This window comes from Sciurus vulgaris (assembly GCF_902686455.1).
Source record: "Sciurus vulgaris genome assembly, chromosome: 5".
Taxonomy (NCBI): Eukaryota; Metazoa; Chordata; class Mammalia; order Rodentia; family Sciuridae; genus Sciurus; species Sciurus vulgaris.
Window position 1 is genome coordinate 137,368,618 of NC_136465.1, and position 72,089 is coordinate 137,440,706.

General features: G+C 37.0%; 2 protein-coding genes across 5 annotated transcripts; both read right to left on the reverse strand.

Moving 5' to 3' along the window:
- Window positions 1-6,441: 6,441 nt before the first annotated feature.
- PHLDA1 (pleckstrin homology like domain family A member 1) lies at window positions 6,442-13,642 on the reverse strand. The gene is given in 6 exon segments (XM_079142092.1): window positions 6,442-10,702; window positions 11,097-11,962; window positions 11,965-11,991; window positions 11,993-12,026; window positions 12,028-12,170; window positions 12,172-13,642. Coding segments are annotated over 5 exon segments (1,155 nt in total). The 5' UTR covers window positions 12,283-13,642; the 3' UTR covers window positions 6,442-10,702; window positions 11,097-11,122.
- A 12,151-nt stretch (window positions 13,643-25,793) lies between these two features.
- Window positions 25,794-57,903, reverse strand: NAP1L1 (nucleosome assembly protein 1 like 1). Of its 4 annotated transcripts, XM_079139188.1 has the most exons (16): window positions 57,766-57,903; window positions 47,757-47,793; window positions 42,856-42,941; window positions 41,169-41,271; window positions 35,624-35,765; window positions 35,279-35,359; window positions 34,425-34,553; window positions 33,414-33,485; window positions 32,566-32,705; window positions 31,608-31,753; window positions 31,494-31,513; window positions 29,054-29,176; window positions 28,225-28,254; window positions 27,658-27,708; window positions 26,583-26,654; window positions 25,794-25,924 (listed from the first exon to the last, which is right to left on the reverse strand). In XM_079139188.1, exons 2-15 carry the CDS (start codon window positions 47,771-47,773, stop codon window positions 26,619-26,621), a joined length of 1,176 nt encoding a protein of 391 aa, XP_078995314.1. In that variant the 5' UTR covers window positions 47,774-47,793; window positions 57,766-57,903; the 3' UTR covers window positions 25,794-25,924; window positions 26,583-26,618. The 4 variants fall into 4 exon arrangements, with proteins under 4 accessions (XP_078995314.1, XP_078995313.1, XP_078995316.1 ...); XM_079139187.1 differs by having other exon boundaries at window positions 25,794-26,654; XM_079139189.1 differs by lacking the exons at window positions 25,794-25,924; window positions 26,583-26,654; window positions 27,658-27,708 and adding an exon at window positions 27,902-27,997.
- Window positions 57,904-72,089: the final 14,186 nt, after the last annotated feature.

Sequence of the window (72,089 nt, forward strand, 5' to 3'; positions counted from 1 at the left end):
CCAATCCTATATGTTCATCTCTGCACAATGTTTGAAGTAAGAATCGATTTACGTGTCAAGTTAAACGTGTTCAAATAAGAGGGGGCACCCTGATCGTCACGCTGACATGGGCATAAATTGGCTTAACACATAGAGAAGCAGGAAACCCACAAAAGCTATCTGGCAGTCCTGTTTTACAGTCATTTGGTTCTAGTGGATGTTGTTTTTGAAGCCATGCTGTAATCAAAGTGTTTTCTCAGGCTCTTGGAGTGCCCGGGTCAAGAATGCTGACAATCTGCTGTCAGAGAAGGAGGCTGTCAGCATGACCCCATCAAGCCCTCCCAGTCATCGCTCACATAGAACCAGCAGGCAACTGCTGCCTTGTGACATGTGCCCTGACTCCAGGAGGGAGCCAAGGGCCATGAATGAAACTTCGGAAAAGGTCATTTTATGAAAGAGGCAATATTGGCATCACCCGGGGCAGAGATAATTTTGAATTAAAAAGCGGATTACTGCATTTCCAAGTACGTGTACTTACTGGGATCCATCTCATGTTTTCCCTCTATGAGTTCTGAAATCCTCTGCAAGTTGAATTCTAAATCAAGGGGCACTGGTGTGGGGTTAATGTTTTAGGTTAAAAAAAAAAAAAAAAAAAACTTACTGAGTAATTCAGGCCTACGTGAGTGGTATTCTCCTCATCCCTAGAGGTCACAACCAGTCTTCCCACCCGCCTATTAGGATCTCACAGTGCCCACTGATCTGTTCCTCTCAATCAACCTTTTTCAGGCAATCTTTCCGCTAACACCTACGCAAAGAGGCTGGGAAAGTCAGTCAGCCACCCCTTCAAGTAACTGTAAAAACATTCAAATCACTTCAACATTTTTCAACCCCACAGATAATTTCAAGACCTCCGGGATGCCTAACAAGACACACTGGAAACATTCCATGAATATTTTAACAGTCAAAAGATAAAATAAATTCCAAACAGCTTTTTAACCCAGTTACTAAATAAATGATTTTCAGTGGATTTTAAAAAATCCACTATTATTTTTAAAAAAATAATAATATACTTTAACAATCATATCTTGAAATACGTCCATCTCAAAATATATTTCTGGATTCCTTTGTGAATCTGCTCCTTGCTTAACGTTTTTGTTAACCACATGGGCTATACTTAAAAGAACTAAATCATGTTTCTCTTTTGAAAACTATGGAAATAAACAAATTGTTTTTACTATCTATAAAAGCTTTAAGAAGATTTTGTATAATTAAAATAAAAATATATATCCTTTGGGAAAAAGATATGATGGATATTTTTACCTAGATGCTGAAAAGTTTACATATGATGTCTGAAAGTTTCAAGTTATGATTTGCAAGAATAACCACCTTGAATTTACATAAATGGTCTTCCATTTATGGAGTAGTTCAGTGGAAAGAGCATTAATTAAGAATCAAGGGAGCTGGGCTCTGGTTCCAGTTCTGTGACTTTGCTTATGGGTAGGTAAGTGACGACTCCTGTCTTCATCTTTTTCCTCTATAAAATGGGGAGGGATGGATGATGCTTTGTTTAAATTCCCAAACTCCATTTTCAGTTCTGATTTCAGACTCACCTTATACAAGTAGAGGAAAGCTGTCATTGCCCAACATTTTACAGAAAGCAAATGCAAACCAGGGGTCACCAACTATTGAGACAGTCACAAAAACTCAGGTCTTCCAGTGGCAATCTGGTACTTTGCTACAGACATCACGAATTCATTTAAACCTCTAGCAGTAATTACAGTTATTCCATATTGAGCCAGTGAGCTGTGGCAAATATCGAGTTCATTCCATATGCTAATGTGCCTCCCACAAGTCTCCTTTACTATCAGAAACAGAGAGTAAGATGCTGCATTATTTTCTCACCAGACACTTCACAACAGAAAATTACAAAGGGACCTGATACTACCACAGGCCACTGTTTTGTCATAGGAGTTCAGGCTGGGTAGGTCTGAACGTCAAACCAGGAAAGCTATGAGGAAGCCTGTTCTACTCCGTGCTATTTCAAACCCTCAGACGTCAGGGTCCACCCAAAAACTGACCAACCCACCTTCATGGGCCATGAGGAATTACTATCAAGAAAAGTGGATAGAGGTATTTTGGACTAGACAGAGGGGAGTGGAGGGAGGGGAGGGGGTCTGGGGGTAGGAATGATAGTAGAATGACTCAGACATTTTATTACCCTATGTGCATATATGATTACATGACCTGTGTAACTCTACATCACGTACAACCAAACGAATGAGAAGTTATACTCCATTTATGTATGATGTGTCAAAATGCATTCCACTGTAATTAGAACAAATTTTAAAAAGAAATAAAAAAGAAAACTGGAAAAAAATAATATGCATATGACAAAAAGTGTGTATTGGATGTTACTTGGAAGGATCATTAAAGGCAAGTATTTACCAACCACAGTCAAGTTTTGTAGAAGCAAACATTTCTTTAGTGCTAAAAACCAATTTAAAAAAAAATACCCAAAACTGTTATAAGTTTGGTTCCTTCGGCTGTGATGAGTCACAAAGCTGGTCTGCTCTTATGAGGTGATGCGTCAGCCCTGCCAGGGTAAGCCACACTACTAGTTAGAACGCTATGGCAAAGTTCAAAAGACTTGCAAAATAACTGAACCATCAACCTCAGTGGGAAATGAACTGTATGAACCATCAAATTCAGGAGAAAACCAGAAGTGGACAATGACATAATTAAGACTTTGAAACACAAGAGTCATTTCCTGTTTCTTTCTGTACCTAGCTAAATCCTCATTTCTCAGTTGCTTTGGAAGCACAGGGTGTCTGGCCTTAAGGCAAGGCAATGTGTGTTTGCTCACTCTGTTAGAAAGGACTTTGGCAAGGCCTGAGAATATGCTGCATAACCACACTGATGATTTTTTCAAGCTTCCACTTCCGGAGTCTGTTTAAACATTAAATGCTTCAGGTGAATGCGTTGGCTGGGAGCAAGCCATTCTCACTCCTGTCTACTCCATCTCAGAAGCAGTTAAGTATACCTATAAGGGGCTAACAAGGTAGACTTTTCTGTCCTCAGGTCCTAACAATCCCTTCAAGATAAAATCAGGTTGTGCTTAATCTTCCAACCGATGACATCTACCTATAACAGTCCATCCCAAATATCTACATAGCAAAGTCCTCTGGTCCTCACCAGCACCATGTTTGATAACCAGGCTCACTGTAGGTAAGGCTAGCATTCCAGGACTCTCACTTCATGACACTTATTGACTATGGCCTTTCTGTATGGTTGGCAAGATTCCAGCTGTAAGGATGATTTGCAAGTAAGGATGATTTGCAGAATAGATTGGTACAACCAATAGTTCATTATTCAGGTTTGCCTGGACAGTAATTCTGGACAGTTGCAATGTTCTGTTCATATGATTTCTTCCACTTTAACATAAATATGTATTTGGCTCAGATTCTACAAAAAAAAAAGAATTATTTTATGTTTTTTATTAGTTGCAACAACACCCTATTTCTTAAAATCAAATTATTTGGATTAGAATACCCATATGTATATGAGTACATGATATCTAATTCCTCTTAAAATGGTATTCAGATAATAAGAGTGTTTTTGTTTATGGATTGCTTTAATGTCAGTGAAGTGGTCAAAGATGGCTCTGGGACTTGAACTCATGTAGATTTCACTGCTACTTCATAGTATATTCAGAATTACTTCTCATGAAGAGTTATCATTCCCACTTACGCATGAGCAAATGTAGAAGCCTCAAAGAGACTGATGGCCTAATGTCACAAGACCAAGCATAGGCAGAACTAGAATCCAAGTTCTTGCTTGGATGCATGATGGACATGTTTATTGCAGCAGTACTGAAAACAGAAACTCACTAGATGGCAATAGGCAAATGAATGAAATATTACATCAACTCAATAGGATGCTGTCATTAAAATGATGGCTTTAAAATATAGCAATGAGGATGGTAGCTACCATTTATTGAATGCTTACTTTGTGACAGGCATAGCAATACTACTTCATGTGAACTGTCTAAATTTGACTTCACAGTCCCATGACACAGGTACTATAATTGCCTGTTTTTTTGTTTTATTTTGTTTTGTTTTGTTTTGGTAGCGGGGATTGAACTCCGGGGCACTCCACCACTGAGCCACATCCCCAGCCCTATTTTGCATTTTATTTAGAGACAAAGTCTTGCTGAGTTGCTTAGTGCCTAACTTTTGCTGAGGCTGGTTTTGAACTCACCATCCTCCTATCTTAGCTTCCCGAGCTGCTGGGATAACAGGTGTACACCACTGGGCCTGGCTCATTATCTATATTGTTACATAAGAAAACTGAGGGTAAAATTAAGTAAATCATTTACCCAAGGGAACTCAGTCAGTTAGAACAAGACTAGCTGACTCTAAAGCAGGATTTCTCAATCTTGACGTGATTAACATTTGGGGCAGGATACTTCTTTATTGTGGGGGGTTCTCCTAGACACTGGAGGATACTTAGCAGCATCCTTGGTGCCTACCTACCAGTTGTGAAAAACAATAATATCACCAAACATTGTCAGATGTCTCTGGGGGACAGCATTGTTACAGGTTGAGAACTCAGTGGCTCAGTGGCTAAAGCCTAGGATTAACCATTATGCTGTATACTCCATTTAACACCAACAGTCTTCAAACAGAAATATGGTGATGGAAGAGGCAGATATGGTCATAAACAGGATTCCCTGAGAAACAGGATGTGACACTGAGATTCAACTGCAAGAAGTTGGCAGCAGGGGTGTAGTACTCTTGAGAACTTCCCCTGTGAGGAAGCAAGAGAAGCAGCCGTGGGGAGAGGGAGAGTTGAACCCCCATGCCAACTTGTTGTTGAGACAGATTCCAACTAATTCCACAGAGAGCCTGGAGCTGGGATGGCTGACTTCAGACAACAGGGCCTGTCCTTTATTCACTCCCAGCAGCCCACGACGTGGATGTGAGCTACCCCCAAGGACCTGGGTGTGATCTAGAGCAACAGGCAGCTCCCAGAGGGCAATTTAGGGGAAAGCTCTCTGAGAACATGACAGCTTCCTACACTCTCACATCTGCCCTCTCCGAATGGCAATCCACGTAGAACACCACAGCTGCCCATGAGTATTTTGAGTGCATAATTGTAAGTGACTTAAAATATATGAGGGAACCAAGACTGAAAAGTAACAAGTAAACTAAAATAGTCATCGAAATGGGAGTGATACAAATAATTCATTTTCCTCCTTTACCAAAGTTGAATACAAGGAGGGCGTCATCATAACCATTGTCTCCATTTAAAAACACGTACCGAGCGGGCTGGGGAGATAGCTCAGCTGGTAGAGTGCTTGCCTCACAAGCACAAGGTCCTGAGTTCGAACCCCAGTACCACAAAAAAAAAGTACTGAGATCTCAGAAAACACAACTCATAGCTTCAAAATGTCATACGGATTTGTATGACTATGATTCCAAACCTGTTTATCTGTCCTAAGCTGCAGGGCTCTTCCCTCGAGAGCAATGCCAGGTATTGTTCTAAGCACTTTAATGTGTACTAAGTTAGCAAATCTCCTCAATAACTTTGAGGTAAGAAAATTAATTAACTCCATTTTGCAGAGAAGGAAGTTGAATTCCCAAGAGTTTAAGAAAATCAAGATCTACCCAGCGATAAGTGGTAGAATTGGGACTATGATCTCAAATTCTGACTCTTACCAACCCTGCTTGCCCACCTCCTATCCTACATGCTTTTATTTCACACTTACACATGAGCAAATGAAGAAGTCTCAAAGAGACTGAAAGTCAAGTAATGTCACAAGTCCTGAAGAAGAGGTCCCCGAATTCCCTTCAACAGCAGTATTTTAACTTCTGATTTTAGTTCTTAAAAAAAAAAAAAAAAAAAAAGAAAGTAGAATAATAAAGCTGTCAATCTAAGATTATGTTAAAGGATAAAACAATTGCTTTCAAAATTCCTAGTCTTTTGAGATATAAAGGCATTTAAATGCCAATGGAGATTGTGAGAATAAAGTGATGCTGTTTTTCTTTTTTTGTTAGAGAATGAAGTCCCTCTTCTACTTTCAACATAAAACAGGAAGGTTTATAGATGCTAGTTTGAAGGATGATTCTCTTATTGTCAAAGATTTAACATCCCCAAGACATAAAGTTCAAGAGAAAATTGCCTTCAAGTTGATTCACTAGGAACCTTGTCTCATCCTCTGGGAAGTATGGGAAATTCAACTCCAATTCATTAGCAATCAAAAATTAATTTCACCAAAAGATGGGTGAACTTCTATATTCAAAAATTCCCAATAAATTTAAAAAATAATTTCTAACTTCAAAAGGTCTTTTTCTTCCCAGAACAACTATGACCTTTATGGCAGCTGAGCACTCTAGAACCTTTGTCTCATAGGAACAAGTTTAGTACCCAGGGAACCAGGCCTTTAAACGGTCCACAGGCCAGTCAACTGAATAGATACTTTATTTGAAATGGAATGCATTTCCAAAATATGAAAAATAAATCACATCTCTCCAAATCACTTGAGACATATTTACACAAATTCCAAACACACTATTAAGTTTGCAGTGTGATAGTTTGTAAAGCATTTGGTACACGGTGGTGCTTGCTTTCCAGAAGCTGTTGTTCACATGTTCTGAAACTTGGGAGTCGAAAGCTGACAGCTGACAGTGGGATGTAACAAAGAATTTTATCTTTCTTGAAAAACATGCTTCTCTGCTGTTCAGTCAATCACCAGCAGGCCAGCTTCAGAGCACTGGGGAATTTTATGCAAATGCTTCTATGACCAGGAGTCCTTCTGTTTCCTTCATGGTGCAAGAATGTACCACCCTCCTTTTTTGTTTTTTGGTCTTTGCGGAGCTTGGGATGGAACCCACTGCCTTGTTAGACAAGTGCTTTACTACTGAGCAACAGCCCCAGCCCCAAGAATGCCCTAAGAAAACTGTTAGATCCTACTCCATTTGGCAAACATCCTAACAACAAAGTCGCAGATCACTTTGTCATCCACTCTTATCTAACTGGGTTGGCTATTGAACATTGCAGATCCAAACCATCACCCTCCAAAACTGTGTCAAAAATTTAGAAAACAGTTCCTAAAACCCATCCAACACATTTCCACAATTAAAACATCTTGGTTTGCTTTAGGTTAATAAGTGTATTTCTCTAGAAGGAATTACTAATGGATGCAATATCATGATGCATAATTTTGAAATTTTAAATTTATTCTGCTGAGGGTATTTATTGATAAAGCAAAAACAAATTAGTTTCACACACCACACACACACTCACACACACACACACACACACACACAAAGCAACTGCTCACAGGACTATCCTCATCCCACAAATTTCAATGTTCTGTGGAATCGCTGTGCATTCACTCAAGTCTTAGACACTTCTAAGCCCGCTACTATTGTATGGTTAACACCTGCAGCTAAATGAAATCATATCACTCTCTGGGGAAGGGGGCAGAAAACAAATGATGTATTTGAACTGGCAGCAAAGTTGTTTAGTGTTAGGGCATTTTAAGAGAAATACTGAGCCTTTAGTATATGAGAGCAAAAAAGAAAACAGATTTTTCAACTTAAGCTAGACTTAAGAGTGTTTATGTGTGAGGAAAACTCCTTTAAGGGATGTGTAGAGTTTTGTTTTTCATTTTTTCTTTTTCTTTTTTCTTTTTCTTGCCATCATTGGAAGTGAAATGATACAAGTTGGCTTGACTCGTACATGATTAGAGAATCTCAGCTTGCTCAATGAGGAAAATGTTCATTTTGAAAGGGCTCTTTTATAGATGTTTATTCACTGACCTCAACACTCCCTGTAGGGCACAGACAGACCTAAGTGGATTTCTGCTAAGAAAGAATGAAGGCGCTTCATGATGCCTACGCCTGTCCCAGAATTAGCTGTTCCCAGGGAACATGAGAGCAAGTGAAGGAGGCACTCAGCTAGGCAGGAGAGACCACCTCCTGGGTGCTGAGGGCTTACACATTTTTTCCTTTTTTCAGTCATTTGTCCCTACAAATAGTCACGGAGCTGCATAAAATGTTGGGTGCCAATAAGAGTTCAAGGACAAGGGACACTCCTTTTTAAAGTTTTTACATTTGATGTTTGTTTTGTTGGGGGGGGAGGTTCTATTGGACCTGCCCTTTCGTTTTTTTTTCTTGGGTTCGTTGAAAGTATTTTTTAAATCTTCCCCATGAAACTGGCTTGTCAGGCTTTACGGCACCATAGGTGGTTTGAATAATTTTCTTCCAGGTAGACCAGAGTCACTAAGATATCATATGATGGACATTTGCGTTTTGTTTAGGTTTGTTGAACATGCATTTTTTCCCCCCTCTGGAAAAATTATTAAACCATAATAGTTTCAGAGTGTTAAAACAATAAATACCATCCTACTTTTCCTAGTTTCTGAAATTCTACAGTTAAATTCAAAGGCAGGGGGGAGGGTTCCAACTAGACTGCCATAGTGAAGGTCAAGTCAACATAAATGTCAAGGCAGACCAAGGAACAAGGGCTATGGAAGAACAAGAAACCATGATTCTGGTAGTCTCAATAAGAGCCATGGCTATTATTGCAGGGGGAAAATTGGAGCAGCCAAGAGGAAACGGGCATATTTTTTTCAACAATGGGATTATCTAGTGCAATACATAAGCTAACACCATGCAAATACCTTTTTAAAAAACTACATCAATCTTAATTTTCAAAATATTTGGTATGGAATTTTTTTTATAACAAGAATTGAGAAGAAAAATCCTCCATTTGAAAAAAGCTGTGGATTAATTGGGGCTACTATGATCTATATGTGTTAAAATTACAGTATTATGAGGCATTTCCTAAAAGTCAAGTCAAACTGAATTTAAGACATCTTTTGACTTGTCTCTCTGAGCTGTCCCAGATACCTATTATGTCTTTAAACCTTGACGGCACATTTTCATACCTTCAACCCAAACAGCCCCTAGAAGTTGGAGTTCTCTTAAGTTTTGTTTTGTTTTGTGCCATTTGCATAAGTTTTAATTTCCTCCTGTAACTTTCTGGATAAGAATTATTATCTCCAAGTTTCATCATTTAAATTTCATTAAAACTCCTTTCTAAAAAGAAGACATCTCCAGCATACAATTCTATTTTCATTTCTTGACTGTATAACTTAGCAGTGGTCTAAAATGACCATTCCAATTTAGATGCTGGAAAAATACTGACCAAGACACTGTGAACAAGACACTGGAAAACAAGCCATGCAGATAGGAAGTGATTTTTAGCCCCAAGAGGATTTGGTATCATCTATGGCTCTTTCTAAGTAGCATCTGCCCTGGTGGATTCTGACCATCCTTTTGATTTAACACAGAAGGAGGTTTGTTCTACCTTTAAAAGCACATCCTCTCTCCCTCCCCCACTTAGGCTCCTGAACAAATGGTGGCTAAAACAAGACTGGGGTTGTTTTCTTACTGAAATCCATTGTTTATCCAGTCCTTCCTTTTTCAATTCTGAGTTTAGCTAACCTAAGAAAACATATAACCCTCTAATTTCTCACGGAACAATAAAAATGGTTGGTTTTTCTAATCAACATTATTTTTTGTATGAAAATAAAAAAATATGACTTTTAGTCCTTTGATATATTTACAAACTATATTTTAAACTATGAGATTCTTCAGTGTGCTTCTAGAACAACCTGAAAGGATCAGAAAATGAGGTTTAATTCAGTGTGAAAAGCTCTTGGTGAAGCGTACTCCAGTCTGAACAGGGGCACAACTACTTTCAAACAAGTTGAATGATTCTTTCCCCCACCACACTACATTTTCTAACTGAGGCATCTAATGCATTCATATTCATAAAGCACAATTAAAAGACTATTTTTTTTGTTCTGCTTTTTCAGTGCTGGAGATTGCACTCAGAGCCTGGCACTCTACCACTGAGCTATACCCTCCAACCCTCAAAAGAGCTCTTATTAAACCTTCACACACAGATTATATAAGCTCCTACAGCAGACCCAGCCCTACTACATATTTAAGACATGACCATCGTACCATCAATTGGGTTATGTTCTAAATATTTTGAAATCAGATGTCATTACTACTGATTTCCAAAAGCATTATTTTGAGCATTAGATTTTCATAAATACACAATTCTGAGCTTTTAGTTTTAAAAAAAGAAAACTATATAAACTATATGTCTAAGGAAGAAACTTCAAAAAAAAAAAGTAATATCAAAGTTTAATTTCAACCACTTGGCATAACAATGAAAGTGGCAGGCCTCCTGAAAATGCCCTGGGAATATTGAACGTATTCTTAATGTTTTCCTCTCCACCACCCTTTTCCTTTTATCTTTTGCAAGATTAGAACTTACTAGGGAATAGGTTTGGGGGAAAATGGCCTACATTCAGAAATGTCTTAGAGCAAGTATTTAAAAAAAAAAAAAACTAATAAATAACCATAAACCAAAATACATTAAAATAAAATTACAGTACATCATAGCTTCTAGAAGGTCCACTAAATTAGAAGATCCTTTCAAAGGTTCATAAATAAAGTCTTCTTGACTCAAGATCGATCCCTGCATCGTGATGAAGAATATGCAGAAAACTAAGAGGAATCGCAAGTTATCAGGTGATGTCCACACTACTTGGTCTGGTGCGGGGCGGGGAGACTTGTTTTGTTTTTGATCCAAGTGAAGACAACAGAAATGTGCTCGTCCCACTTCCTCAAGTCCTCAAACCCTGGAAAGAAATGACACCGAATGAAGTAGGTTGCTCAGAGTCCTTCAAGACCCAGGCCTCTTCGGGTAAGTCTGGAGGACAAAGCATACTCAGAAAGATAACCAGGTCGCTCCCCGAGTGCCCGACACACAGTTAAGTTGACGCTGGAGTGCACACAATCCAACAAGGAGAGTCAGGGTGGGTGGGGAGGCGCTTTGCATGCTCCCTGCCTGCCCTGAATAGCCCTATTCTCCCCTCTCTGCCCGGCCTCTCTTGGCTCCAGCTTGCTTATCTTCTTTTCATCTCCCCAAATACTTGGAATGATTTCTCATTTTCCCACCCAACAGCCAAACGGGTAAACAAGTTCCTCTCAATGCCCCCCCGAGTTCCCACTGCTCTGTTGCGAAGACCTTACCTTGTCTGGCCCGAGTACTGCCCCCTTCAGGCAGAGTTGGAGGTGCTGCGGAGAAGTCGGTGGCCGTGCGGCTGCGAGAGCTGTTGAGGGTGCGTTTGTTGGTGCGGGTGTTGTAGTTGGTGCGGATGAGGGTGCGCGTGTGGATGTTGATGAGGGTGCGAGTACGGATGGAGCTGCTGAGGCTTTGGTTGGGGCTGGGACTGGAGTTGGGGTTGGGGTTGGGGCTGGGGCTGAGGTTGGGGTTGGGGTTGGGGCTGGGGCTGAATCTGAGGCTGCGGGGCTTGCTGCTGGACCAGGTGCTGCTGCTTCTGCCGCGTGGACTTGACAGCCAGGATGGCCTGACGATTCTTGTACTGCACCATCTGCAGAGTGATCTCGGCGTTCCAACCCTGGTCTTGCGGGCACCGAAAGTCAATCTCCTTGCCCTCCGCCATCACCACAGTGAAATACATATACTTGCCCTTGCGCTCCACGCAGTCTACGGTCTTCATGTTGGAAAAGTGCAATTCCTTGAGCTTGACCGGGGGCTCAAGGCCGGCGACAGCGGGGCCACTGGGTTGCGACGGCTCGGCCGTCCCCTGCCCGGGCTGTTGCTGCTGCTGCTGTTGGTGTTGCAGCTGCTTGGGCGGGATGAGGAGCAGCCCCTCCTCAGTGAGGATGCAGCACTTTTTCTTCCAGAGCTGCAGCAACCCGTCGCTGCGCTTCTCCAGCACGCCCTCCTTCAGTGCCTTGCAGCCGCTGCTCTCCAACATCCTCCCAGCATAAGGGGGGCCGCCGCTCGGCTCGGCCTCTCCGCTTCCAGCCGCCCGTGCTGGGGGCAGCAGCAGCAGCCGCGCGCCGTCCTCGCCCCAACGGCTCCCACGGGCCAGCCTGCCCGGAGCGCGCAGAGGAGGCCTAACACGCAGGAGGCAGAGCGGCGGCGGCGGCGGGTTCTGGGTCCTGGCAAAAGGGCAGCCGCGTCCTGATACGCCACAAGGTCCTGGAGCTGCGAGCTGCCTGGCTTCTGCCGTCCTCTTGCGAGCGCTCACTGAAGGGCACTGGGACGGGGCCCCCTCGCGGCGCTTTTTGAATGGGCCCATCCTCCCCACCCCCGAGTGACACCCAGCGGAAAAGGCGGCTCCTGGCGCCCGCACCGCGGGGGAAAGCCCAGCTCCGAGAGGCGCTCGGCTGCCGGCGCACGCCTCATTAACTTGGGGCCTTCCCAAAGCCGGCCGCGAACACGCCCCCTGCGTCCCTTGCTCCGCCTCTCGCCACCCACTTGCTTCAGCGCTTCCTCGCCTGTAAGGCAGCAGGAGCCCGAGCCCCGGAAACTCCTCTACTCCGCCCAGGGCGCCCCAGCTGCCTAGCGACTGATGCCAACGCCCAAATTGTGCTGAAAGGCCATCCCCTCTGTCCCGCCCTTCCCTGCCCAAGGATCCCTCTGCTAACTGCCTCAGAAAGTGAGGATGTGGCTGCGAAGGCGGATAACTGCTACCAAGCAGTGCCTGGAATACAAAGACCTCTGTCCTGGGGAACCAGCCCTAGGCTTTAGAGCCGGACTCAGATCCCGCAGAACCGGTTTCTTGGTCAGGACGAGCAGAGAAACCAAGACTGATCCGACCCTATCAAGCAGCAGGAGCGTCTGCCCCAGACCTGTACAAAGGCCGAGAAGACATCGTACTTCTGTTCAGTTCATTAAATAGCTCCTGGAGTAGATGTGATAAAACGGCTACCGCCTGTTCATTTTAGAAAGGGTAGAAAAAGGTGGATGCACTGGAGAAGGCAGCATCTCACCTTCTCTGGACCCCAGACCACAGGCAGTAGCGTCTCCCCGACCCAGAACACAAGCTCTCTCGGTTCCTTCTTAACCGGATCATTCAGCCTGCAAGTTCTCAGAATAGTTACTCAACCACCTACAAACCGAAGAAAATGTCCCCGGTCTAAGATCCCACACTTTGAGACACAGCTTGGTCTTCCAAACACCAACCGGCCCTCCCTCGCGGGTCCCTTTGTTCAAACGCCTAATGGGTCAGATCTATCTGGAATGTGTGAACAGGGAAGGTAAAGTCCTACTGGACCCTACCCAGCTCCCTCAGCTTCCACTGCTTCTTGAGAAGTGCATCAACCGAGATCTTGCCTCCTGTTGGAGAAACTCATCAAGTAAACAGGGAGCCCCAAGTATGCACAGAACTTGAGGACAATAATTTCGCAAAGAGAAAAAGGGGCGGGGGGACCAGTCATACTTAGCCAGGGTGAGAGAAATGGCTGCTGCTGTGGCCAAGTAGAAGAGGCGGGGGTTAGTTCTTCTCATCACATGGCTATAACAAAGAATTCAAGAAGAGAGAGAAGCTTGCCGAGCTGAGCAAATCATGATCCTTTATGTGTTAAATTCGAGCAAATTCAGAGGCAATCAGAACAAAGAATCTTTTGAAAGAGGGAAAGTCCTGAATCTTAATCTTTAAAACCACTGTCATTGGGGCACAGTTCTGAATTCCATTAAATTGCATTTGGCCAGATCTCAGGGCTTTCACATAATTGATGGATTTAGTAGTCTTTTAAGGAAAAGGGCAATTATTGGAATTTTGTAAAGATTTGTAATGTTAAAAAGATGTACAATTCTATGTATCAATGACAACTAACATATCAGTTTGTTTCATTCCATCTTTGTGGAACAACTGAGCATTCCGGAGAATTTCTACATGACCAGCTGTTTATCCTTTTAACAGAATGACATTCTTTAGCTTATTTGGAAAAGACACTTCCTTTAAATCTACAGTCTCTGAGAGAAGGGGTCATTGACAGAGACATTTTATATGGAAAAACAAACGACTGGTTAAAAAAAATGAGATGTAATCTGAAACCCAAGCCGTTTTCTTAGGAGAAACTCGTGTTGCTGTTAACCTGCAGCTTACCAAAATATAACAAATGCATTCTATCCTCCTGTATTAATATTTGACTAATATTTGAAAATGTCTGAATAGTCAGCAGGACTTTCAAAAGCCCACTTATAGACTTTACAATTCAGAATTTTCCATTGGCTATTTCACAATTACCAATTTCATTATGTCAAAGAAATCTATAATGTGCTCTAACCACAATGCATTATTGGAAATCTTTGTATAAGAGTCTTAGAGATTGATGACAACTTTGCTTATTTTGTCACCATCAATTTTTTCCTTTTGTTTAGTATTGGGGATTGAGCCTAGGAGTGATTTACCACAGAACTACATTCCCAGCACTGCTGCTGCACCCTCACCCCTTTTGAGCAGGGTCTTGCTAAATTTGAGGTTGGCCTTGAACTTCTGATCTTCTTCCTTCAGCCTCCCCAGTAGCTGGGATTACAGGTCTGCACTGTACCACTGTGGCCAGCTCCAACTCACTTCTAAAATGGCCATTTTCGCCAATTTTTAAGACAATGATAATTTGCAGAACATGCATTACAGGAATTAGCTTTAATACGAACTGGCTGTATATGTAACAAAGGCCCACAAGTCACTTAAATGTGACTAAACTTAACTAACAAAATCACTGCTTCAGTTACAAATTTGTAATAGCTAATTCAAATACCATGTTGTAGCTGGCTTACATCAAGCTGCCCATCAGCAGCATAGGACAGTTGCTCATTTTTTCCCCTTGGATGTTCTCCACTTGATTTCAATGGCATCATTCTTAAATTTTTTCTTCCTCCTGCCTGGTCACTGTCTTCCTCTGTAAGTTCTTCATCTTCTCCCAACCTTTGAATATTATAATACCTCAGATCCCATTCTTGGTTCTCTTCTTTATACTCATTCCCTTTATCTCAACCACTCATCACATGCCAGACTCCCAAATTTATATCCCAAATCGGATAGGCTATATCCAATTGCTCATTGTCAAAGAATAAAACAGACCGCTCTAAAGTTTAACCAAAAAAAACTAACATGCCAGGCAAGGAAACACAAGTGAGGAGATTAAATCATTCACTAAAGTCTGAGGGGCTTTTTGGTCCCAGGAAGCTAATTTGTAAAGCTTTTGGGAAAAAAAAAAAAAAAAAAAACTGAAAACATTCTACATGGAAGAGGAATCAACAAATTTATACAAAACTAAAAACAGATTCCTGGCTGAGCACAGAGGCTGAGGCAGAAGGATTCCAAGTTCAAGTCCAGCTTCAGCAACTCAGCAAGACTGTCTCAAAATTCAAAAGAATTTTCACCCCTGGATTCCATCTCCACCACCTCTCCGCCTAAAAAATATTCCTAGAGGGAACTGGTTGAAAAAGATCTAGAGAACCAAGATTGCTTTAAGTTTATGATTTTAAAATAGCTTTAACTGGTTAGAATGGCTATAGTGAAAATTAGCCTTCAGTTTGGACACATTTCAGGGCAGCACTACTGCAAGTTGGAATTGCTTTTCTTATATTTCTCTATAGTATTACTTGGGTGCTGTAGAGTTCAAACATGATTTTCCAAAGTGATCCTACACTGATTTGTTCTAGGTATAGCCCCCTTCTCAGTTGATGGTGATCAGTCTGTACAGTTGCTCAAGTCAAAAACCTTGGGCCAGCTCTGCTCTTACTACCCCAGGCCAAGAGGAGCCCTGGGCTTTTGAAGAATTGTGCACTTCATAGTAGTCAAAATGACATGTCCATCTGAAACACACTCTACACTCCAAGCACTTGGAACTCCAAATACTCTAACTGGTCTCCAGACTGTTCTAGAGAATGCATTGTTACCACTGTGTACACAGATATGTTAAAGGATGGACAGTCTGACTACACAGGTTAGTGTCCACCCAAATGGCAGGTTCTTTGAAACCACTCAAGCTTAGGGTGGGAAGGTTAAAAAAAGAAAAAAAAAAAAGGGACGTGGGTTGAGAATCAGTTCTGCTTATGTAATACTCTGGCAAAAATTCAAACCCGGCTTTCCAGGTTCTATAAAGGTATGTTGGTCAAGATAGGAGAACTGAACATATTTTTATTTAACAAAATGTTTAAATATTTAAACACATGATATTCTGCACTGTACCACTACCCCAGGGCTGCAAATGTATTAGAAGCATGTCCACCTTCTAGCAATCTCCTTACACCCAGTCTACATTTACACAGCAAATTCCATTGGCTGTACTTTCAAACTACATCTGGATCTGGTTCCTACTTGTCATCCCGCCTTAGATTACAGTAGTGGCCTAATTTTTCTCGAGTTACCTTTGTCATATAATGTACTTAAAACACAGGAGTCATCCCAAGCACAAAGGCTTTGCTCAAATGTCACCTCAATGTGGCCTATCCTCATCACTCTAAAATTACAACCATTTGATTCCCCTTAATTTTTCCTAGAGTGTTATACCTTCTAACATTACTGAATGATGCCCATTGTTATGAGTTTCCTTTTTTAGAATATAAGCTCTGAAGGCAAGGATCAGTTTCTGATGTGTCCCAATCACCTAGAACAATTTTTGGCATATAGGCGCTCATCATGAGAAATCTTTAAGTCAGAAGACCAACAAAATCACTTATTCAAATGCTTTTCATAGTCTTATAAGGCATCCTACTTTAAATATATGGGAAAAAATTTCCAAACTTGCCATACCAATATATACTTGGTATATTTTTTAAATGGCTACCACACATTAAGATGCTATCTAAAGTATACCCTAACAAAACTTTTTCTGAAAATTTTAAGTATCTACTGTTGTCCAGTAAGAGTAATTGAAAGGAAGAGAAACTGAATTAGTACTTGACAATTACCCAAATACTTGCTTAAAGTCCACTAACCAATATGGTTAGATGTTTAAGAGCAGAACTCACAAAGTTTGGATAGAAAAATAGGTTGAAATAGTTAAAAGCAGCCAGGCATGGTGGCAAAGCCTGTAATGCCAGAAGCTCCAAAGGCTGAAGCAGAATGATTCCAAGTTCAAAGCCAGCCTCTGCAACTTATTAGCAGGACCCTGTCTCAAAAAATAAGTTAATAAATTTGAAAGGGCGAGGGATATAGCTCAGTGGTTAAGTGCCCCTGGGTTCAATCCCTGGTATCCCACCTCAAGGGAAAAAAAAGTTAAAGTCAATATTCTGTGAAAATGTCAGGTCATCCTCTCTGGTGTAAGCATAACCTGTCTCATATTCAGAATACAACGTATTTATAACGACCTAGTCATTTATTTCATCTTCCAAAATACTATTCCAAACATAGATTCTAATTCCCAAAATGCCTTGAGTTGGAAAGTTAACATCTTCAACACAGATCCACACTTCTTAGATGTATTTGGCTGCCTGCCTTTTTGGCTCATTAGTTGATGAACTGATGCCTCCTAGCGATCAACTCGTGCAATACAGCTTAGCCCAAGTCTGAGGAAAGGTGATACTCATTTTTAAAATGCTATCACAACCTATTTGTCAATCAGTTGTCTCTATTTCTGTCCTACCAATAGCCTATTTCAGGTTCATGTAGCCCAAATGGATCAACCACTTGAGTCCACATACATTACCCCCCCTTTTCCCCCTTAGATACTGTGTAAGTTACAACCACTTCCCACCGTGGAACATCCCAATTCATTACACTTGCATGGAAAGCCCTCACAGAATGAGTCCCACTTGCCTTTAGTTTTTACTCCTTCCACTCAATTTTAAGTGAGTTCCAGTCATATATCTACTTGTGTTTACTGCCTTACTTTCCCAAATCCTTCAAATCCAACTTCTTGGGATTCTTCCAGCCATTCCCTTCCTAATCAATCATATTTCACTTCAAGTTCTAATCAGTAATCAGATTTTAACATGTATATAATTCACTGGCCAACACCTGAGCTGAGTGTTTTCACCACTGTACAATGACAGCACTTAAAATGAGGAGAGGTGTTCAAATGTTTTATGATTGAAAATGTATTACTCAAAACAGGGCAAACAGGCTTAAGACATTTTATTCATGACAGTTAACAGCTGAGGAGTCTGGTGATGCATAAGACACTTAAGGCAGTATTTATTTTGAAGTAACACATTAAAATATGGGAGTAAATGGAGCAAGGGTTTGGCTCTCTTTGTATTAAATTCAAAACATGGTTATGTTAGAGGGGCAGTAACTCAATGAGAGCCAAAAAGAACAAATATTATGATCCCACAAAACTCCAAACACTTAAGTTCAACATTGTGGCATATAGGTCTTTCAGGGATGGCAAGCAGAGAAGCATCAGACATTCCACAATGACACGGAAGTATTAGTAAACTTTAGTTTGAACATTGCCCTGGTCAAATAACATCCAACACACTGCCCTTCATCTAAGAGATTACCAATACCTAATTTCCTTTCCTAGGTCTGCTAGGAAACCAGGAATGCTCCTGTTGTTTGCAATTTAAATAAATGTCTGATTGATGGCCACTTATGCAAATCCTTTCATTTAATGGACTTAATTCCAGGGTTGACTCCCTCATTTATCATCTTCTTTCCATTAGAACACAGCATGTAGCTTAAGAAACTTTAATGTGGTCATTATTGATCTCTGGAAATAAAAACACAGTAAATGGGCAATTTTTTTTTTTTTTTTTTTTTTTTTTAAGGCAAAAGACATGAAGCAGTGCTTACAGACAATACTTTTCAAAAGCCTAAGGATGAAGGAAAAGAGACAGCATGACAGCTTACTTGGGTGGTATGATAAAAAGTTACTTTTTAAGAGCAACTTGCTGACCAAGAATCAGAAGGTGGAGGTGCACAACAGATGACAGGGATAACAAAAGTCCAAGAGAAGAGATAAAAAATAAATCTGTGGTACCAGGTTCAGAAAGGCATATATATATATATTTTCTTTTTTTTTTTTTTTTTAACCAAAAATACAACTAAGGAAATCTTTCTGAAGCAAGTTTTAACAGCCACTGAACATGCCAGGAGGAAAAATATCCCATTAAGGCAAAAGAAATAAAGTTCAAAAAACAAAGTCACAATCCCTAATTTTAAGTAAATGACTACTGAGTGACAAACTACAAAACTTGTGACAACCTCATTTGTGTAGACATGGCTCTTAGTTATGCAAGAAAGAAATCTTGGATGAAAACTTTATCTCCAAGTCCTAACTCCATCTTGGGGCTTTATTTCTGATTTTCCTTTCTTATGCCTGTCACTTAACTTCTGAAATGTAGATGTTTATGGGGTTCCCAGAAATCCTTGATCAAATAGCTTTTCTAAATCTTGTTCAACCTTTGTGGCAGATGTCTGTCATTGTAACCATTTTCCTATGAGATTCTGCTCTAGCAGCCCCATGTTCACTGCAATTACCAGCCCTCTCCTGTGGCACGTAAGCACAAATATCCACAGGCTTCCTTGATAAGGAAAACTGGAATGCCAATAGCCCTTTGCCCCTGCTGCCTTGTAGAAGCACCTGGAAAATGACATTTAGAAGCCCCAGCAGACATTCTGAATGATGATAAAGCAACTTGCAAAGGGCACAGAAGCCTTTCTCCTCAAACCCGTAGCTCCCACATTAGTTTCTAGTCTAGAAGAAAACTCTAAAGGCCACACTGTATTAGCTTGTATAAACATACAAAGGGAGAGTAACTTATGTGCAAGTTAACTCTAATCTTTAAAATATTTCTATTTTAAAAGCTTTAGTCATCTTTTAACTCACCATCAAGGGTCCTTACAATCAAGGTTGGCAATGGAACTCATTAGATATACATCAAGGAATCTCAACTGCTCAGATAAAATTCAACCAAAAAAAGAGTTCAATTATGATAAAAAAATGGAAAAATGTTTTCTCTTCAGCAGACATACAGTATGTAATTTAACCTTCCTTGGTGTTTCGTGTCATTTGGAAAACAATTATAGCTTTTGCTCTATCAACACTATTTAACATTGCTATTTCCCAAAAACCATCAAGTATGTGGCCACTGCAAGATTCCAGCTCCTCACTTTTTCAGTATCTTATCCCTCCCTCCAACAAGTAGTGGTCTCTTTCCATTAAATATGGGTGGGCTTCTGACTCATCCCAAAAAAATAGGGAATTAAAAAGATCTCCCCAGGAAGGTGACAAAGGGTGAAATGTCTGCCCTGCTAGGTCTTGGAACTAGCCACCAAGCTGAGACCATGCACCGGTCAAGTTCTGACCACATGCCCACTTTAGGTGCCAGCTAGCACTAATGACCAGACCTATGCATGAAGAACATGCAGATGATCCCAATTTCTCTTCTTCAAAAGCTACCCCAAATGAAGTTCAACAGAGCAGTAACAATACCTACGACTCAGTCAAATAAAAATTGTCTTAAACAATGCAGTTTTGGGGGTAATTTTGTTATACAGTAAGTTACTATTATTGATAAGTCCTCCATATTCTCAACTGTTTACAGAATATCACAATCCAGTTTAGTTGGTTTTATTGGTTTTTTGCAAAATATGCAATATGTAGGAATGATAACCACAAAAGACTTTAGAATATCTTGGTTAACTGAGGAGACTGAACTACTAACAAATCACTTAATTTGCTACATGGTCCCAATATAGGTATATGGCTAGTACACTGACAAGAGTTCAGATAAAATAAACCTTCCATGTTCAAGCTCAGTGCTGCAAATTGGGAACTTCATTAGTAAGCAAGCATCCCTGAAATATATCACGAACTGGAAAAGCCAGTTCAGAACTGAAGAACCAAAAAAGCAGGTATTGAATCAATGAAAATATGTCAAAGTAATAAAACAGGGTCAAAAGCCCAGTGGTAGGAAGTAAAGAAAATGTGGACAAACTGTTCAAACCATGCAAATGCAGGTTGAAAGGGCTGAATAGTTATCTCCAATTCAAGCTAAAGATTCTAGGTTCGACTCAACAAGCCAGTTAAAAGTGGAAACAGATTCAGTCTATAGTTGCAAAATTTCTAAGACTGGCCTAATCCAAGTATAAAACCCCATCTGATGTCAAAACAGACATCCATCTAAAAAAATCTTCAATGTCCAGGAATACTGATAAATATTAGAGTGAAGATGAGCTAGTAATAAAAGTGGAACATGAGAAATCTAGCCAGATTGTATTTAGTTTTACCTAGACTGTTTCTGGATACTACCCAAGGTCAAAGAAAATATTTCAACATATAAAAACAAGTATTTTTAAAAAGGAATGAGATGAGGTTTTCCAAACCTGTAAGAGCTGACTTAAAAGGCTACAAAGGCTTTTCTTCACTTTCCTATTTTCCCATAGCAAACATGAAAAAACTTTTCAAAATAGGAACAGAAGCTTTGATAGTACCAGCAAGTCTCAGTGTTCTTATGCATATCAAGGCTACCTTACCTAGCAAGACTTTGGCCTTTAAACCAGTAATAAACAACAACAAAAAAACCCAACTAGTTCTGAAATTCTCTCCAAAGTCAAACTACCAAGTGATTTCAACAAAATTCTAAGCATTCTCATGTCTAGAAAGCATTCACTAAATTCTCACAAGGATGGATCTATCAGGTTCCAACAGTACTTGAGGCATTTGTTTAGGGACTTAAGGTTTTAAGTCTAAAATTACATCTTTCCCATCATGATATTCCTATAGAATAACTTCGTCTATAATATCTAGTTGGATCAACTTATTTGAAGGTAATTACAAATATAGACTCTGTAAGACTACGAAAGGTCTTAAGTGTTGGATTGAATTTTAAAGATTCAGTGTATAATTTCTAAGTTTTTCACCTGGAAGGGGCTAGAAACACCACAGGAACAAGGACATCCAGCGTCTGGACTTGCATTCTAAATAACATTCTCCATGATAGGGAAGAGATCCTTAAAGAAATAACACATTCCAGGACTGGGAAAGAAAAAACCAATTATGCACCTAAAAAGAACCTTTCTTAGTCATGAAGTGTGCACAAACTCAAAATCTGATACATCAAAAGCACACAGGATAACACTCATCAAATCTGGGACAATAAAAACATCAAAATTAACTGTGATAGTATTTTAAGACTTGCCAGTTTTGATTAACTGCTGATTAAAAGAAGTCTTCATACCAGAACACAGCACTGAGGTGGTAAATGGCCTATCATGTCTACAGCAGTCTGTCAAACAGGTCAGGAAATTATAGCTTATGTGTATGCATATGAGAATACTGAACAAATGTTAGCAAAATGTCATATGTTGATCAGAGTTAAGAATATACAAGAATTTTTTCAACTACTGTAACTTTAAAGCTAACAGGAAAAATAGCTAAGGACATCAAACCAAAAAGAGCCTAAAATATCAATCTGGAACTTGACTAAGGAGATTCACTGCAGATAAAACGTGCATACATTAAAATTTTCTTCTTCTTCTTAATTAAGCAAAAGGAATTTCTCTTAACAACTCCCTAATCCCATCTTTTTCACAACTTCTTCACCCCTTCCATCATTTTACCTACTTTTCAATTTCTTATATATAACCCTAGGGCCTTTATTAATCTCTAATTATTCTTGGAGTGTACTTCAAAAGATCTTGTCTTCCAATCGCTGAGTCCAACAATCATCACATTTTTGTTTGGTTCCTCCACTTGAACTGCACTTTATAAAATTTCTACTCATTCTTGAAATCTCTGCTAAAAGCCCTCATATAATTTTTAAGTATTTTGAGAAGAAATTATTTAAAACTTCATTAACTTTTTCAAAGCACCAACTACCTAGGCTTTATCATGAAAATGTCATTAAATCTGTTAACTTCTGGCACTTGAGTTTCGAAGAACTTATTGCTAATTCCTCCTCAGTTCTAGCTTTAAAACATTATCAGAAATTTAAAAGCACTGTTTTTATTTTAAGCAAGTTAGTAGAGTTTTGAAATAATAAATGTCAAAACAGGTAACTAAAAGATCAATAAAAGCCATGAATGCTACTTCCAATATGAAAATTAAATAGGACTGATGATTTATTTCCTGCCAGCAATTTATCTCTAAATTGTTATGCCCTTATTTCTTATACCAAAGAATGTCATTAAACTTATTTTTTTAAACTGATAAATCTGAAAGTATAATAGAATGTCAAGTGGAAGAAACACAAGATACAGAGTATACTGCTATTCTGAAAATAAGTTAAGTACATAAATTAAAATTTCCTATGGATGAATACTCATCCTTAAAGAAAATAATTTCATAAGCTAAGAATGTTTTCATTTCTCCAGAGTCACATAATGGTCAAGTGAACCTTAAACAGTCCAAGAACTTGTTTTTTAATCCAGGTTGTATTTTAATATCTGGTTTTTTTTATCCAGTGTACAAAAACCACCAGTACACATCTATTAAGTTAATTTCAGTACTATTTCACCATTATCACTTACATTTAGTTTTCAGGTATAACTTAATGCTTTTAAGTAGCAAATTACCTAATTATGAACACTAGGTTTTCAAAACAATTGAGCTCATAATTACCAAGTATATTACAATGCAGATTTTTAAAAACTGAATCACAAATGTATTTCTCTTTTCTAAAGTTCCCACCAAGAACTTATGCTTCTTCTCAACTATTTGTTCCATAAAATAACATTTAGCTTGACTAAATCAAAAATAAAGGCTAAAACCTTTAAGACTAAATCATAAATGAACTCAAATTTTAAACCGAGTCTTGAAATCACAGCAAAAAAAATTTTCAATTTTAGCTTAGTATTTCTGCATGGTATGATAAGGTTTTCACAAACAATAAATCTAAGTTTTTAATCTTCATTTTTAGTAATAGAAAGTCTGCAACTCAGATAAATCCACAAATTTATACTGTCTTACAAGCAGCAGTAGTATCAACTGTTAATCCAATTATCTTTTGCCTTATACATCACTCGTTAACCTATCTACAGAATGAAAATATTTCTATCAAAGCTAATGTTTCCTTTTCATGTTTATTTGTTGTTAAATGAGCTCAAAAGGAAATAAGAGGTAGAATCCCATTTTTCTTAGGTACCAACTCACCAATTCCAAACAATTAAGATAATTTCACACCTAGAATGGCGTAATACAAATACAGCTTCACTGGATTTTACACAGATGTAACTTCAGACTTCCCGGTTAAACCAACAACTACTCAATTCTTTCTCTGCTCACCATACATGAATGACCATAAAATGCCAGGCCCCATAAGCTTTTTTTAAAAAAACAGGTTACTATATGGGATTTTACCCTAAAAGGAAAAAAAAAAAAAAAACCAAAGAATGTAAAGAAAAACTCTGAAGTGTCTCAAAAGTGTTTGTACATATTTTTAATAAAATCTACTAGAACTATGTAATTCCTTTCTAGTTTTCAAATTAACTCCACCTAACAGGACTAGGGAGGTGGCTCTGTTACAGATTTACAGGTCACAGTAGACAGCACAGAACAGCCTGACCTAGACATCTGTTTTCCAATGTTCAAAAAAGTATATTCATGTGTTTTTAAAAAATCCAAATATCACCAGTATATTTTATAAAATTAATTTCAAGTTTTATTAAGGATTTCAAATTACATATTTCAAATTTCTAGAATGGAATAGAACCACTTTGGAACTGAAGAAATGGCATAAATGAACACTGACATTCCCTGAAACTCCAATAGAGAAAACAGTTCCTGTGCAAACCACATCCATTATTTAACAAGATGAAATATTACTATCTTTTCACTTTGGCATAGCTGTTTCCTAAAGGAATAAAACAAAGATAGTGATTTTTGTTGCTTCTTTCAAATCATTAAAAATGGGATTCTATCTTAAGTTCAGAAAAAGCTTGTGATTAGATTATGGTTACATAAAAAAAAAAAAAATCAGACTAATCAAAGCAATCAAAATCATTTTGAAAATAAAGAGATAAAACTATTATAATTGGTTAAGGATTTCCAGTAGTTAGTTAAAATTCTCAGGAAAAGGCATGGATAGTTCTGTACAACTATAAAATGTCTTCACATTTAACACCTTAATACTAAATTTTCAAAAAGAAAACTATCACTTCTAAAAGTGAACTCAATGTAACTTTATTAACAGCAGGAACTTGAGATCTTCCTCTAATTACAATTCATTTAGATCACCCTCGCTGTCAGACAAAAGTTCACCCCCCCAAATTAACAGTAATAAGCCTGAGGTATTTTAAATGTGGCTCTAGAGTCTCAAATTTATTCGCATTCCCCTTCCCCAAATGGTTTTATTACCACTTTAGTCCCATGATCTCTATAATATTTATTACAGTGTGGTCAACTCATAGACCTGGAAAAAAAAAATCCTTCGACCTACTGAAATAGTTTCCACATCCCATCAATTTTCACTAAAATAGGGGCCATGCACAGATCTGAAAGTGTTGTCTGGCCAGATCCAAAACAGAAGTATTCCCGCTTTGTTTTCCAGTTTACGTAATGAACCCTGCTGTGAAAAAAAAATGCTGAATATCACACTTGTGGTACAAAATAGGCCCAAATTTTTAACGTTTAACGAGGCCAAGAAACAGTTCATGAAATTTAACTTAATATGTCTTAACACATCTGTGAGGTAGTTAAGTAAACAGTACTACCCATCTTAGAAGTAAACAGAAGCATGGGTAAATAAAAGACTTAAGCAGTAAGAATTAGAATAAACCATATTGGCTTAGGGCTTTGGTTCTAATCCAAGGAAATGAAATTTAACTTTTTTGCTTTTTAAAACTATATCACATCATTTAAGAATTTGGCCCCCCACCCCCAATACACACACTTGCTTACTACCTTTTCCAACGTTGGCATCCTTTCCTTCAATAATACGGTAGGTAAACCCTTAATTCAAGCTAAGCCTCTGGATCTAACCTGAATTAGTACAAAATTAAGACATTATCTTGTGAGAACTAAAATTATATTTGACATTTTTATTTTAGGCTGCAAAAACAAAAACAAGCAAACAAACAAACAACAAAAACTTGAAATAGGCTCGGCAAATGATGTAAATTCATCCTTTCCAGGAAAGCAGAAGGTAGACCCTACCACAAAGAAAAGATGCTTAGTTAATGGAGGTTAAATTTACAAGTACACTTTTATCAGGTTAATAACCTTCTGAAAATTGTTTTATTCACCTCCCTGTGGTAACCAATAACCATATTATGAGTTAGGCTTCCTTATAATTAACTATATTCCATTAATAATCCTAAGAGTTATCACGTTGGTCTTACTGGAAATTCTTAACCATGTTTGTTATGGGGATTTTTTTCCCCTCAAATGATGAGTTATATTAGTAAAAATTCACTGCATTTCTGTAACAAATAAATGAAAAGCACAACTATGCAAGCAGACTTAACTCACTCTACTACCAGCTGAAAACTACTTTGGTTCTTCAGGAAAAAAAATTAGCAAACAAAAAACATTTAGTTTAGATTAACAGTTGTTAATTTTTATAATTGTACTCTAATAGCTACATGATGCAAATATTCCAGAAGAACCAAACTGCAGCAATGAATGAACATGCGTGAGGGAATTTGTGCATTCAACAGATATGACAGAAAAACTATAGTTAAAATGCTAGGTAGAACAAATTTGTCTTTAAAATATCAATTCCTTTCCTTTAAAAAAAATTACTGAGTCTACCAAGAAAATACAAAAACATAAGGCGTAAGTAAATAATAGTTGTGTATAGGCTATTACAGTGCAGGTTATCCTCAAGGCCACATACATCCTGCTTCACTGCTGCTTGCACTCTGCTGGGTTTTGATCCTTCTGTTAAAGGAAAACAACAAGTCAATCTATCTTCTACCTGCTTTTATGTATTTTTAAATAGTAATTAACCACCTGAATTATCACAGCATCTCGCTTTTGTCAAAAATTTGCCAGTTTAAAAAAAAAAAAAAAAGGTATAGAACAACTATGGAAAGTTATATTTTCAAATATTAGTAAATCGCTGAAATACTAAAATAAAGTCCTAATTTTACACTGCAGAATTAACTCAACAGGACACACTAATAATCTTGAAAATATAACCAATTTGTTAGTCATATTACCAATTACTTTTACCTTTTTATGTTCAAGGATACTAATTCCATTCATATTTACACATTAAGATTCATTCATACCTATCAGACTATTTAACTTGATTTTAAATTAGCCTCTTGGTTGTTTATGTTAAAGTGCCCTGGGGATACCTTATAGCATCAAGCAAATGAACAAACTAAAGACAAATCCTGTATTTCAAATAAGCTCTGGTAATTTACTATGTATTTTGTGGGTTATGACAAATTAAATTCCCAGGAATTACAGACTGGAATTCTCAGGTACTAAGAATAGTGGTGGTTGGAAGAATCTAACAAACAGCACTGGCCCCCAATATCCAAGCACTCTTATACTCAGATCTCTTAAAATTGACCTTTGTTTATAAGATTTTCTTTGGAGGGGAAACAATATAAAAACAATAAATTTAACACTAAAAACTGAAAAATAAATAAAATCCCAAAATAATGTGTCTTAATTAAAATAAAATTTTAGGGTTTATGTAGCAGAAAAGTATAAAAAAAATACCAAGAACCAAAAACAATGTTTCTTAGGGAAAGGTGCACTGAAGTTATGTGTACTGTATGAAATGACAGTGGGGACTGGAAAAAAGGAAAAATAAAAGTTACACAGACAATGGGTTGTATATTAGTGACTGTAATGGAGAAAATTAAACTTTATATTCTTACATTAACCTGCCACAAATTAAATAGAAAATAGCACTAAGTTTGCTCACCTTGGAGTCATAGTCTGGATCATTTTCCTCATCTCCTTCTTCTTCCCCTTCCTATATTAAAGTTCAAAATGCATCCATGAAGTAGGTACATAGTAGGAAAAAATTGGCTCATAATGTAGGGAAATTTTAATACAAAATTTAATACAAGTTACTCTATGGGTCAACAGATTTTCATGATTACAGAGTTTGGTGATAATACAATTTAATTTGAAAGCTTCTATTATGAAAAATTTCCCAACACAACTCGAGACATCCAGACAGCTTTTATTGAAAAGATTTACTGCAGCCAACGTTGAAAAAGTTTACTGCAGCTTTTGACTTCTTCAAAGAGCTGATAACCCTGCAGCAGAACAAAATTATTTGAAATAAAAAAAATGTTGCTGAGTTTTACAATTTATTTATTGAAACCTTATACATACATTGTTTGGCTGTAGAATTCTAAAATCATATTTTCCAAAATGTATCCCAAATCACATAATGATTATAGCAAAGAAATACATAAGTCACTCAATTTGCTTCTCAATGTCTTAAATACAGAGAATTGTTTGCTCATTTGGTAAACATTACCTCATCCGCTTCTTCACCTTCTTCATCATACTGAAAAGAGAAAACAGGATTAAGTGTGAACGAGTAGAACATTTGAGAATATCATCAGTAACAGCCATCATTTTATACACCAGTATCTAAAAGGGAGAGAGCTTTCTCTTACAGTGAATAATAATTAAGCTAATCATATATTAGCTGCAGGAAATCACTAGTTCAGTGCTATTTATAACCTCACAACTAATAAAATTAAAATAAAGACCACAGTATGCAATTATGTGAATAACATGTGATCAGACAATTATTACTGTAATTACTAGCCTGTACTGAAGTGTGGAATTCATTGCATAAAAAAAAATCCCTAAAACCTATTAGCAAAAAATTATCCAAAACATTGAAGGGCAGTCTAATTTTATCTGTTAGCATTGTATAATATTTTATTAGAGGAAAATTCTATACCACCTAAATAAATGTTATCTTAAAACACAAAAAGAAGTCCTAGATGTTTTGTGAGAGGCAAGAACATAATGTTTCTAAAACTCAAGAGAGGCTGAGGCAAGAGGATCTCAATTTTGAGGCCACCTGCCAATTTTAGCAAGACCCTGACTCAAAAATAATAAAAGAAAAAGGGCTGGGATGTAGCTCAGAAGTAGAGCGCCCCTGGGTTAAATCCCCAGGTACCAAAAAAACAACAATAAAAAAACTCAAGAAAAGACATCTATAGGATAATCAGCAATTAGCCTAATTTTGAATTATTATATATTCTTTTTAAAACATTAAACCTAATTTCCTACTAATTCTGACTCTCATACCCACACCAAACTATTTCACTGCCAGACTCAAATCTACTCACATCATCATCATCATCTTCAATAGCTTCTCCAGTGAAGTATAACACTGATCTTGGGATTATACGCTCCCGTAAAAAGTGACCAATTTCAAAGTCTGCAGCAAGAATAGCTTCAGCATCATCATCCTATTTTTTTTTAAGAAAATAAAAGCACAAAATTTAAGAATAAGTTTGTAACTTACTTTGACATATGTTAAGATTCAAGAATTTAAATGATAAAGAAATCCTCAGTCTGGAGATATAGTTCAGTGGTATAGCAAGCAGTTGCCCAGCATGTATAAAGTCCTAGGTTCAATTCTGAGCACCACAATTTTTTTAAAAAATGTCCTCAACTTTATTTTCTACTTTTAAAAAAATACTTTAATATCTAAAATTTTAAATTAACTTATGAGTATTTAGATCAGTAGTTATCTATATGTGCTAGGTTTAAAGGATTTTAATAACAACAAAAATAAGTTAGCAAACAGTGTTCATGCTAAGAATAGTTGTGGTAAATAGAATTTAAAACTGGTTATTAGTTTTTTTCTGCTTGAAACAATAAAATGAAAAAAAAAAAAAAAAAAAAGCTTTTTTACTTTAAATTTTCCTTTGAAAGTATTACTGAAAAACTAACATTTCAGCCTTTCCTAAGTAACAACATTAAGTATATGACAAAAGGACATTAAGATATCAAAGACCAGCACTCAACATTTCCTGAAGGACAGACAGTACCCAAGCAGCTGACGGTTTTAAGTCTTCTTAATGGCAAATGAGGAGCCAGAGTCTTACTTAATAAAGACAATAAACCAACCGTCAAGTTAATCTAGGATTTCTATTGAATGGCAAAATACAGCACAGAAATGGCTGGCATTATTGAAAATTTTTCTTAGATCTCATTTAGGTTCAGATACTTACCAATGAGTATAGATTCTATGAATTTCAAAGAAAGTTTATTAAGTCATCAAGACAACCCATCCTAAACAAAAATGTACTGGGTGGGGGCAGAAATGAAAGAAGACTATGAAGGATCACTAATGGAGGCTTCCTAACTATAAGACTGGTTTTGCTATCAATATTTTGTAACATACTAAAACTGCACTTGAACACAAACTTCAACTCACCCACTGACATGAAAATAGTGTGAAGCTCTATCTTAATTCTCCTAAGCAGTTCTCCTTACTAAAATTCACACACTACTACAATCAGAGAAATGCAAATCAAAACTACTCTAAGTTCATCTCACTCTAGTCAGAATGGCAATTATCAAGAATACAAGCAATAATAAGTGTTGGCAAGGATGTGGGAAAAAAGGTACACTCATACATTGCTGGTGGGACTGTAGATATGGAAAGCAGTATGGAGATTCTAAGAAAACTTGGAATGGAACCACCATTCGACCCAGTTATCTCATTCCTCAGTTTATACCCAAAGGACTTAAAATGAACATACTACAGTGATGCAACCACATCAATGTTTATAGCAGCTCTATTCACAATAGCTTTAACTATGGAACCAACCTAGATACCCTTCAACAGATAAATGGATAAAGAAATATAATACATATATACAATGGAATATTACTTGGTCTTAAAGAATGAAATTATGGCATTTGCAGGTAAATGGATAGAACTAGAGAATATCATGCTAAGTGAATAAGCCAATCCCTAAAAACGAAAGATGGAATATTTTCTCTGATAAGTGGATGCTGATCCATAGTGGCGGGTGGGTAGGGAAGAATGAAGGAACTCTGAACTGCACAGAGAGGAATGTGGGGAGGGGTGGGGCGGTGGGGATGGGAAGTACTATAGAATGAGACAGATATTATTACCCTATATACATGGATGAAAAAACTTAAAAATTCATACTGCTTTATATTTATGCTTTGTCCTATAAAAGATTGTTTTTAGCAGTACAGTTAAGACTCTTTTCAGACAAATAATTTTGCCATTTGCAAACATGGTTTATGCCTTAGCTAAGTGTTCGAATTCAAAAGTATCCAAATTAACATAATCTTTACTTTCCTATACACATAAAACTATTTAAAACTATCTCAATTAATTAAAATTCAAACACATGGTCAAAAACAAAGCAAATCAAAATATACCTGGCCTACCCTGCCTGTATAAACTTCTTTGAGGTTTTCATTACATCATGCTGTATGGCAGGAACATTTCACAGTTCTTAGCCACAGGTCACATATAGTCACAATATAGAATCGTATTTCCACTAGCACAATAAACACAAGTCCTAACCGTATGTGGCTAGAGAAATTTAATTAAATAGAATACATTCTACTTTCATTTGGATTTTTAAAAATTAAATCCCTAATCGAAATACTTGTAATTCTTGAAAGAAATAAACTAAACAAATGTTAGCAGCAATTGTCCTACTCTCCACTTTTGAAGACCACTGCTTTACTTTCATATGTATATGTAGTAAGCAACTCAATAAAAATTCAACTTACCAGATCTCCACTGTCAGGAACTGAAAATTTGAGAAAAAGAAATGCAAATGAGTAAGACACTAAAGAATTTTGCAATAAAATAGCCACCAGCATCCAAAATTAACCTCTACTTACCTTCAGGAGGGGCAAAAAAATTAAAGAAAGAATCATTGGAAACTGTTTTGGTCACAGTACGAACTGTCCCACGTCCCTTGTGTTTCTGCTTCTTCTTAATAGTTTTCAAAGTGACATTCTTTCCTTTTTTCCAATCTATCTGGCACCTAACAAAACAAAGGGGAAAAATAGCACAATTTCAATTACTAGATTTTTAGAATTGTTCTATTGTAATATCAAATTTTAGAGAGGATAACTGGCTTAAATGCTTTCTGTAGCAGCATGAGAAACATTTTATTTCTAAACAAAATGTTCAAATATAATTAGCAAAAACAGTATAATAAAGATAAAAGTGTGGTGTTTTCCTGGCAAAGAAAATTGGAGGGAAATGGGACAAAACATTGTACTGAAATGTCTGGCAATAAACAATGCATATGTATTTGTCAAACACACACAATAGAAATACCAAGTATCACAAATCGTAAGTACAACAAAGAGATAAAACAGTTATGGTTTAGATGTAAAGTGTTCCCCCAAAGCTCACGAGACAATGCAAGGTTTAGAGGAGAAATGGATTATGAGAGCCTTAACCCATTAAGTGAATTAATCCCCTGACAGGATTAACTGGTGTGGTTGGAGATGGGGGGAGGGCTGTCCACTGAGTTCCTGAGGCTGTGCCTTTGGGGTATATATTTTGTATCTGGCAAGTGGACTATCTCCCTCTCTCCCTCTCTCCCTCCCCCTCCTCCCCCCCCCCTCTCCCCCCTTCCTGATCATCATGTGAGCTGCTTCCCACCTCTGCAATCCTTACCTCATTCTGAGCCCCAAGGAATAGAGATGACACTCTAGGGACTGAGACCTCTAAAACCGTGAGCCCTAAAATAAACTTTTCCTCCTCTAAAGTTGTTCTTGTCAGGTCTTTGAGTCACAGCAGCAAAAAACCGCTAAAACAAACTGTGAAAGTAGAAAATTAACTTACCCTGTACAGCCCATAATTTCTGGTCCATCAAAAGAAAAGGGATCAGAATCATCTGGTTCTGACCTCATCCTATATGTCTTTGTCAACACTTCATTTGTGAAATATTCATTGGGTTCAAAGTGAAATTCTAAGATAAAACTCTTTAATAAAAAAAAAAAAAGCATAAAAATTAGTTTAATTCTTACACTGTGAATTTCAGTGCATAAGTAAATAGCTTAATCTATGGTTTTTAATAAGCATACACAAAATTCTAAATGTTTTCCTAATTCTGAAACATAATTATGTTAAAAGCAAAATGAGGCACGAATAAAATATAGTTTCAATTTACACCTATCACAGGGTAGGTACACTTAAGTAAACTGACCAATTCCCCCTTTTTTCTAACCTCCCCTCCAGCAGGCTTTTAAATGAGACTAGAACTTGACACTAGAAAAAGCTCAACTGTAAAAATCTACAGCCTATACTTACAGTAGTTTTAAGTTGACATAATACTGATAATTTTTAGGAGAGGTTGTTAGCTAACCTTTTCTCAAAGTGTCATTCACTTTATGAAATTCTCATGCACATGATTTTTAATACAGTATGTTCCCTTGCTATTATTTTTTAATCCACTTTAATCCAGGATCATTAATTGTATTTTAAAAACAAGTGGCAGTTCACAGAATGGAAAAGAACAACAGCATAAAAATTGGCAACACCCAAATATTTACTACAATTAAGAGTAACAACTTATCAGTTCCTTCTCACTTCCATCCCTAATTCTTGAATGGCATCTGTTTTTAAAAACTTTCTTTTATCTACCTGTTAGCATCTGTTACAAAATTGTAAATATTTCAAAGTTCTTTTACCATAGGTTGGCCAGCATCTGAGAATTTCACTTTAATATCTTTCAAGTGCTTCAGAATAGGTTCATCATGTTCCTTCAAATTAAAATAATAATAAGAATGAGAAAGATGGCATTTCAGGGTCAGTGTTGTGTTTACTACATGAAGCAGAGCTAAGATGTACTATCTTTCACAACAACATTTTACCTAACAATCATAAACCTCAGGACTCTCCAGATTATGGCCTATACTGAAGCTACTTTATACTATAGTTCTACAGAAAGTAACTAAACAGACAAATCATCCTACAAGCTGTCAGTCTAAAAAAAACAAAACCAAATCTAAAGGCATGTCTGCTTTAAGAATGTTTCCTGATTGTAACTGCTTCCTCTTCTAGCTGCTTCTTCCTTTTCTATTTTGCTGAAGTAGAAATATAATAAACTGTCATTATATTGAGACCATGTTTCTTCATGTGACTTCCAACAACCATAAGACATGGCAACAAGTGCTACAATACAGATGGTAGAGGTCCAAATAAATGCTTGAGGCAATATTTCCCAAAAAAGTACTATCTGTATTGGTTTTTCAGAGAATAAGACAATTATGAATGAGTTAAACACCATTACGGTATTCTTTTAAAATGCAAATTTCCCTTGAAGTAGTTCTAATTTCAAACTGAAAATTGACAGTAATACAATTGCAATTACGATTCCCTCCCACTTGCTACCTCAAAATTAAACAATATAAAGATAAGAAGATACATGGGCTGGGGAGATAGCTCACTCGGTAGAGTGCTTTTGCCTTGCAAAAACAAGGCCCTGGGTTCGATCCCCAGCACTTCATTATCTAATATTTGAAAATGAATTCTAATTTGATTACAGTCATCAAAACTGTAATTTTCCTTCTATAAATGATTGCTGCTTCAAAAAAGCAAACCTTTAACGATCAATACCAAAGAGAACAATCATCACAGAAATATAAAATTCAAAGATTTACCCTGAGATAAACTGGTTTTTTTACTAAAATTAAAATTACCTGAACCATGTCACTGAGCAAGTCAACATTCTTAAAAACAGTCAACCAAAATTCAGGAATTCCTTTAGGATCTTCTTTTTCTTCATCTTTTTTCTCATCTTCTATCTTGGCCTTTTCTTTCAGCTCCTCCTTAATTAAGTGATATTATATATTACTGAATACCCATATTAGAACTCTTGATAAGCTCTTACACATTCCCTTAACTTACAGTGCCTAGGTTCTGAAATAACATATCTATCATCACCCATAGTTAACTTAGTCAACGAAGTTCTAGTTTAATTGTGTAAAGACTGCTGTTTATCTATTCTAAACCTTAACTGCAACAAAATAACAGCTACCACACCTCACCCCGAAGAACCACTAGGACCAGGAAAACCATTTTAGGAAAAAAAAAAATGAAAAACTTCATGAAAAACAAAGACTTTAAGCACAATAAACAGGAAAACTAACAAAATAATAACTTGTTCAATGCCTTACCTTGAAATGTTCTTAAGGTATTATATTCTCTTTATCAATCAACATTAAAATAGCAAGGCTAGAGAGGAGGAGGGTGACAAAACAACACTAGACTGGTGTCATAGTTCTATCATTATCTGTTGCAGGCAAGTCACTTAAAAGCTTCAATTCAAAAATGGTTAGAGTCTTTTGCCTGTCATCATGAAGTCCAAAAGAACACACTGAATCTATAAGCTTGAAATACTGTAAGTATACAAGGAAAAAATGATATTGGGTACAGTTGGTGCCAGGTTGAAGTGGCTCATCTATACTATCCATTTTATAAAAGAAACCATTTCCTAACAATTCTAATACTTCTGACAACTGTAAAAATACACTAAAAGAAAGCTGGTACTAACCGAAATTTCCTCTTCTTCATCTGGTTTCCATTCACATTCTTCTTCTGTAGGTTCATAAATTGCATTAATGATCTCAAATCGCTAATTTAAAAAAAAAAAAAAAAAAAAGAAGCTTTCATAAAAATACTGGCATCCAAGCTCAAAAATAGTTGTTTCTCTTAGGATTCTTATAGATTTAATTAACAAATACACCACAATCTTAACTGTTACTATGATGGTTTCCCCCAAGTACCTCTAATATGCATTTTAGTAAGCTGTACAAAGACTAAATCACACCCCTGAGAGTGTTTCTATTTCCAAAGGGTGTAGTATAAAATTTTAAATAAAATAGTAAAGAGTTATTACCTTATCAAATAGAGGCTGATAGAGAACAGCATACTTTCTTTCAAGATCATGAACTTCCTCATAGAATTTGGCTTCTATCTGTGCACATTTAACTTGAAGGTTTTTGAGAGCATTCACTCGTCTTTTAACTACCCTAGGCAAGCTGAAAGGTTAGAAACCAGTTACACAGCATCATAGTAACACACAAATCACACTTCTTTAATCAGGTTGAAACTGAAGCAAAGAAGTAAATGAGTAAGTTCCTATGTGACGTAAAAGGTGTATTAAAATTAATTAAATTTCAAAACAGATATATTGATCCTTGACTACACAAAACCAAGTAAAATATATTGGTAATAGAAATCATATTGTCAACTTAACCTCTTTAATTGTAATCAAGTTCAATGCTGGACTTGTCATTGATGGCATCTCAAATGAATAACAATGATTACTTGAATATTTCTTTTTCTCACATCTGTTTCACCTGTACTAATTGGGGAAAGCAGTGGAGAATATTTATTTTGAAGAAAAGGATAGATATACTATTACTTTCTATTTTAGTCCCTATTTAATTTGGATCTACATTAAATAAGAATATAGTATTATTAAGAGAGGGAATAAACTTTTAACAGATTTACTGAGAAATGATTCATATATCACACAATATACCATGGGGCACTGATTTTTTAAAGTTATAGTTAGATATGAGTTCTTTAAAAATGATTAAATTTATGAACCCCCCTACCACCCCAAAAAATGTTCACTCAAAATTTACCTACTTTCACGGAATCTATGTAACAGGTCCAGAATCCAGGTTAAAATTTTCAACCACAAATTTTTGTAAATCAAACAGTTCTCTTACTCAACCCACTAGTCTTTAGTTAAGATTATTAGAAAAAAAAAAAAAAAAATACTGAAAGATAAACTTTCTATTTTATAATTAAAAGTTATAAACAATATTTTGTCGATATGGCAAACTACCACGAACTTCTAAGCTTTCTCTCCTACCCCAAAATTGCCTCTAGAAACTTTACCACCACCAAGAAAACAACTATTACAGGTGCCCATGCACACAGGCACATACATACACACACACACACACACCCCCTATAAATAACTTTTGAGTAAGATCAAAGGCTATCTAACTGGCATAGAATGGTAAGGTGGTCCTCAATCTGGGAAGGGATGGCTAGAGTAGGTAGCAGTGAAGACAGGTTAGAAGAAATCATTTTTGCAAGAAATGTTTTAAAGTTTCTTCTCTTGCCTTGAAACAATCTCAGCCTATCTTCAAAGGAGCCCAATGTCAGAGCATCCTAGGATAATATAGTCAAAGTCAGACTACCTCACTCCTCTACCCATCTAACGTAGGTATAATAGATCAGACCCAAAGGAGACTGCTTCTCCCCAAAGCAAACCAGAATAATTGCCTGGAATTGTCAGTCAACTTTGAGTCTCGGGCTCTAAGTACACTCAAGTTATCTCCTCTCTCTTTAAACTCTAAGAGACTGTCATAGACTACTTCTGACCCCAATGCTTATTTATTAGAGTAACTAACATACACAAGGTGCCTGAGCCCAAAAGTTAAAATAACTATACATGAGTAATAGAATTTCTATTCTATTCTAAAGATCTGAACAGTTATCAAGAATTTAAACAAAAATGGAAATATATTTAGAGATGAGAAAGATATTAACAATACGAAACAAGATCAAGAAATCAAAGTGACTGGGAATATTAAGTATAAAAATACCATAAGAAAAATAACCAATAAATAAGATAAACAAGATAGATTCAACTGAAGTCCATGAGGTTGAAAAGTTCCTCCAGAAGGCAGCATAAGAAAATTAAAAGGCTCTTGAGTTATGGATGACAAAAAAGTACCAACATCTCAATAACAGAGGAGGTAAATATTAGAAGAAATAACAATTTCCCTTTTCTTGAGAAAATTCTTACTCATTAGTGATATGTATTACTATTAAAGATACAAGAAAATTCTAAAGGTGTTCAACAGAAAAAGCAAATACACCAAAAGAAAAGGAGTCAGACTAATACTGCTAAGTTTCATAAGAAACACTATGTATGAGAAAAAAAATGAACCGCAATTTAAAAAAATGTTAATAACTTTCAATCCAAAATTTATGGCCAAATTGTTAAAACATATATGAAAGCAAAATAAAAATTATATCAGGAACATCAGGCTTAAGGAGGTATGCCACATATATTCATTAAAGGCAATTCTTGAGAAATAAAACAAAAACATAAGTAATTCCATATAAATATGAGATTCAGGTGGTCAACCAGCTTAAATTTTACAGTTGGTTGGAAAAAAAAATAATAACCAGAGAAAATAAAATTACAAACAGTACTGATATTAGACATTTAACAAACCAACAAGGGTGTATGAGCCTAGGTATTAAGTTACGAGACATTATGATAACTTAAAATAGAATGTATTAAGTTTAAAACTAGCAGAAGACAGCCTAATATATCCAATGAAAAGTATAAGAAGATGCTAAAAAGAAAAAAGTACAGTAAATTAAAAAATAGGGAGAGATGTCAGTGGTAACTTCAAAGATGATATAACCTGCAAGAAGCATGATGAAGTTGACCTTACTAAGAAGGCAAATATTCATACAAGAAGGCAGGATAGAAAAAGAAATGTTAGTTTCTTTAAAAAAAAAAAAAAAAAAAGAAAAGAAAAGAAAGCTGGGATAGGCATCTTATTATTGAGAGGGAGAAAAAAAAAACAAATAACCTAATCATAGCTATCAAAATATATCATAAACTATACACTTATTAATTTAAAACCCAGATAAAATACATACTCATTTACAAGATAAAACTCCAAAAATGACACAAAAGAGAACTTGAATAAACCAACTAAAATGTTAAAAGAAAATGGTGGCCCAAAACTTCCCAGGAGGTCTAATCCCCCAACTCCAAAAGCTCAAGTGCAATTTAGAAGAGTTCTATCAAATATTCAAGGAAGAATGAATTCCTGTTTCACTAAGTTGTTGCCAAAAAACAGAAGAAAGTAATTGCAGCTACATTCATTCATTAGGCAAATGAAGTCTTGACTCCAAAACCTGTTAAATATTAACACTTGTGAAAGTTTCTTGTGGACACACAAATACACATTCATGCACACATGCATACACATGCACACAAGCTTATTTCACTAAAGAATAAAAACAAAATTATTAACTATTCAGCAATGTAACACATGATAATTAAGTTTACTCCAGGAAGACAGGCTCGTTTGATATCCAAAATATGTACTGCCAAAACAAACATTTTACTTAACAGATTCAAGGGAAAAGTTCAAAAGATCATTTGAATAACAGAAAAGGCTGGAATAAAAAGATAGGTATTGAAGAGTGGAGATGTAGCACAGAAGTAGCGTGCCTATCTAGCATGTTCATGGGCCCTGGCTTCAATTACCAGTGATGAATTTAAAAGGGAAAAAATGGGGGGGAGGATGAATATAATGGAGAGTTATGGAGAGTTTTTATATTCATTCCCAATACGTAAGCCTAATGTTTAACATAGTACTAAGTTTTGGCCATTGTTATAAGGATAGATGAATACAGTGTGGTCCAATGTCGAAGATTTAGAGCTAAAACTGCCATTATTTGCAGATAAGCTCTTCTGCCAAATCTGGTGGGGTAACAATCACTACAGCAAATTCAGTAAAGTTACTGGATGTAAGATCAAAGTTTAAAAAAAAAAATCAATAGCATGCCACTGTGTATCAGGAACAGTCAACCAAAACTACAATACAATAAAATTCAAGGCAGCAACACATTTAAAATACACAAAATGTCTGCAATGAAAACGCTATTGTGAAACTATGACAAGACCTAGAACACGATACAAATACAATTATATGAATATGCAATATTAAAGATACACTTCTCTTATTAATCTATAAACTTGGTGTCATTCTTATCAACATTTTAGGGTTTCAATAAATTTTTAAAATTTTGAGAACTCTCATAAACTTTACTGTCAAACATGTGGTGTTATTAGGCCAATCTTATGATTCTGTTTGGGGATGGAGGAAGATTAAAGAAGCAACTTGCCTTGCCAGACAGGAAGTCAGAGTAATGAAGTATGAAAATGACAAAAGAATAGACAAAAAGGCTCATGAAACAAGAGTGTGGAATATTGTCTCTTGGGGTAGGAGAATGTTAAAGGAAGCAACTTGTTCTACTAGATATTAAGACATAACTATAAAAGTATGACAATAACAAAAGACAAAAAGACCAATGAAAGGGAAGTGCTGCTCAAAGACAAATGCAAGTGTTTATAAGAACTTCAAAAGCAATAAAGATGGATGGGTACACAAAGTGAGGGAAAGAATGGACTGTTTATAGATTTTAGTGTTCTAAAAACTAGCCCACTAAAAATGGGTGGGTGAGCACAAATGTTTACTGGCACCAAATACAAAGGTGGCTTCTAGAGAGATAATAGACCTAAATGTCAAGGCAAAACTATTAGTGAATAGGAAATGTAGATGGAACTACAAAGAACTTCTAAACATTTCAAAAACATAAGCCAAGGTGCGGGGGACATTGCTAATATAAGAACTAAGGATTTCTGTTTAATGGAGGACTCCAAAGATAAAAGTTAATAGAAATTACACAAATATTATTTACATTTTCTAAAATTGAGATGGGAGTAGTAACATCTAAAATACAAAAGGACGTCTACAAAACATGGAAGACAGTAACCCCAATAGAAAAATGGACAAAATGTGCAAATGGGCAACCCAAGTCTCACAATCTTAAAAAGAAGCTTGAAATTCATTAGGAATCAGAAAATAAAATGAGCCCATACCTCTTAACTTGGTTTAAAAATAAAAAGCCCTATAAATCTGGACGATGCCAACTATTGGCACAGACAGAAAGACAAAGAAATCTTTGTGCATGGGACACAGTATTTCTGGAAATCATGTTAGAAATACCAAAAGTTTGCATCCCCTACATAACTAATGATCCCACTATTAATGTACACATCCCAAAGAAAATACACACTATTTCTTAAGAGGAGATGTACAGGATGTCTGTCACAATAGAATCTGTTGATGAAGATAGGAGTCCTTTGAAGGAAAAGGTTTGGGAAAAAACCAAATGAACAAAAACAGTGGACACATACCACGGAGAACCAAACATTTAGAAGTTAGTAGTAATACATACAGACATTCAATCTAACTGGATCTTAAAATCGTAAAGCTGAGTTATAAGTTTAATGAGATATCCAGGATATTATTAATTATGTTACTAATGAAATACAAGAAATCAATCTATTCTATGCATTTCTAACAAACCTCTAACACATCTCAGAAATGGTTAAGATCAATATACCTCCTGTGAACTTAAACTAAAACAAACTTTAAAAGATAAACTCTAAATAGGTGGTTCTAAAACTTCCAATAATCCTACAGGAGGTACCAACAGACATTAGGTTTCCACTATTACATACATAAATCTTAGATGGTTTAAAAAACAGATATACCTGCAATGCTGATTACAGAAAAATAAGGAGGATGAAAATGAACTTGTACCTTTCAATGTATCCTGTTGGTGTTTCTACCAGACCATCAAGTCTTTCTTGAAGAGCTGCAAGAATCTGAGGATTTTGCATCATCTGAACAGTCAGCTGACGCGCTTTAAAAAAAAGGGGGGGGGGCATTGAAAGAAGGCTTTTATGAAAATGTATTATGCTTTTTTAACAGGACAGTCCAATCATGAAGTTTTCCTAATTGGCCCATAAAATGCTTGTGTAATGAGAAGAAATGGGCAGGGTAAGCTAAAGAAAACACACTGTAGGAAAACCCAATGTTCAGGAAAACTCAGATTCCTAATGATCTCTACATTTCTTAAGGTCATTGCTACAACTACTATGAACAATAAATATCCTTTCTCTCTTCCTACTCTTCCTAGTACCTTGTTTCACCCACCTTGTACTTTGGGAAGCTCAAAGCTTCATCCAGATGCCTATCTAATACTCTTGACAGTCCTTGACACAACACATCAGAAAACTGCAAATACAGTGACAGCCTAGGATAAAGATGGAGTAATGACCTGAACGTTCATGTTTGATCTTTGCGTATACTTATGTGTATACAAATTAAATTAATAGTTAAGACGATCAAAGGCTATAACTGAAGACAAACAAAATTTGATTATTAACGTTTTAAAAATTATACTCAATCCAAATCTAAGCTAGATTTATGCAAAACAAATAATGTTGCTATCTCTCTTCTTCATCAATACAGTATTACACAAAATTGCCAATAATTGGGCTGGGGATGTAGCTCAGTTAGTAGAGTGCTTGCCTTGCAAGCACAAGGCCCTGGGTTCAAACCCCAGCTCCGAAAAACAAAAACAAACAAAAAAAACCCACAATAATTTTTCCCAGTTATGTTCCTGAAGGTCAATTACTTCTGATATTAATTCAATCCCTGGATGACATACAGCTGTAGTAACTAAAGGCACTTTAGAAATATCAAAAATGTCCACTAAGGATACGGTCTCATATCTGTTTAAGAACACATTGTAAGATGAGAGCTATGAGTTCTGGAATCCTCTCACAATTTACTTCCCATCTCTGGTTTAAAAATGAAAATATGAGTCAGCTGGTGCTTCAATATTCTTGGCCCAGATACACAGGGTATACCTGAATAGTACAATTCCCTACTACCACTCCTTTTAAAATTATCTGCTAAGGTAAATTTTGAATGATTTTTGTCTATAGTTAATAAGACTTCTTGTTTGGAAGAATGGAGTTTTAGAAAGACATATGTATGCATGTTTTCTATATATTAAACTCTAAACATACTGTTCAGAAGCACTAACAAAAATAACCCTCAACCCCACCAACTAGAATATTTCTAAATTCAGATAAAACTCACATAGCTCTTTGATACAGCCATGCCATGTGTTATCCAAGCAGTAAAGGATTTGATCTGTGACTTTTGATGAGTCATTACATTATTCCTTACTAACTCCTTTGTTTCCCCTCTCATCCTCCCTTCCTCTCTTTCACACACATACACACACACACATTCATTCTCTCTCTCTCTCTCTCTCAAACATAAGTTACTGAGCTAGCAGTATGGATTTGTGGGCAAAGGACAATTGGGTCCGAAAAAAATTTTTTTTAAAAAAAGGAATTTCCTTTACTTATTACTCTCCTCTAGAAGACCACTGCCAGCAACCACTGGCTCCTGAAGTAATTTAAAATAATACCTTTAATTTTTGTTTCTTCACCAGTTTCTTCTTCTTCTACTTCTTCAACATCATCCAAATCTTGATCAAGTTCAGACTGTTCTTTGCTACAATATCATAGTATCACACCATGGTTCAAAGGTACCAATTACAAAAAAAAAAAAAAAAGAAATTATAGAAAAACTTAAATTCATTTTCTAAATCAATATGCTTTCTTTCAAAGATGATAGGAAATTCAAAAGGTAATTCAGTTTCCTAACTTCATACCTAAGTACTAACTGGAAGTACATTAACTTTTATTTAAAAGCATCTAACCAATTATAAAGTTTAGGGAAGAGTGTTGGTGGTATAGTGGTGAGCGTAGCTGTCTTCTAATTACAAAGTTTATACTTTCATCTTTATAAATGTTGTCTGGTCAATTTTGGGGAAATGTGATTTCAGGTGGCAAATCCTTTTGACCTAACATCATCCACTGAGTTCATTCTTCCTTCTTGGTATGAGTATCTTCATTTTATATAGGATAGCAAAACACTACGGTAAAAGTCTACCATTTTCTAGACTACTTTGTAGATGTGGCAATATAACTATGTTTTAGCAGTGAGATAAAAAAGCAGACACAGTAGAACTGAGGAAGAATCCTTAGAGAATGGCAGATAGCTAGGAAGCCTTTTTTTGATCTCACTCCCTTCTTTCTTTCCCCCTAGAATATGGATTGATTGCTACATCTCCAGCAGCCACACAGGATGATGAACACCTAGAAAACGTAAAAGCCACTAAGGTAAGTATAAAGGAGTTGGGAAAAACAGAAGGACCTGGGTCCCTGATGGCTGGTGGAGTAACCATACCAGCCTGTAGTCACCATCTCTGAACTTTTCCTTTTTCTTTACTTCACAGTAGAGATGGAGAACTGTTAAGATTTCTAAGTCTACTTCTTGCGTAGAGTAAAATCAGGAGGATCCCATTAGGAGAGAAGGTAGAAAGTAAGAAGATAGCATCCTTCTTTTTTTGTCTTGAAGATCACCAAAAATCTAGTTTCTGAACATGAGATTAAATCTAGCATTAAAAAAGGGGATAAAGGTACCTATTGTCAATGTAACAGGGTCATCATACAAGTCTTTCTGAGTTTGAATTTTAACATTTGGATTAAAGATTTAGTTGCTTCATGTCTAAACAGCATTTTAAAAATTAATTTTCATACATGAATAAATACTAAGTCTCCTATAGGCACAAGTACAGAAAGGTACTGAGCTAACAAAATTTAGGTCCTTGTCAACTAAAGAAAGGAATTCAGTTCTCAGAAATGATGATTTACACACAGTTTTACTTAGTATAAAGTGCCAGGTTTATACTTAGTATAAAGTAAAACATTGCAGAAATAGTCTTGATGTATAAACTAAGTGTATGCTTGCTTGAGTTTAGGGTCACAGGCTAAGCTAAAGATAACACACAGCAGCCATATATCTTCAATTATCTACTGAACATCCACATCTTAAGGTTTTAAAAACAGTTTTCCACGGCTGGGGGTATAGCTCAGTTGGTAGAGTGCTTGCCTTACATGCATAACGCCCTGGGTTTAATCCCCAGCACAACAAAAACAACAACAAAACAGTTGTCCACAAACTATGTCATATGCCCAAATTTAGCCCACTTTTATCTGGGTAGGTGGGTGGGGTGTGTGCTAGCGACTGAACCCAGGGATACTTTACCACAAAGCTATCTCCCCAGTCTTTTGTGATTTTTTTTGATAGGGTCTTTCTAAGTTGCTAAGACTAGCCTAGAACCTGTGATCCTCCTGCCTCAGCTTCCCAAGTTGCTGAGATTACAAGCATGAGCCAACTATCAAGCCTGGCTCTCCCACTACTATTTTAACAAATGAAATTTTTATTGAAACACAAACTAATTCATTGATGTATCATACATGGTCACTTCCACACTACATCACAAGAGTTGGGTATTTATGAGAAACCACATGGCCCCAAAATGCCTAAAAATATTTTCTTTTGGTTCCTTTACATAGAAAAGTTCACTGACTCTTAGTTTAAAGAACAAAAATGCCCTCTCATCATTCACTGAAGGCTTACAGGTATCCAAAATTAAAGAATAGGGGAGGAAGAAATCAAGCTTGTCATAAACAATTTATTATTTTTCTAAAAGTTTACAAACTGAGGGCTCCCAGGTTAAGAAGGCAGATTGCACAAATTCATCTGAATTCTCCAAAATATCCACTAGAATTATGATAAGGGGTTTTAACAGACAGAAAGACAAGACAATAGCAGCAAAAGTTTGGAAGCTAGAAAACAGACAATAATCAATTTCACTTGAGAACAAAAATCTCAACAGTAAAAAAGCTAAGAATGACCCACATACAGAGTTTTCAAAAAAAATAAGAACTGGTAGCATCCAGTACACTCCTGTAACTAGGGCTTAAAGTTGAAGATGGCTAAAACAGGGAATTAGGCAAAAACTTTTAAGCAGCTTAACCCTTAGATATTCTACCCAACCCTAGTAGAAATATAAAAGTTCCACCTTTTGAAATAAAACTAAACTGAGACTGGGAGACACAGAATACCTAAGTTACATGACTGGTTGTGACTATAACAGAATGGAAGCCAGGCCTATCCCCAGACACTAGGGACAGAGAAATTACTACTGATGGGGTGGGGGGAGGTTCTGAAATTGGGGCTTCTCAAAACAAGTACCCATTTCTAATGACCCAACACTAAAATTCCAAATCGACAAGGCCCCCATCCAACCCTCAAATTTTATAATCAACTTTTATTTTAAAAGTCCCTCCACTGCCCCTCCCCCAATCCCTCAACTTAATGTCAATCTTAATGAGCAAATGACCAAATACTAACTCATATCTAAGGAAAACCTTTTGCATTATTATGACTAAAACAAATGGGTGAAAGAAAATTAAAGAGCAAATTGATTACATAGGCGAAAGAAACAGCCAGAGAAAAGATACAACCATCAATGAAATGGAACAGGATGATTTGAAAAAAAAAAAAAAAAAAAAAAAAAAAAAGAAGAACAAAAAGCAAATAAGGCCTTAGAAACTAAATACAATAGATTAAAAATCTAAAACTGGAAAAACAAGGTTTCTTCAGTTCTGCCCAGAAATAACAAAGAGACTAAGATGAAAAATAAAACGAGAGGTAATTAAAAGACCAATTCAACATATGACATCTACCAGGACTTGAAGGAGAAAACAGAAACAAGCCAAAAAAAAAAAAGATCAAGAATATTTCTTAGAACTAAAGCTACTGAATTGCTAGACTGAAAGGGTCTATCACTGAATGTCTAACAAAAGAGAGAAGATAGGCAAAACAACAGGAAAAATTTCAAAACTCCAAAGCCATAATAGGTTTCGGAAATATTATTTTAAAAATCTACCACATGGAAATGATCAAGAATTGACTTTAACCTTCAACACAGCGACACTGGAAACAAAGTGCCAATGAAGTACTGCCTTCAAATTCTGATGAAAAGTAATTCCTACCTTAAAATTCTACACAAAACTATCAGGCATAAAGTAGAAAAGTCATTTTCAACCATGTCATGTATCAAAATAATTTACTTTCCTTGCACTTTTCCAAAAAAGTACTAAAGAACCATAAGAAGAAACAGTGTAGAATATAGAATACTTAAGAGGAGAAAGAAAAGGAAATTCCAGGAAGACAGTCAAACAGACTCAAAATAACAACCTTATAAACAGGGTTAAGAAATCCAGATGAGAGCAGTATCACTTTGATATCAGTGAGTATCAGTGAGCACACAATCACTTTGAGAGATGATATCATTAAAAAGCCTGCTGCCTCTATTATTTTTATGCTAAAGACAGTATGTAGACATGAAAATATTGGCCAAACTCTCCAGTGTACTTGCATGCTGTTGACTCTGAAGTAAAGTTACCTGTCCTCCTACCACTATGCAACAGATAATTCCATCATTTTCCTCACCTCAGGTGTTCTTTTTAACCCATTCTGAACTGGCAGACTACTATGAAATTAAAGGCAACAAATATTGTGCAGCTCATCCCATTCCATTCTCCCTGACCATATTTCTGCAAGACATCCATTCACACTAGAAACCTACCACACAACTTAAAACTATTTCCCAGTACACATGTTTCTAAGTGCATGGCACCTTCACCCTATAACTTTTCCAGATCAGGAATCTTAAAAAGCCTCAGAAAAGTTTAAGTCAAACTGTGACCTAAATAGTCTCTTTTGCTTTTTATTGTCCTATCTTGAAGTCTTTAAATAACAGTAGATAACACTGTTTTACACAGCTAAGTTTGGCTTGCTATTCAGCGCTTCAAAACTAAATATTGATTAGTAACTTATTGGTAGTAAAACTCTAAAGAAAAGCAAAGAAATAAATTATATAAAAGCTAGATAGTGTTTACATACCTGGAGAGGAAAGGTGGGAAAACAAGTTAGAAGGGGCACAAAGGGCTTCTAGTATAATGTTCTATTTTTAACTTCTGCTTGTATCTTTTTGTTCAAATTCTACAAATACATTTATTTTATATATATCTTGTACCTATTGTGTTTCTACCTTTTATATATATACATCTTGTAATACTGTAATGTACCCGTTACAATATTAGTAGGAAAATCTTTGGGAAATACATCTTTGGGAAATACGTACATGGTAAAAATTGATTCTGCAAGTATTTATGCTCTATTATAGTGCTGAGCACTTTTCTAAGAATAAACACTGATAAATGATTTACTATGAAAGTGATTATATATACTGTGTTTTTTCATGGATATGCTGTACCCGACTTTCATAACAGCAAGTACCAAGCATTAGTCATTATCATACATTTTCATAATACATAATTCATACAGAACTATGATACAGTACAAAGTGATGTCAAATCTCTCAAAAAGTATCAACTATCTGCCACTTACTTGTCAATGTCTGCCATGTTGTAAGAACTTCAAATATCTATGGAGAGAAACATCAGTGTTAAAATATTTTTTCAGGACATTGCTTAAAACAAATGTTACAATAGGCTTTTAAAATCTATGCTATAAAAATTATTATAGTAACACCATCAGTAAAGAATCCATATTTGCTATAAAAAGAAAAGTAGTACCAGTCTTTTATCCGAAATCTTTTAATAATTATGAATGGTAAATTTTTGCCAAACTTTTTAGGCTACTTAGCATCTTAGAACAAATCCACTTCACTTTTAACAGTATTATTTTTTATCAAATTCATGTTAAAAAAAATATTTGCTACCTATTGTACTTATACTCCTAGAGATCTTAAAAAAATAAAGGTTTAGTAATCTCTGCATCACACCTCAGCCCTTTAAACAATCATGGTAATTGTCAAGATCTATGTCCCGAACTATTATGTCAGATAAACCTATAACTCTTAAAGGGTATCTCATCTCACATGACTGATGAACAACCATTCCCACGGACAACCATTCCCACCATCCCTAGCAACAACTTCTTCTAGTAATGCTGACACACTGTCAATTAACATTCATTACCAAATCTAAGTTTATTGTGAAGACTGATTAAAGCATGTCTAAAACAAAAAGTTTAAAGCTTACAGAATACTACTTTAGAAGGGGAGAAAAAACCCTTAAGGTAAATGTGTTATATTTAGGTAGAAAAATGGCTGAATGTTAAGTTATCCAGATTACTAAAAAACCTAAACCAAATTTAGACAGAATTCCAAGTTTTTATCTTTTAAAAATTAAAGTCTTAGTTTTAATTCCATAAAATCTTACAAGATGAACTACTCTTAAACCAGCATGCTTAATGTTTACTACTTACAATGAGTATTTAAGATACTGATTTTAAGACAAATAGTAATATTTGAGGAATATTACTCTTCTAGTATCTGTCCAATTATAAAGAAAATATTCCTTCCTAATGTACTACTTTTAATATAATAAAAATAATACATAATGTACATACTTTTAATATGCTTTCCTTTTGTTTTAAATATTTCCAAATTTCTCCACTGATACTGGGTAATTAGTAAAATGTTTGTAGCAAACTATTGATGAATGCTAAAAATTAAGAAAAATACTGAAACTTTGGCATCAAAGAAACATAAGTGGATTCTAATTGTCTATTAAATAGTTAAGAATTTTCTTTCAGTGCAGGGAAAATTGTAATGAATATTCATTCTTAAGTCTAGGTTCTATGTTCTTATGAACTAGTATTTTTATGGACAGTTATTCCTGGTCACAGGAATATCAAAAGCTAAGTTTAAATATATCCATCTCCAGTCTTAGTTATTTACTTATAAGAATGTTCCATAAACATCTAAGCCTTTTGTTTTTCATATTCACCTTAAAGATCCTTCCAAAACTCTGGTGAACAAAGCCTATACATCTTTCAGAGAATTCTTCCAACCTGAACAACTGGTTCAAACAACAAACTCCTATAAAATCCTATTTCTTTCCATCCCATGATGTCTTAAGTATATAATTAAACATTAGCGTAAGCTAAGGTCTCTCCCAACTTTTCGGATGAGACTCATGATTACAGAAATTACATGTGTTTTTGTCAATCACTACACTGTATTTTTCAGGGTAATACACACAACTTATAAGCTTCTTATTAGCATGGAATTGTGCATACAAGGGAATGCTTTGAGTGAAAATGGGAGTTCTCAAGAACTGATATGGAAAGAACACCAAAGCAAGGTGTAAGACATATGGTAAAATCCCACTTAGATATGAATTTAAGTTTCTCATACATGTACATACTTTTATAATATAAACAAAACCTTTACACAGATTTTATTGGTGTTGGGGAAATGAACCCAGACCACATGCTAAGCATATAACTATGATTGAACCACACCACCAGCCACCTAAATAAAACTTTTTCTCTAGAAAGACACCAGAAACCTAAAAGTAGTTACTCTATTATAAGAAAACATGAGAAATGAGAACTTATCTTAATTTTTATTCTTTTCAGTTATACATGACAATAGAGTATAATCTGATTTATACAAACCCAGAGTACATCTAATTAAGATCCCAGGCTTGTGATGGTACATAAAGTAGAGATTCACTGTGGTAAGAACTTATTTTTTTCATTTTGCATTATTTGGTTTTCCAGCACAAAGAAATTTACTTAAATCCGTAATATTTTGGAATTTTCTGGGTTGAAAACATTAACATACTGTCTAATAAACCTAGCTACCGCCAAAAATATGGAAAAGAAATCTCAGAATTTCCAAATTCAAATTTTTAGGCCATTTTAACATGTTCACAGAACTACCCTCAATGTCCATTTTTTAGCATTACATTTAGAGTCTGAACTTTTAAAATAAATCTCTTTTTATAATAGAAGATCCAAGACAGCAAGATGGAATTTACTTAGATACACTTACTCCAAACTGCCCATTCAGGAAAATTAGGTTTATTGCTTATGTACACTTTTAAAAGTGGGCCTAATTTCATAGTTAAATCATTATGGTTTACAATAGCTTTGTAGCAATCAACAGGCAAACAACTGCTGGCCTCATTTCATCATCTATGAAAAGCTCCCCCGCAAAATTCCCTCATTGGATTGACTTTATTAAGATTCAAGGAGCATACCACATTCATATATAGTTTTATATTTTTAATCAGCATTTAAAAATGTTTTCATCCTGTTTCAAAAAAAAAAGGATTCAAGGAACAAATCCAAATTTAACTAGAGTTTGATTCCTAGTAAGTGCTGAATACACATGCTATTTTCATCCAATCCATTTTGAATTATACCATTGTACCTATGGTTCTCCAAAATGATTAGCTGGGATGATAGTTAAAAAATAGATTATTTTATTCTTGATAAATATATCATAGTAACTTAAGATTTGATATTAGGAGAAAATGGGAAAGGGGCATACAGAAACTCTCTGACCTATGTCTACAAATTTTTTGTAAACCTAAAATTTAAGAGCTGAAAGAAAAAAATGATTCTCTGAACCCCATCCCTAGATTCTGAACCAACAGACCCAATGGAGCAAGACCCAAAAACACTCTACATTCTAAACCACCACCACCACCCCAAGCTTCTGAGGCAGGTAGTTCTCAGATAATCAGACTGTGCTTGAGAAATATGGATTTATATTAACACCTACATTATTTTTAAAAATCTGGTTGGTATTATATAAAACACTGTTGAACATAAAATTGCAATCCTAAATCTGTGAAAAACTTCCATTCCTGATAATGATAAGCTATATTATGCAGATCAATGCTGCCAATAAAAAATAATTGAAAGTGCAGAATAAAGTGTTAAGAACAACACTGAAACACTAATAAGATAATACAGAATTAGTACTAGTCGAAAATTGAAGGCAAAACAGGAAAGTACTTTGCCCTGAGGTCAACTGCCATTATCAGCAAATGTGAACTCTGGTTTTAATCATCTTATGGTGAAATCAAAATTCTGAGCCTATCCAATATGGGGAATCTTTACAGTAAACTGAAATTAAGCAAGAAACCCAAAGTGCTATGTCTTCAGAGAATATAAGCCAGTTTTCTTAGACAAATGGCCCAAACTGATTTCATCTGTGCTGTTGCTCCAAACTCCAAGATCCAAGCTTAGTGTCCTGGCAGTGTACTCACCAGGACCTGCCTATCATCATAGATATCTAATAATTCACACAAGTAATTTTCAAAGGTAACCAGAACAACCTAAAAGAATACAACAGAAAACAGTCCTACTTAAATACTATTGTCAATTAGACTATAAACAAACCACAAAGGTCAAAAAACAACCAGTCTTACCAAGCCTAAAATTATAGTATTGGGGGCTATAGGTATAGTTCAGGGATCAAGTGCATGACCGGCACGTGCAAGACTATGGGTTCATTGGAAAGGAAAGAGAAAGGAAGAAAAAACAGAATAGCCACGTATTAAGTTATACAGATTTAGAAATGAACTGAATTTCCAAAAATAAAATTAACACATCAAATTAAATAGGTTGACTTAGAAGTAGATTAAACAAAACTGAGAATTAAGTGAACTAGAAGAAAGCATAGAAGAAATATTCTAAAACAGAGCAAGAGACCAAAGAATGGAAGTACTGAAATGAGAAGACATTTTATATACAACAAAGTGTAAAAAGACTTCACACCTGTAATCCCAGCTGCTTGGAAGGTTGAGGCAGGAGGATCACAAGTTCAAAGACTGCCTCAGTTCTTAGCAAGGTCCTAAGACAACCGGTTGGGGATATGGCTATGTGGTTAAGCGCCCTGGGTTCAATCCCTGGTACGAATTAAAAAAGACTTCATACAAGTTCTAGGAGGAGAGGAGAGAATAGGATACATTATTTGAACAAATTAACAGCTAGAGTTTTCCAGAACTGATGAAAGTCACTAACTCATAGATTCAGGGAGTCCTACAAATTCTACTCAACGTACATAAAAAAGAAAGTCATACTTAGATAAATAAGTAAAAAGGCAATATCTCAAGGACATTTAAGTCACCTAAAAAGTACACAAAAGATTAATTTCAAAGGCATAGGACTGACAGCTGGATTCTCTTAGATACCAGATACCAAAAGATAAAGAATTCAGAACACGTTGAAAATAACTAACAATCTTAGAATACTCTATGCAACCAAAAAAAACTGTTAAGAATGAAAATAAAGCAGATACTTTCACTTAAAAATACCTCCAATCACTCTCAGTGAAATATTCTCTAAGAATAATGTTCACATGGAAGGCAAGTGATTCCAGATGGACACTTTAAAATACATTAAGGAAAAAAGTATCTGTATATATCTAAATGAAGATTGTGTTTGTTTTTGAGATGAGGACCCATTAGGTTCCCCAGGCTCATTCAGAACTCCTGGGTTCAAGTGATCCTGCTGCCATAGCCTCCCCAGCACAGGCACTCACCACCATGTCCAGCTAAATAAAGATTCTGAAAGAAAGAAAATTACCATTTTGTGGTATATTAAAACGTTAAAATTACCAGAATACTTGAAGTCAGTGGCATGAACAAAGAAAGTATTAAAGCAAAAGCACTCCAATGTTTGTAAGTATGCAAACAGTAATTTTCAAAATGACTCCCAAAAGATTAGACAACAGTACATGTAACGTCCAATGCAATGAAAACACACACTTTTAAAATAAACCTGAAAAGTTGGGCACAGTGGTGTATATCTGTGATCCCAGCAACTACAGAGGCTGAGGCAGGAGAATTCCAAATTCCAAGTCAGCCCCACCAACTTAGGGAGACTCTGTCTCAAAATAAAAAATAAAAAGGGTTGGGATGGAGGTCAATGGTAAAATGTCCCTGGTTAAATTTCCAGTATCAAAAAGTAAATAAAATAAAATACACCAGTAAACCCTTACATCAAATGTAAAACTAAATGCTCCCAGTAAAGATTCTAAGACCAACCAGGCATGGTGTCACACCTTGATCCGGTGACTTAGGACACTGAGGCAGGAGAAATCACCAAGTATGACTCCATGCTTGATGACTTAGCAAGACCCTCTCAAAATTAAAAAAAAAAAAAAAGGCGGAGGAGTAGGTGAGGCTCAAGTTGTACACCTGGTTTCAATCCCCAGTACACAAAAGAAAAAAAAATTTCCAAGACTGCCTTCAAGAAAATTCAGTGTCATTCTCCTGATAAGAAACTCATCATCTATAGTGTTTCAAAATTCAATACAAACCTAACCAGAGGCACCCTGGAGCACTACATTGTCTGAAGAAAAAAATAAAAGACTTCAAAAGCATTACTAAAAAAAAAAAGGTCACTTTTTCAGAAACGGTTCGATTTATAATCCAATATATAATGTATAGAAGATCTTAATGGAAAGGCATGGTGATTCCTAACAGAATTCCTGAAAGTAAATCTTACTCTGAAAATTCAAACATGAAGAAAAACCTTCATTGACTAACTCAGGCCACAAAACTGATCATTTTGTGGTCTTTTAATAACCAGATGTCCAGACTTCCACTATCAATTAACTTCTTACCATTCTGATAACCCTTACTCTTGAGTAAATTCTCCATTCTATCAATGAATAGGAAGAAAGCCAATATTAAGGAGCCACTCTGTAAGGAATTACAGGCTTTCCTCCTACTTTGGAAGTAAAATATTAAGCACCTGGCTTAGCAACACAATCCTGAAGTAGTTAGGATTTAAAATTTGACTTTCAAAATACAAGCCCATTCCACTATTCTAAAAACCAGGGTGCTTTCCCAATCAGCCTGTTACACAGACTATTTACTAAATGTAATTATTCCTTACAGAAAATAACTACTTCATGATGAAACAGCCAATCATTAAAAAACAAATATGGTTTAAGCCAAAGAGGGAAACAATAATACCCAGAAGAGTGCTCCTTTTACCTCAGACCTCATTCCAAAGGTACTTTAAGCAAAATTTATTTTACCACCATATTTGGCTACAACTCAACCTCAGTTTAAACAGCTGGTTTTTTACACTCAATTTTTCATTTCAGTGCTATCAATAGTCAACTGAGAACTTTGTATTAGACTCTCAAGCAAACTCCTATTTGAGAACACTGTCTTCTGTCCAAAGAATATCTAGAGTATCATCTAATACAACAAGAAGGAAACTTACTCCAGGACCCAGGACATTTGGCCAAAACTCATCCCATTTAAAAAATTTATCCTTATGGATGTTCCAAAGTTACATGTACGTGTACCATACATAACTTAAGTATATATGGCCCAACTACATGGAAGACCTCATATAACTATACAGTGCTGTAGCTTTTCCCTAAAGCACAACAGAATCCAAAATGTAGCAGTTTAAGTCAAAGGAACATCCTTAAAAAAAAAAAAAACACTACAAAAAAAAAAAAAATCACCTCATTTTAAGTCATCACTGCTCAGTTACTCAGTTACGTAACCTTGGTTAGCTTCTTTAACCATGATACACTGTTTACTTGTTAAAATGTTAATACTACCTATCTTTAAGAGCACTAAATGAGAATTACACATAGAATAATTTTAAAACAATGCTTGAATAATCACCCTGTAACTGCTGTTTTATTATTTTCCCATTGTACTTTTGTGTTCTTTACTTTAGAAAATAATTATCATAACCCTCTTGTGGGGGTGGATATCAAAAGGCACGAACTTCTGCAGCAAGCAAAAATGTATTCAAATAGCAGTAAAAGGCAGAAATGATAAGGTATAGAAGCCACTTTTCATGACGTCAATTACGTGTTCTAATACTGCCAATGCACTGAAGAACTTTACAAGCAGAGGTGTAAAGCAACCATTCCCACCTTCGAATCGCCCCTCCACCCAACAAGAACTACTTATTCAGATGAAACTAGTTTGAAATAGGACTTAAATATTTACTCAAAGAATAAGCCAAGATTACAAGTAATTATAGGTTTGATTAAACCTTAGAATCCAAATAGACTGATCATTAGTATTTCTACACTGGAGAAAATGAGGGGTTCATTCTTTAATCTTTTAATTTTATTGTGAATTTATAACCAAGCAAAATACTAAACTAATAACAAAATTTTGTTTGACATTCTCCAACCTTTATATGTCAAGCATTCTGCCTCTTTTAGTCCCTGCTATAGAAAGACCACTTGTTTTGAAATATTTTAGGGAATTTACAGTCAAAATTAGTCATCTGGGGCCAATGTGGGCAAACTGAATAGTAATGAGCTATGGCATTTTGGATCACACTGCTTCTGCTAGGAATGTTATTTAAAAAAAGAAAAAAAGGAAAAAAAAAATTGGGACTTGGGTTGTGACTCAATGGTAGAGTGCCCTCCTAGCATGTGTGAGGCCCTGAGTTCGATCCTCAGTACAACTTAAAAATAAAATAAAGGTACTGTGTCAACCTAAAAACTAAAATATATATATATATTTTTTTTTAAAAAACTCATGTAATGACAGTCATATGCCACATTTAGTATTAAATTAGTAATTCGTTCAATTAGTGGGTCTAATATAAAAAGTAGATACTTTGCAACAGATAGAATTTCCAAATACATATGATGAAAAGTTTTTCATTTCACTAACAAACATTGTCTTGGGATGAGCATATATGAAGTCAAGGTTTTATAATGACAGAAGATTTAGTTTTCTAACTACATCTGCTTATGTTAGTTCCATCTACCCTAATGACCAGTCTTAAAACTGTACAGTCTAGATTTAGGTCACGAATTTCCATTTGAGCAGCTTCAAACAAGCTTAAGACACTAGAATCTCTGATGATACTCAAAACCTCATTTTCCTCCAGATAGTTTTAAATAAATTACATATATGTGTATGATTTTTCTCTTATCTAAAGATAGTACTACTTCCTAAGATAAGGTATTAATTTAAGCTGAGCAGAAAACAGGACATGGGTTGGGGGTGTAGCTCTGTGGTGGAGTACTGGCCTTGCATGCTCAAAGCCCTGGGTTCAATCCCCAGCATAGCCAAAAAAAAAAAGAGAGAGAGAGAGAGAGAACACAGGTACTACTTTCAAAAGACGTTTTCATGGCATTCTGGAAAAACAGCAAATTTTCTCTTACAGCTGTCCTGAAAATTTGCAAGCAAAAAAAGTTGTGAGATTTTCAAAGTACAGTCTTGCCAGAACCCATCAGACCAGTAAGTTTAAACCAGGGACTCCTTGAGGACAGCCTGTGCCTGACTGAGTGATCCTTTGTACTAGCCCTCCCCAGAGGACCTAAGCAGCCTCCTTCTTTAACTACCAGATTTTTAAGGAAGTGGGGCGCATTGACAAGGTAGCAGGTACTCACTGGGCTTGGTCAGTTTATATTAACGTCTCAACCCACCTCATACTTCTTCCTCCCCAACCCCATTCACTTAAAAATAGCTAGTGAAGTATATTCTGCGAGGCACGTCGAGAAAGGAAATAATGTTAGAAAGACTGTAAGAATTAAAACTATAACAGGCCAAACCCTTTATCATCTTAGAAACGTTTGAATTAGATTAGGATCAATCCTTCCCCTTCCCCACCCCTCAAAAAAGCCCTGTCCAAGACACCCACCTTTCCACCTTATGTACTAACTGTATCTGGGACACACAATACATTCTTTTGTTAATAACCGCTAAAATAAGCGCTTTACACGAAGTAATTCTTTAAAATCCTGCCAGTGGAGGCCCTCCCCATCATCCATCAGCTAACATTCGAATTTCCTCCGGTACCAATAAAGAGATTTAAGAGCAAAGAGAAGCATTTAAGAGTTGGAAACCCAGGGACCGGGATTTATCAGCTCATCATTCTTTTTCATATCCTACCATCTTTAGAACTTTCACTAAAAGTAAGAACCCCCCACCCCCCAGGCAAGGGTCTCAATCCCGCCAGGTGGCAGCCACGCAGCCCTTCACCACGTGTCGAGGGAAGCCGCCGGGGGTTTCCCCGCCCCGCGCGGCCACCGCCCCCAGTGGGCGGAGAGCCCCGCAGCCTCCCCGCCCCACTGCCTCGGGCCTGGTCCCTCTACTGCCCCTCCCTCCCTCCCGTCGGAATTCGCAGCCTCTCCGGTTCTTTCCATCCCCCAGGGGCCTCCTTCGGGTTATTATTTGGGGAGGAGAGGCGGGGGCGTCGAGGTGGCGGGTCCCGCACTCGGCCCGGCCCGCATTCCGGGCGCTCCCGCTCGATGCCGCGCGGCAGCCGACTCCTCTAAATACCCGGGCGTCGCCGCGGCCTCGCTCCCGTCCGCGCGCAGAAGCCGGTGGGGCCCCGAGAACCTCTGGCACCGTAGGGCGCCCTGACCCCCCCGCATCTCCTCAAAGGCCCCCTGAAAAAAGTGCCGGCCAGCCCTCGGCCCTTCTCAGGCTGCGGTGTCCAGACTCCGCGGACCACTCCGGCCTCACAGGGCGACCCGGAGGCCCAGGGCAGCGGCCACGGCTCTCCCTCCACCATTCCTCCCCTCCGCGAAGGCCGCCCGGCCAACTTCACGCTCCCCGTTCCCTTCCAGGCCCCCATCCGTTACCGGCAGCTAGTACGGGGAGCCAGGCGGCCGGAGCTGCGCAGGCAGTGACTCAGGGAGGCAGCGGAGACGGGAGGAGCAGGAGGCGGCGCCGAGAGCAGATGGCGCTAAAAAAGACCCAAGAGCCCGCCGCTCGCGCTCATATACAATTAGCGTCAGCACGTAGGGCCCGCTCCGCCGCCCTCCCCCTGGCCTCGGCGTCTCCTGGCAACGCGAGCGGGAGGCGGGCCCGGGACTGGTTGCTTAGTAACAGAACCGTCCTTCTTCGCCGGCGATCTCCAACCAGCAAGGTGGGATCTTCCCCAGCGCCCAGCTTGGGCTCCTCGGGTTCCTGCCAGGGTCTGTCCTTCTCTCTCTACTGAGCACCCTGCCATCTCTTTTCTCTCCCACTTCGCTGGAAAGGAAATCTTAACCCTGTTTGTTGTGGGGCAGGACCCTAACCAGCACGTCTCACCCCTGACCCACCTTGCCCGCCTGGGCGTTAGGCAGTGAGGATGATGGGCAGCGGCCCAGGGCTGGGCTCGCGCTGTCCTTGACGTTGATCTCTTCTTGGTTCCCATGCCTGTCCTGGCCTAATTCCTTCGACTCCCAGACCTCTGGTAACCATTTTCCTTCCTCGCCTAAGAATGACGGTTCTTTCCTCGTGACTACTTCAGCAGCATCTTCTGCTGGTTTTACTTGTCCTTAGAGGGTGTCCACAACTTCTAGGGGTGCCTCTCCATCCTTTTACCTGATGAGCAGGCCCGCTTTTCTGCTTTTCATTTGATGGATGAAATTGACTTGTTTTGTGTATTCTCAGCATACTTTATAATGAGAACACTCAGTATGTCCCCTGTTTCATCTTTCTAAAAAATAAATCCTATGTAAATCCTCACACGTATGAAACCTCTTGACTAGTTTTCAGTTGACATTGGATTATCTAATACTAACTCTTAAAAGAATCGTTCTCAAAGTGTAGCCTGGGTGTACCCAGGCCCTTCGAAGGGGAAGATCAGACCTATAGAACTATTTCTTTTCCTTCTTTCTTTTTTTCTTTCTTCCTTTCTTTTTCTTTGGGGGGGAGGGAGTCATCTATTTCTATAATAATACTAGGACATTGTTTACCGTTTATACTCTCATTCTCTCAAGTGTACAGCAGAGTTTTCCAGAGGCTCCCCGACATGTGACAAGGAAACATTGAAAGAGAAGCAGGCAGGAGAATCCAGTCATCTGTTGTGAAACCACATATGAAAGAACTTTACAGACATGTGAAACAACAAAACGACACCACTCATTTTTGTTGTTGTAAAGTTATTTTTCATATAGAAGGCTTTTCCGTGTTGCCATTGATTGATTTATTTTTGTTTTTAATTGAAATAATTACTTAAAATTTCAAATGTTAATTTCTAATATAATAAATATCAGTATAATGCACGTAAAAGTTCTTTGGAATTTTCAATTTTTAAGAGTGTGAAGAGATCCTGAGACAGAAAAGTTTGAGAACCTCTTCTCTAAATGTTGCTTCAAACTGCCTAGAATCCTCTATTTGAATCCTCACATTTAGCAATTATATATTCCATTAGAGCATTAGTGTACACAATTTTTTTCTGGGTACTCCCCAACTTTACTGAAATTAGTTCTTTTTCCCACTCTACAGATGCCTTGGTTTACTTCTTCTTGTTGTTGGTTTGTTTTTGTTTGGTTTGGTTTGGTTTGGTTTGATTCTTCATACACGATTCTCTTATTTTTCTCAACCTTCTTTGTTCATATACACCATACTCGATATCGATGTAAAGCTAACAGAGATTGTGATGGCATGGATAATGGCACTTCAGGAAGAACCTACTATACATAAACAAAATAGATCCATGCTCAATAGTACATGACACTGATTCATTTCAATAGGAGCCTCAAGAGTGTTACATTCTAATTAAAGCTATGCACAGTGTGAGATAATTAGCATATTAAAATGAACTAAACTTTCCATAACCTTTATAGTGATAGAATTTCTGAGATAAAATTGAGATGTTAGCTTTCACAATGTTCCTATCTCATTCCAGGAAGCCTCACCAGTTTCAGGTACTTCACAGGCCCTAAGTCTGGCTAATTAGCAACTTTAATAAAAAAGAAGGTAGGGGCTAGGGTGTAGTTAGAATGTGTGCATAGCATGTGTAAAGTCCTGGGTTCAATCCCCAGTACCAAAAAGAAAGATATGAACATAATTACGAAAACAAGCTAGATGGTATAATTTGAAGATGATTATAGAGTGCACATTATTGGGAGAATTGATAGTGAAATGTGGTGGATATACATCATGGACTATTATGTAGCAGAACACTGAATGTAATATGGTTAAAACTATATAGATGAATCTTTAAAATGCCATGCTTGAAAAGTAAAAATTCTGTGAGACACTATTCTACATTTAGAATTTCTCAAATTGGAAAAAAAAAAAAAAAGCTTAATGACACAAAATGCTGGAAAAGATATAATGCAATGGGAACTATAATTCATTACTGGTGGGAATGCAAAACAATCCAGTCACTTTAGAAGGCAGTTGGGCAGTTTCTTATGAAGTTTAATATACATTCACCAAGTGGGTTGAAAACATGCTCACACACACAATAACAACAAAACTGATACATGAATGTTGATAGCAGCTTTATTCCTAATTGCCAAAATCAAAAATCAAAATATCTTTCCACAGGTAAATTGATAAGCAGTGTTATATCCATACCATGGGATACTAATCAACAATTAAAAGAAATGAGCTACTGATTCACTCAACAACATGAATGAATCTCTAATAAGTTTTGCTAAGTGAAAGAAGCCAGACTCACAAGCCTACATATTATGATTTTATTTATATACTACATGGGAAAGGCAAAACTATATGGATAGAAAACTTTCTATTGCCAGGGATTAGGGGAGAGATGGAGAGTTGACTCCAGAAGAGACTTTTTAAAGTAATGAAATTGTTTTATATTCTATAGGTAGTAGATAACATAACTTCATAACTTGTCAAAATCCATTTGCTATAATGGAATTTTAAACACTCAACCAAATACTAGAGAATCATAGGATGGAAAGTAGACTGACAAACTAAGTATATTACAAACATATAATTTTATTGAAGAGGTGAGTGAAAAGGGAGTCAACTTTGGATAATAAAGTTTGACTGGATGTTTATTGGATAGAGGCAAAAGAGCTATACATAAACATTGTATTATAGTTGGTAAATTTGTTTCTCATAGGTAAGCATTAGAAAATCTGAAATCACTTTACAGGCATACTAGGAAATCTATGTTAGTTTGCTAGGGCTACTGTAAAAAAGTACTAAACTGGGGACTTAAGCAACAATGACTTATTTTTTCATAGATCTAGAGACGAGAAATGTGAAATCAAGTTGTGAACAGTTGGTCCCTTCAGGGAATTGTGAGGGAAGGATCTATCTCAGGCTTCCCTCTTTGGCTGGTAGATGGTCATCTTTTCCTTGTATCTTTATATACCTTTATATGTGTGCCTGTGTCCAAATTTCTCTTATTAATAAGGATATCAGTCAGATTAGGGCCCCCTATAATTATCTCATTTTAACTTGGTTATCTCTATAAAGACCCTATCTCCAAATAAAGTCAAGTTATGAGGCACTTGGGGTTAGGATTTCAACACATGAGTTTTAGGGTGACAATTTGGATCTATTCATTCTTACTATTTTCAGGTGTCAAGACTTGACCTTTGTTAGAACCTTTGTTTAGTGATTCTGAGGATTGAAACCAAGGGTGTTCTACCACTGAACTGTCTCCAATCCTTTTTATTTTTTATTTTGAGATAGGGTCTCTCTGAGTTGCCTAGGTTGGCTTCAAACTTGTGATTCTCTTGCCTTAGCCCCCCAAGTAGCTGGGATTATAGGTGTGAGCCACCATGCCAGTCTTCATTTTTCTTTTAACAACTAGGTTTTTCACCTCTTAGTAATGAAAATTTCACACAATTAAGGACAATTCTTAACCTAGATAAACCAGGTTAAGTCTTAATTTTTTAAGTATTATGAAACCATCTTTTTTAGAAACATTTGGGGGGAAAATTTCTTTTAAAATTCCGAAAGACAGTAAGTAAAACAGTAGGGATTGAGGCCACAAACACCATAGTTTACTATGTACTGGGCACTGTTCTGTCACCTACACATTTTAGCTCACAATAACCCTGTGAAGTAGTTAGTAGTAATATCTCTATTTATATATCAGGTAACTGAGGCACAGAAGGGCTAAGTAACTTACACAAAGTTGTAAGCAGTTTTAGTAACTATTGGAGCCAGGATTCAGTAAAATTCAGTAATTTCAGGCTGAACAGAAAGGAGTGATACTACTTGTTTTTGTTTTGATTCATTTCTTAATTCAACAAATGAACCAGTATGACCTAGATAGGTGATCACACACTCTAACATCTGTAGGGGACAGACCAGAAACATACTGAGAATTCAACCAAGTGTATACAAATATTATGAACAACCCGGAGTGAGGGATTGAACCTAGGATCTTGCACATGTTAGGCAAGTGCTCTTTCACTGAGTCAAATCCCCAGTCCCAGAGACCTCTTTTTAAGGGGGTAACCACTCCTCTGATCCAACCTCGATTGTGGTTGCAGAGTCAGTATTCTCAGATTTTCCAATTTTTAAAGAAAAGTTGGAAAAACAGATTTTGATATGAATCTTCCAATTAGGAAGACAAAGTGCATAAAAAGAGTTCAATTCTGGACATGCTGCATTTGCAATAGCGGCAGAGTCTCTAGTAGTTAGAAATCGAACGTGTGATTCAGGAAAATAATTTGGGAGACAAGGACAGATCTAGAAATCTTCTGCATGTAGATATCAAGGAGAGTTGATGAAGCCGCCCATGGAAAAGATGTCCAGGAAAATGCGAAAACCAGGAGCCCAGCATTTAAAGCATTAACAACCCAGGAAGAGTCAGGAGGGAGGGCCTGGAGTAGGAGGATATGTAGACCACAGCAGTGTTCGAGAAGCAAAGGGGGAAGGATCTTACCTTCATTAGTTAAGAAGAAATATTAGGAGTTAACAAATTTTGGGTTTTTTTTATTTGTTCTAATTATACATGACAGCAGAATGCATTTTGATTCATTATACACAAATGGAGCACAACTTTTCATTTCTCTGATTGTACATGATATAGAGTCATACCATTCATGTGACCATACATGTACCTAGGGTAATGATGTTCATCTCATTCCACCATCTTTCCTACCCCCATGCCCCCTCCCCTCCCCTCACTCCCCTCTGCTCAATCCAAAGTTCCTTCACTCTTCCCTTGCCCCCTGTCACCTCCACTATGGATCAGCATCCACTTATCAGAGAAAACATTCAGCCTTTGGTTTTGGGGGTTGGGCTTATTTCACTTAGCATGATATTCTCCTACTCCATCCATTTACCTGCAGACGCCATGATTTTATTCTCCTTTAAGGTTGAGTAATATTCCATTATATATATCACACAAAGAACAATTTTTCATTATTTATTAGGTACTTTCTTGTACCTAAAATTCAGCATTGGAGGAAAATCCTAGCACTTTTTACTGCTAATCACTTTGATGGCTCTAACTTCAAAAGTATTTTACTTCCATTTTTCCAGTTTTAGTGATTTCTTATTAGCATAGTAATTATCATTCCATTTCTCTTAGGGCATTTTGAAAAGTCTGAAATTCCAATTTGTCAGAACCATCTATAACAAAAACTGATTTTTACTACTATTTTATAAGTAGTACCCATATAGATGTATAATTGCATAGAAAAATTCTTCACATCCGCTGGTTAACACTTGACTCACACATCAAAACTTATTTGTAACTTAGACATGATTTTAGAGTAAATTTAAGACACTTCTATCAGCAAGGAAAATTGAAAAATAAAAACAAACAACATGCAAACACAAAACACTATCTTCTTGGGTTCTAAGGTAATCAGTAAATAAAATCCATTGTCCCTATCTGAGTTTGGAATCAGTTGGGAGAGCAATCAGCAGGCAGACAAATAGAGATTCAGTTATCATCTCTCTTACAGATAAGGCAGGTTGGAGAACATGACTTTATAGATGCAGAAGGCTGAATTTGCTAAGACTTTTCTTATTAACACAAGCCCATCACTGTCCTGGTAAGGCAGAATGCAGAATAGTTCTGAAGAAAAAAGAATGCAAGAAGAGATTGGACTTTGCCTGCCCAGTTCTTTTCCCCAAACTCCCTAATCAGTCACTCTGTCTGCCCTAGGGTTAAACAATTGAGAGAGGAAAATTAAAGCAGGTTTTACTGGTCGAGGAAGTTCTTAATGCTAGGGAAATGGAGGAGGCTTGGTAGCACTCCCTATGCCTCATCTCCTTTCATGTACATCCCCACAGGGCAGTTCCTTTTATCCCCAGGGTCACATTCCCAAGGCTAGTACAGAACTAAACCTGGGCTTCAAATGATCCTTGTGATTTTAGAACAGTGACTACTTTCATAATAACCTGGTAGGCTATGCCCCAGAGGTCTGTGGTTAAATGAGATAAAATAATTAAAATTAATTTATTGGGTAGAGTAGAGGCAATAATGAAATAGCCAAAAAAAAAAAGATTCAGGAGACCTAGAACATGGCTACAACAATGTTACTAACCATTCTTCCTATCCTAGTTTTCTCATTGCTAAACTGGTTTAGTGAGTCTTGCCTGTCTACCACCTGGAGGATCCAATGAGATATTTCATAAATGAACTTTGAACCAACAATATGCAAAAGATACACTTCTTATTTGGGATGAAACGACTGTTTCAGTACTTTTAAATAAAATAGAAAAATTAGATTACTTTTCTGAATATTTACATTTTATAAGAAGATGCTTTAGAGGCCAGCTGGTACAGATTGAAATCCCAGAGTCCTCCACTTCCTACCTGACTAAAACTGGATGAATAATCAAATTTTTCTGAATCTCATTCTGAATATGTGAAAAATTATATGCTATTTACCTATAACATTTTGGCAAGACACAAAGAGTGTGCCATATTCTACATTCAGACTTGGCTACCTTCCTTTTTTCTGGGTCCCATCTAAGGCTGACCCCATCTGGTTTTACTGAACCATTAAAAAGTTAGATTTTTGATTGGTTTGATCTTTCTGTTAATGGTAAATTCATGACCTAATTAAACAAAAATGATTCCATGACTCAGCATTATTGAAGAAATTAGTAGCCATCTTTGATACCCCTTATGATATTGTGATTTATGCTAAGAAATATATATAATTTTTGTTTTTCTTCCCCAGCTCCTAGCACACAGCTCCTAAGACCCCCTAAAATTTTCTGATTGATCAGTGTGCTGGAAGAATCTTTTATTCTGACATTTGGTCATTGATTCCAGTACTTGACAGACAGTTCTTAATCCCTTAGAATTTCCTGGGTGACAGGAGTATCTCTTGTTCTAATGAGGCTACTCTTAGTGAACTTCTCAATAGAAAATGGTCACCAAGAAAATTCCAGCCATAATTAGAAACTTGGAACTTTTAGCTCTACTGCCCTATCTTTTGGGAAGGAAGAGAGACTGGAGGTTGAATTGGTGCCAATATGGTGAAGCCTTCAAAGATACCCCTGAACTATAGAACTGGAGAGATTCCAGATTGATATGCACATTGGAGGTGCCCTGCAGGTGGCCGCCTGGAGAAGGATGTTCTGCTCCCCTGCTGCCAGACCTTACCTCACATACGTCTTTGGCTATTTATCTGTATACTTTTATTATATCCTTTAATAACTAATAAACCTGTGAAGGTAAGCAAATACTTCCCTGAGTTCTGTGAGTTATCCTAGAAAATTAGTAGCCCAGGAGAAGGCCATGTGTATCCTGATTTGGATAGAGCTAGTTGTTCAATTTCTAGTGTCTGTGCATTAATAAGTTCATCATTAATGCAGTCATTCACTTGACAAAATTTTGCTAAGCAAATGCTATATTTATACGGTGAATTTTGTAATGCTGGGGATACAATTGTATAATCTAGTTGGAGATATATATCAGTATATATGCCTTATATACAGTATAATAAAAGGAAGAATACACTATTAAAAAAGTAATACTCTATGAAAGTAAAATAACCCAGGGTTTCAATTTCCTCATCTATGAAATGGAAATAATATAGGACTGTTAAAATCACTGAATAAGATGATAAAGTTGAAACTGGAAGAATGATCCCCATATAACCATAACCCAGTCAGCCTGGGAAAAATACCCTTTGACAGAGTTTATTGTTTACCCACCAAAATTCATTATCCTCTATATTGGTCAGGGTTCTCTAGAGGAACAAAATCAACAGGAAGTATGATTATAAAAGGGGATTTATTAAATTGGCTTACACCACCAGAAGCTGGATAGTCCACAATGGCTGTCTGCTGCTGGAGAGTTAGAAGAACCAGCAGCTGCATGGTCCAAGAGGCAGAAGCCCCAGAACAAGAAAGATCAACAGTCCTACCCTAGTCTAAGACCAAGGATTCTGGAAACTGCCTGGAGAATCATTGGCAGAGTCTGCTTTGGAAGAGTAAAGAAGCGAGAGTCTGATATCCTCAGACAATCAAAGCAGCACTCAAGAACCCACTCAAGAAGAGGAGAGCTTCCATCTGCATTTGCTTCCTTGTTCTTCCAGCTTTTATTCCATCCTATTGGGTGGTGCCGCCCACCATAGGGAGGGGCTCCACTTCAGTTCACTATCCCACATTCCAATTATTCCTAGACACGCCCCCATTGACACACCCAGAAGCCTCTTAATCATCAGCATCTCTTAATCCAATCAAGTTGACAATTCAAATTAACCATTACACTCTCCTTCCTAGGTACCTGACTGTCTTCTGAGACAACATTCCTTAGCCTTTCACATATTGAGATGTTTGTGTTGCTAAACTGTTAATGATTTGTATCTAAAATGACCCTCAAAAGTTCAAGTGTTTACGGATTGATCCCAATGCAGCTATGTTCAAAGGTGGGTCCTAGGGGAAATGATTGGACCACAAGGGCTCTAACCTCACGAGTGGATTAATCCATTGATGGATTCATAGCTTAAGGGACTATTGGGAGGTATAGAAACTTCAAGATATGGGGCCTAGTCAAAGGAAGAATGTACCTTTCACTCCAACTCAGGCTACCTGCCATGATGTTTTGTCTTACTACAAGCCCACAACAATGAGATCAAGCAACTATGGACTGAAATCTCTGAAACCATGAGTCAAAATAAATCATTCCTCCTTTAAGTTGTTTTTTCTTAGGTATTTTGTCACAGGGATCAAAAGTTGACCAATACATGAGTCTTGTCAATAGAGTATGAGCAGAAATGATGTGTGCTGCTTCTAGGGTTCAGTTTTAAAGCATTCCAAATGCCTCCTCCTTGTTCTCACTGCTTTTCGGGCTATATCATGTAGCCTGGTTTGATGGCTAGCAGTCTTCAACAATGCAGAGGAAGACAAGCCCCATGGGGTGACAAACAACATAATGAAAGGGTTCCTAAAGAGTCTCGCAGAGCAAGTCTGCCTTGCTGACCTAGGCTACCTTCTTTATGATGGTTATATGATGAGAAACAAACTCTCTACTCTTTACACTGCTCTAGTTTTGGGTCTCTGTTGCAACTTTCTGACCTCATCCAAGTTGATACATTCATGACCTAAGAATTCAGCTGGACCTTCACAAGTTTCTAGATGTGTCTTCATGCAGCCAGCAGTATGGCCATAAGAAGTGTGTGGCTCAGTGATGAGCCTGCTTTTCAGCAAGCCCAGGCTCGTGAAACTGGAGAATGGGAGGTAAAAAGATGAAGGAAAGGAATTTATACTGCTCTATAATTCATCATAAAGCTTTGATTCTAAAATGAGTAAGGCAGCGTTACAAATTATGGGGCAATTAGGGGGAAAATGTTACTCTTCCTCTTTATAAATTTATTGGATGGTTTAGTCTTTCTATTATCCTTTGGAGGGAGCAGTATGGCAATAATACAGATGATCTCTGACTTACAATGGTTTATGATTTTTCAACTTTATGATGGTGTGAAAGTGGATAAGCATTCTGTGGAAACCATACTTGAAATTTTGAATTTTGATCTTTTCAAGGGCTAGCAATGTGAAGTACTACACTCTGTCTGGATGCTGGGCAACAATAGGAATTCTCAGTTCCCAGCTACTCATGTGATCACTAGGTGAGACAACTGATACTCTACAGCATACTTTTTGCTAAGCTACTGTGTTCAGTAGGTTAGGTGTATCAAATGCATTTTTGAGTTATGATGTTTTTGTCAATGTGTAACTCCATTTACATGGAAGACATATTTGGTCCGTGTGTGTGTGTGTGTGTGAGAGAGAGAGAGAAAGAAAGAGAGAGAGAGAGAGAGAGAGAGAGAGAGAGAGAGAGAGAGAGAGAGAGAGAGAGAGAGAGAGAAAGAGAGAGAGAGAGAGAGAGAGAGATAGAGACAGAAGTTCAAAGACAGGGACACAGAGAAAGAGAGAAAGAAGAGGAACTCCAGAACTAATAATTACACTCTGGATAATTGGGGGAAAAAATAAAGAGGAGGTTCTAGAACTCCTCCTGGTGGGAAATCTCAAAAGTTACTGGACCTATCAGTATGTACACATATTCTGCCTGCCTTTCAGAAGGCAGATTGCTAGACCTGTCTCCTGGGACACCCCTGCAATCCCACCCACAGACATTCACACTGTTCTATGGGTCTTACAGAGATGAAGGTTATGACAAGCAGTCCCAGAGCAATCTCCCTGAATAACCTAAATTCAGAAAAGGAATAATGATCTTGCGTGGGGGTCTCTCAGCCACATCCCGTGTGGATGAGAAAAGGGTTAACTGCCAGAGGATGATGTTGGCTATCAATCAATCAATTACCCATAAACTTATCTAATCAATAAACACACAAGAGTCAATACTCCTTTTAAATGAGAGGAGGCGTGATGGTCTGGCCATACCAGCTCTGGCCTCTAACAACATGGAGTAGCCCAACTCTCTTTTATTTTATGGAAACACAGGTAAAGGGCCCAGAACAGGAGGAGCTCACTCTGTGATGAACAGGATGGGATGGAGTTAGGGGAGCCATTTTCTCAGGGAAACTAGACAGGGAACCACTTCCACACAGCGCCACATACTTCCGAGGCTGCTAGTTCCTGGAAACCAGGCCTCTGTGTCCCATGGTTCAACCTTGTCTGATTCTACTAGATAAGAATGGCTTCCCACGATCTTGGAATAGGCCTTGTGAATAGAAGATAAATGGGTAGACCAAGAAGAAGGGAAGAAGGTAAGGAACTAGAGATAGCACAGTCTAGAGCTACCCTATCCAATGCAGCAGCCACTAACCACATGTACTATTGAATTTTTGAAATGTGCTAGTTTATATTAAGAAGTGCTATAAGTATAAAATCAACTTAGACTTCAGAGAACACAGAGAATTTAAGATATTTCATTAGTAATTTTTTTATATTATATGTTGAAGTGTTAATATTTTAAATATGTGAGGCTAAAAACATATTATTAAAGTTAATTTTATCAGTTTCTTTTTAAAAAAACTGTAGCTGCTAAAAATTTTTAAATTACATTTGTGGCTTACATTACATTTCCATTGGACAGTCCTCAGTCCTGGTCTAGACCTGGGGTCAGCACAATGTAGACAAAGGCCAAACTTAGCCGGTAGCCCAGTGCCTACTTTTTCTGTTTGTGGTTTGTTTATTGGTACTGTGGGTTGAACCCAGAGATGCTTTACCACTGAACTACATCGCAGGCCCTTTTATTTTTATCTTTTTATTTTTGAGACAGGTTTTCACTAAGTTGCTGAGGCTGGCCTTGAACTTGAGATTCTCCTATCTCAGCCTCCTGAATCACTGTGAGTACAGGTATTCATCACTATGTCTGGTTTAATGCCTACTTTTATAAATAAAGTTTATTTGCAACATAGCCACACGCATTTGTTTGTATAGCATTTAAGGTTATTTTCCCCACTATTCAACGACAGAGTTGAATTGCTATAGAGACTATATGGTTGCAAAGCCTATTTATATATGGTTCTTACTTATGGAAAAAGTGTATGACTTCTGGTTTAGACTATGAGAATAGTTTTATAAAACATAGAGTTTAAAAATATTTTCCCTCAGATGGGCACACTGGCATATACCTATAATCCCAGCTACCCAGGAGGCTGAGGAAAGAGGATCATAAGTTCAAGACTGGCCTGGGCAACATAATGAGACCCTGACTCTAAATAAATAAATAAATAAATTGGGGTAGGGATGTAACTGTGGTAGAGTGCCCCTGGGTTCAATCCCCAGTACTCCTCAGAAAAAAATATTCTTTTCCCTAAATCCCACGACTCCCTTTAGTAATGGTGATTTTAGATAAAACCTGAAAAAACTAAGCTTGTATTAATGTGATAAATGTGATATAGGGAAGAATAAATTTGAGACAATAGAAAATGTGAGAACTGCCCCTTCATCTTTCTTTCTGTTTTTTTTTTTTTTTTTTTTTTGGAGGGGGGGGGCAGGTGCTAGGGATCGAACCCAGGGCCTTGTGCTTACAAGGCAAACACTCTACCAACTGAGCTATCTCCCCAGCTCTTTCATCTTTCCGAAGGCATCGACATAGAGGTAGCTGCTCCTCCTTGAAGAATTTTGAGATCAACATCAAAGTGTGTGTGTGTGTGTGTGTGTGTGTGTGTGTGTGTGTGAGAGAGAGAGAGAGAGAGAGATAGAGAGAGAGATAGAGAGGGAGAGAGAGAGAGAGAGAGAAGTGGTGAGAGTCTTGTTTAAATTTAAAATGGTGAGAAGGGACCCATGCTGACAGGAAGTTCAAAGGGAAAACCTCTGAAAGTAAACTTTCTATTCTTTGTGGTATAGGACACCAGTGTGGCCAGTAACTGGGGGTGGGAGCAGGTGGAGGATGCACTTTTTCCTTCTGAGTTACACACCACATGCAGAGGGTTTCCTGGCTAAAAGGTGGAGAGCTGTGGGTTTGTAATCCTGGCTCTGCCTCTTCCTAGCTGTGTTAGTCAACTTTGCGTCACCATGACCAAAATACCTTACAAAGAACAAGTTAAAGGAGGAAAGGTTTATTTTGGCTCACAGTTTCAGAGGTTTAATCCATGAATTGCCATCTCCATTGCTCTGGGCCCAAGGTAAAACAGAAGACCATGGCTAGAGGGTGCAGTGGAGGGAAGCTGCTTACCTTATGGCATCCAGGAAGCAGAGAGAGAACAGGGAAGGGACTGCAGGGAAGATGAACTTTTCTAGAGCATGTCCCCAGTGACCTCCTTGCTTATAGCTGCTACCCAATAAGTCCATTCAAACTCTGATGCAATGATCACAGCTCCATAACATTGCCAATTTCACCTCTGAATACTGCTGCGTTAACACAGGAGCTCTTGGGGGACACCTCATATCCAAACCATAATATTAGCTATACTGCTTATAAGGGCTGGAAAGATGAAATGCTGCCTAAGTTGCTCACACAGTGCCCAGAACATGTCAAGAATTCAGAAATGCATTATTGCTTTGTTTAATAAACAAAATACAGATCAATTTATAGAGAAAGAAGGAGAAATCATCTTAATTTTTTAAAACCAATAGTTCTGGAAAAAAGGGGAAAAGTAGTTAGGAAGAGATATCGTTTTTTCTTGTTGTTATTCCTAAGTCTTGTCTGACTTCATAATAAATTAAATGAGGCTGTGTAGTAAAAAGGAGTTCCTCTATTATTGGGCAATGCTTTTGATTCTGTCTTCCTTTCCTCCTGCCTGAGACACCTGGATCTGCAGAATAGGCATTATGATGAGGACTAGCCCTACACAAAAAATGAAATGTTACCTCAGCTTTGCCAGAAGATCCCAACTATCTGAAATTCTCTTTCTCCTCTACTGGCCTCCAGTGGGAGGATATTCCATTTCTTATCTGCTCCCACTTCATTTCAATAGAACAATAAAGAGTTGGGCTTTGTAACTGAATCTGGAAGCTCACTGCTATAAAATATATAAGAAGGAAAGAAGGTCTGGATGTTTACTTTTATTAGGTATGTTTTGAGTTTTTTTGGTGGTTGTTTTCCTGCTATTGCAATTTGAAATGTTTCCCATTTAAATGGCTCAGAATGTTCTCTGAGCTTGGGCTATTGCTATTGCTTGTGAAGGTGATGGTGGTGATGGTTTGCATGTGACCATTGCCACTACAGTGGTGCACTAGCAGGCAATTTGTTTTCATTCTTTTTTGGACATAAAATGCAGTCTTCATCCTAAGTGGTAAAGGGGTGCTCAACCTCAATACTCTTCATTTTTGTGCCCCAGTTCATGAAATATAGTCCCCAGACACACATCAGTTT

Bases quoted from the DNA above. Each gene is read 5' to 3' on its own strand.
- NAP1L1 (XM_079139188.1), bottom strand. The intron at 34,554-35,278 runs GTTAGTACCAGC...CACTTAATTAAG, and splicing joins ATGAAGAAGAGGAAATTTCG to GAGGAGCTGAAAGAAAAGGC. The intron at 31,754-32,565 runs GTAAGTTAATTT...TTGTTTTGTTAG, and splicing joins GAAATTATGGGCTGTACAGG to GTGCCAGATAGATTGGAAAA.